Source organism: Panthera uncia, assembly GCF_023721935.1.
Source record: "Panthera uncia isolate 11264 chromosome A3 unlocalized genomic scaffold, Puncia_PCG_1.0 HiC_scaffold_11, whole genome shotgun sequence".
Taxonomy (NCBI): domain Eukaryota; kingdom Metazoa; phylum Chordata; class Mammalia; order Carnivora; family Felidae; genus Panthera; species Panthera uncia.
In genome coordinates, this window is record NW_026057578.1 from 42389068 (window position 1) to 42460971 (window position 71904).

General features: G+C 47.4%; 1 protein-coding gene across 1 annotated transcript; it reads right to left on the reverse strand.

Annotated features, from left to right (window-relative positions):
* Nucleotides 1-16773: 16773 nt before the first annotated feature.
* Nucleotides 16774-47877, reverse strand: OVOL2 (ovo like zinc finger 2). Its single transcript, XM_049651181.1, has 4 exons — nucleotides 46167-47877; nucleotides 45276-45502; nucleotides 32221-32410; nucleotides 16774-17995 (listed from the first exon to the last, which is right to left on the reverse strand). The coding sequence occupies exons 1-4, from the start codon at nucleotides 46264-46266 to the stop codon at nucleotides 17682-17684; spliced, it is 831 nt and encodes a 276-aa protein (XP_049507138.1). The 5' UTR covers nucleotides 46267-47877; the 3' UTR covers nucleotides 16774-17681.
* Between the last annotated feature and the right edge of the window lie 24027 nt (nucleotides 47878-71904).

Consider the following 71904-nt stretch of genomic DNA (forward strand, 5'->3'; position numbering starts at 1 on the left):
ATCTTTCTAAAATTATGCCTTCTGCCCTCCCCGTCCCCACCCCCAGACCTGGCCTCTTGCTCGGAGCCATTATCCCTGTTTAATCTGAGAGCATTAACCTCTATAAACCTATTATAGTTCTAGGAAAACTTGTCAACATATGACCTGTGGTTTCATATGTGTTGACTCTGGTAAATACAGGAAGAGGGTTAGTTGTAAGTCATTGTGTTTCTAGGTAACCAGTTTGCCTACTGGCTTTAAATGGAGTTGGAGGGAGATAATTTGTTGGAATCACTGTGTCTTTCCACCTGAGCAATTAAACATTTGATTATAACCTGCCCTCCGCCCCCCTCCCCCCACCCCCCACAAGAAACAGTGAAGCAAGGGAATAGTTTGAACTTTAAAAGAAACACTTCAGGGGCACCTGGGTGGCTCAGTTGGTGGAGCGCCCGACTTTTGGTTTCGGCTCAGGTGGTGATCTCATGGTTCGGGAGATGGAACCCATGAGGGGCTTTGCGCTGACAGCAAGGAGCTTGCTTGGGATTCATTCTCTCTCTCTCTCTCTTCTCTCTCTCTCTCGCTGCCCCTCCCCCGCTTGCATGCACACACACTCTCAAAATAAACTTAAAGAAAAAAAAATGTTTTAAATAAAAGAAGTTGTTTGGAGCTGGCGCCCTAAAGAGAACCGCTGTCTTAAATCAATCGCTAAGTACAAGTTAGAACTGACTCTCCCTGTCTCCCTCTTCCCTCCCCTCTTTCCAGCCTCAGAGTCCTGCACCTTAAGCAAAAACCATATGCTGCTGCCGCTGGAAGTCTCACCTTCGGACCTCTTAGGTGATTTCTACTCTAGAAGGGAGCTTGAGAAAAGCTCTCTGGGGAGATGTCCCTGATGGAGGAAAAGGTTTGTGTGGTGGCCTGACAACAGCAGTTATCAGGCTTGAGGATTGCATTTGTAAAGATCCAATCATAAAAAATGATATTCTGGATCAGGCTAGGCTTTGAGCTTTTGCCTCTTTGCTCGAGACAGGTAGGTTAGAGAGAAAGAAAATAACAGAGCATTACAGATGAATTTAAAAGCCCTTGTCTTTTTGTTCCCCAAATCCCATTTAACCTTGCCCCTGAGACACCTTCGTAAATTTGGTATATACCTTTCCGGTGTGTCCTTTTATAGTTTTACTCCCCTTGTTGGTCTCAATGAATAATATACAGTTTTGCTTCCTCGTTTTGATTTTTGCTTACTTTATCTCAGCATTTGATTTTGAGATGCATACTGGTTGACCGCTTCTAGGTCTAGTGCATGGCTTTAACGGCTCTGCAGCATTCCCTCGTGCTTTATTGTCTCTTAACGCACTGTTTAGGCTAACAAACACTGCTGCAGTGGATTCCCTCCTATATGTGTGTGGTGTGTGTTTCCGGGTGCACACGAGGCACGTGCAGTGTAGTGGAAGCAGGGCAAAGGTTTGGGCTCTCCCACTTAATAGCTCTGTAACCTCGATCAAGGTGCTTGACCTTTGTGTGCCTGGATTCCTCCTTGGTAAGTTGTGGAGGGTGCGCGGGGACGGGAGAGTTGTAAGGAGCAAATGAGGTAAGCACTTAGGGCAGGGCCTGGCACATAGTGGGGACAAAGTAAACGTTAGCCGTCATCGTCATAATCAGATGATCAAATCTCCGTGTGTCGTGGCTGGGTCACATAATGTGCACAGCATGAACATTACCGCCAAATTCCTCCAAAATAGTGCTATCAACTCACTCTTCCGGTGCTTTCTGAAATTCCCTGCTGTCCCACACATTCACTAACCCAAGAGTTTTAGGACTTTTTTGTGCCAACATGATGGGGTGAGAATAGTTACTTTTTATTTTGAACAGCGTTATTGTTTGAATAAAATTTGCTTTAAAGCGGGGTTGCCATCTAGTGGTGGGAAAAGCAGACTGCAGTTATGTGGCACAAGCCAAATACCGGTGAACCTACCTGTATCTTGGGGTTAATTTAGGCATTTGCATCACTACCACAGGTTTAGTTGGAATTGAGGCAACTGTGTGAGGGTTCTTCTTTTATCTTTCCCCGCTTTTAAGCAGCTCGTGATTTTTCTCCTCATCTTCTCCGGCACAGCAACATGGAGACCTGTCTGTGCAACCCCGTGCGCGCGGCCTCACAGCCCAATGAATCTGGGTCACTGGCTCAGAAAAGAGGAGTGAGATAAATTAGGAACGAGGCTATTTACAAACTGGCCGGAGACTGTGGCTCCCAGCAGGGCGGGCTTTCCTTGAGCGATCCTAACCTCCCCCCTGGGCAAGTGGTCAAGTAAGCGCCTGCATCAGACTCCTTCCCTCAAACCACCACAGAGGGCTGACCAGGGTCCCAATTATCGCCCTTCCAAATCAGGCACTTGGACCATCTGCTGTGAAGACTTTTAAAATCATAGCCTACAAAGATTTAAGAGCGTGTGACAATGTTAGTGGCTAATCATCAAAGGCATAGGTACATTTTTAAAGATCTGTACAAAAATGTTCCATGAAAGATAAAGGTATAAATAAAGCAATGTTACTGAAAGGTTATATAACCTTAGGCATTTAATCAAGTACTGTTACTAAATTAATGGGATATTAAAAGAAAAAGTCTCAACAAGCAGCATAGGTCAGCTGTGATTAGAAACAGCCACTCGGGCTGATCTAGACTGTCCCTTAGCAGCAGGCTCGTGCCCATTTCCTTAAAAAAAAAATTTTTTTTTTTTTAATGTTTGTTCATTTTTGAGAGACAGAGAGAAAGAGAGTGCAAGCAGAGGCGGGGCAGAGAGAGAATCCGAAGCAGGCTCCAGGCTCTGAGCTGTCAGCAGAGTCCAACGCGGGGCTCAAACTCACAAACGGCGAGATCATGACCTGAGCCGAAGTCGGACGCTTAACCAACTGAGCCACCCAGGTTCTCCTGGCTCATGCCCATTTCTAAGCTGTTATTTTGCGAATGCCTTTGCCTCAAATAACTTCCCTTCCTCCCTTTGTTCAGCCAGATCTTAATTTTCTAAGTGTTCGGGTCTAAACCCAATCCTCCCTCAAGTCTTCCCAACTCTGCAAGAAAGAAGATGCTGTGGTGTCGAAAGCAGGGGCCTCAGCATCAGGCAGACACCGAATCCAGCCTGCTGCCTGTTTCTGTACAGTCTGTGAGCTGAGGACTGTTTTCACATTTGAAATGTTTGACGGGTGTCTGGGTGGCTCAGTCAGTTAAGTGTCTGACTTCGGCTTGGGTCATGATCTCACGGGTTTTGAGTTCGATCCCCATTGGGCTCTGTCCTGACAGCTCAGAGCCTGGAGCCTGCTTCGAATTCTGTGTCTCCCTCTCCCTCTGCCTCTCCTCCACTTGTGGTCGGTCTCTCTCAAAAACAAATAAAATGTAAAAAAAAAAAAAAAAATTGTTGAAATGTTTGAAAAAAGTCACAAGCAGACTAGTGACACAAGAAAATTATAAAAATTCTAAATTCATTGTCTAAAAATAAAGTGTTATTGGAACACGGCGACACCCACTTGTTTTTATATTGTTTGTGGCTGCAGAGTTAAGTATTTGCAACAAAGGCTGTAAGACCTGCAAAGTGTGAGGTATTTGTTATCTGGGCTTTTACAGAAAATGTTAGCCATCCCCTGGTCTGGATGAGAGAGAGCTGATGGTGGCTTGGGCAAGAGAGGTGGCAGGAAATGCCGGGCAAGAGCCAGATCCGAGATATACTTTGGGACCCTTGCCTGGCCATTTGGATGAGCAGGGTGAGGACAAAGTATAAATGAAGGGTAGCTCCTGGGTTCGGGGCTTGAGCAGGTGGGTGTCATTTGCTAGAATGGGAAAGACGAGAGAGAGAACAAACCAGGTGAAATCCTAGCTCTTCCCCTTGCCGACAGCATCATTAGCTCACTTTGCTGTTACAAATCACCCCAGAATTAGTGGCTTCAAACTTATTTCTCCTGAGTCCGAGGACAAGCTTGGCACTTCTGGTCTGGGGACCGAGCTGAGGTCGATCTAGGGTAGCTCAACATCAGCCGGGCCACGGAGATGCCTGGCCCTGCACCTCCCATCCTCCAGTGGGCTAGCCTGGGCTCGCTCAGAAGGCAGTGCTGGAAGGGGTTCCTAGGAGCTGCAAAAGAACAAGCCCCAGTGCACTGTGCTTTTCAAGCCTGTCTGGGTCACATTCACTGAAGCCCCAGTTCTCAGGAGGCAGGGGGCCGTTAATTCCACTCATCACTTCTTGACGAGAAAAGCCAAAAAGTCACACTGCAAAGGGGTGTGGATCCAGGGAAGGGAAGAACTGGGGGCATGTTTACAATCTACCGTGCTGATGGTATGACTCAGGCAAGTTACCCAAAGTCTTTGGGCCTTGGTTTTCTCATCTGTAAATAGGCAAGGCAACGACTTCATAAAGTTTTTATAAGGATTAGAAATAACAAATGTAGGGGTGCCTGGGTGGCTCGGTGGGCTAAGTGTCTGACTTGATTTCAGCTCAGGTCATGATCTCATGGTCGTGAGATCCAGCCCTGCCTCTGGCTCTGCTGCGGAGCCTGCTTGGGATTCTCTGTCTCTGCCCCTGCCCCACTTACCCACACGGGCACACACACTGCTCTCTCTCCCGCTGTCTCAAAAATAATTTTTAAAAATAACAAATGTAAAGTTTGTGGCATATAACAGATATTCAATAGTAACTGTTTTATTATGATAACGATAATGATCAAGTTTAATAATCTCTACTAGGGACTAGTATTTCCTAAACTTCACTCTTGTGCCAGGATTTTGGCCATGTTTGAGGATCACTGAGGTTCTTATTTAGGCCAGATCTGAGGCCTCTTTGTTAGAAGAGGGTCTTCAAGAAAAAGTTGCCAAAGAAAACCTGACGCTTTCTTCTCCATATAACCAGCAGGATAGAAGACTTTGACCGCGTGCTAACACTTTCACCAGTGTTCTCTCCACAGCAGCACATAAAATGTGCAGTACAGAAACGGTCTGAAGTCATTTAGGAAACACGAGGCCAGACCAGAGACAGGAGGAGAGAATCGCTTCCCACCCTCATGAAGGCCCAGGAGACCTCTGAAGGGTAGGAAGAGGAGGGAGAGAAAAGGGACGTTTGGGGGACCCTGGGTTCCTCAACTGAAGAACGTAGTTAGGATCATCATACCTGCCTCACTGAGTTGCTGTAAGAACTAATCAAGGGCCTGTAAATCACAGTGCTTCTCAGTCTATAAAGTAGTATATAAATGGGGCAGATTATGAGAATATTCCCTGAGGCTAGGCATAAAGAAGTGCACAAAGAGGCGGGCCATAGAGGAAGGGAGAGGTCGCTCACTAGCCGCTGGGACAGCTTACAAGATGTTGGCACACTCCCCTCCCACGAGGTCTTCAAATCCCAGCCAGTTGTAGGACATGAGTTGGGGAGACAGGGCCAGTGGCCTCTCCAACCACCTTCCAGCTCCAGGACCCTCTGATTTGTCACCAGGGCCATCAGCCAGCTCTCCCTCCTAGCCTAGCACCTCAGGTGTTACTGAACATGTGGGACTGAGAGGTCTCCGCCTGCTTCTGCGCCGTGTAGCTTTCCGTGCTGAACGCCCGGGAAGAGTTTGCTAGTGAGGAATCCCACGTGTCCAGCCTCACAGAAGGCAGCCGCCATGTGAGCGCAGTTCTACACGTATGTAACCCTGCATTCATATCTGCTCTCAAGCCCCCACTCATCTTCCCTGCTCTGCAAAGGTTCCCGGTACCCTCAGCGGTGATCTGCGTCTCGCGGCATTTGACACAGGCCTCTGCACCCCTGTTCACCTCATCTACTGTCTAACCATCTCCCCTACTAGGCTACGAGCAAGGATCTGGTTTAATATGCCCTCTGCTCCACGCCTGGGTGGCTCAGTTGACTAAGCATCCAACTCTTGACTACAGGGCTCAGGTCATGATGACACGGTTTGTGAGTTTCAGCCTCGCATCGGGCTCCGCGCAGACAGTGCAGAGCCTGCTTGGGATTCTCTCTCTCTCTCTCTCTCTCTCTCTCAAAATCAATAAATAAAAACTTAAAAAAGTCCTCTGCCCCAGTGCTAGCACAGCACCCGACTGGGGCAGACGACAGACAGGGCTGGTTGGTGGAGCGAACCCTCTCTCGCCCCACCCATACACCCTCAGCACTTAACTGTTCCACATGACGGTGCAGTGGACTGAATGTTTGTGTCACTCCGAATTCACACGTGGAAGCCTTAATCCCAATGTGATGGTATTTGGAGGCCGGGTCTCCGGGAGGTGATTAGGTCACGAGGGTGGAGACCTATGAGTGGAATTATTAGTGCCCTTCTAGGAAGAAGCCAGAGAGCCAGCTTGCCGTCTTCCCACCATGTGAGAATATGAGATCGACGGCAGTCCGCAACCAGGACTCGGGCGTTCACTAGAACCTGGCCATGCCGGCACACTGATCTTGGACTTCCAGCCCCCAGAACTGTGAGGAATGAATTTCCATAGTTTATAAGCCACCCAGTCTACGGTGCGTTGTTAGAGCAGCCTGAACTAAGCCAGATGTCTCCTAGGAAGCTGAGAGCTGCCTGAAGGTTCTGTCCAGCGGCAGGGCAGGCTGAAGTTCCATGGAGGAAGTCCCCTGCAGCCACTCTCAGCCAACAGGAGAAACACAGGAGTTGGTGGATGAACAGTGCCGCCTCCTCACACCACAGGTGGGACAGCCCTGTCGAGGTCACTTGCTCACTGACACACCCCGTTGTTGCCTTTCTTCTCTCCCCTATCTCACCTCCTCACCACCCTGTCACATTCCCTGGGGCCAAATAACTACTGTCTCAGGGTCTGCTTCTGGGACAGTTGGTGAGTTGGTTGATTGGATGTAGCTAAGGATGCTTAGCAGCAAAGAAAGAAATGGAAGCCAGCTTGCCCGCTGTCCCTTAGCACATGCTGCCGCTTCCGCAGTGTCTAGACTACGTTGGAGCACGTGCACAGCCAACAGCTCTGGCACAGGAAAAAGCACTTCTCAGCTGTCCCCACCATCCTGCTATTTGTCATCCCATCCATCTGCTGTCCCCACGAAACGCTCACCCACGTCAGCTAAAATGGTGCACTGGGCTTGGAATCAGTTGGGAAAATGTCAGGCCGGTGGAAGAGGGGGGGAACCGAAATAGCAACTGTGCGGACCATGGGGACCACACAAATCTGCCCCTTCACCTGGAAGGCACTCCTGGGGAGTTGTCATGGAGAAGGGGGTGCAGGTGGGCCCTGGGAATCAGGAGGAGCGGGGGCAGGGCCCTACGTTCTTCCTCCTGGCACCCGGGTGCTCTTTGCCCCTTCCTAAGCCTGGCTTAGTGTCAGCTACTGCTTCCTGCCCCCTCTTCGGGGACACAGGGCGCTCCCCAAACACAGAACTGGATCTGCTTAAAGTTGCTGTTTATGTGTAAACGTTCGGCTTACTTTTCCAATCAGCATTCCATGTAGAAGACGTGTAGGTCTCAGGCCCAAGGTCAGTGGCAGGAGGTACCGCATGGAACAGTGTGTGCCTTTATGAGCTGGGGATTGGCTGTTTTCTTCTCAGAAGAAAAGGGTCCTTCTGAAACCAAGGCTATTTTGATCGTAGAAGAGTGGCTATTTATTATATCCATTCAACACGTTCATTCATTGTTATTCATTCATTCAAGAGTTACTCATACACTTGAGTGCCTGTTACGAGCTGGGCACTGTCCTGAGCTCCGGGAAGGAAGCAGTGAGCAGAACAAAGACTATTCCCCCACCTTATGGAGATTACAGTCTGGTGGGAGAGATGGTGATAAACAAACTCATGTATGTATCAGTGTCCAGAAACTTGAAATGCAGTGAAGCAAAAGCAGAAGAGAGGAAACAGAAGGGTGCTACAGCTTGAGTGGTCAGGGAGTGTCCCAGGATCTACAGCTGCGTGACAAAGCACCTCAAGATGACTGTTGTTTTAACAACCATCATTTTATGATCTCCTGAGATTCTGTGGACTGACTGGGCCCGGCTGGGGGGGTTCTGCTGTTCCCCACAGGTTTTCGCTGGGGCTGCAGTCGGCTGAGGCCTCACTGAGCAGAAATATCCAAGACGCCTCACTCATGTGTCTGGCGTCTTGGCCGGGACAGCAAGGAGGCTGGGCTCTGCTGGAATGTCAGGACAGGTGGTCCCTTTCCCTGTCCAGGTGGCCTGTCCAGATGGCCCTTGCACATGGCCTCTCCAGCAGAGTGGCCAGACTTCTTCCATGGCAGCCCAGGGCTCCCCAAATTCAAAACGAGAAGCTGCCAGGCCATCTTATGGCTCAGGCCCAGAGTTGGCACAGCCTCACTCCTGGCATTCTGTTGGTTCAAGTGGGTCACAGGACCAGCATATACTCAGTGTGTGCATGCAAGGGACTGCACAGGGCAGTGGGCCCTGGGAGGCAGGGCTCACTGGGGGCCAGCCACCCAGAAGGCCTCACTGATTGTGTGACATCTGAGCAGAGACCGGCATCAAGTGGAGGAGTGATATGGCGTGATCTGAGGGCATGCAAAGGCCCTGAGACAGGAGTGTGCTTGGGGTGTGTGAGGAGAGCACATTCTACTGCGGCAGGAGCTGAGCTGTGAGCCATGAGGTCAAGGGGCAGCTGGGCATCAGACCGCCTCAGCGACGCAGGCCATAGAAAAGGATTTGGGAGTTATCTCTAGTGTGACGGGAGGCCCGGGATGTGCTGAGGTACACGGTGCTCACCTGGTAACGCTGCCGGGTCCCAACTGACAAGACTCCCTCTTCTCACTCCGACCCCCCAGGGTCACCCTATTTAAACTGCACCCTCCACCCCTCGCTCTCTCCCTGCGCCTCCTCTGATGATTTCTCCACGCACTCAGCACCGACTCCATACGTGCTATTTACTAATTTATCTTTTGTGGGGTCTACCTTTTCCCTCTAGACTGTAAACTCGAAACAGGCTGGGATTTGGGGCTGTTCTGTCTGCAGGCCCCCCTAATGTTTGTTGTAGGAATGATAAATCAGGCGTGTCTAGCTCACAGGTCCGGTGGGGAGGGTGTGCCCAGTAAATACTAAACTATTGAATTAATTTGGCAACAAAACAACTTTTATAATCCCACTATGCTTATCTAGAAGTTACCTTCCAGTAAGCAATTAGCCGGGGAAAACGAAGAAGAAAGGAAGAAATCCTTCATAGCAGCCTCAATAGTGACTAAAGTTCACAGGACAGCCCCTCATTTTATGATTCTAGTGTGCTCGATAAGCCGGTTATCGAGCAATTGTGGCCTGGAAAGATTGGATTAAGGGGGGGGGTGCTATGATAGGACAAGAAGGAAAGCGATACCTGCCAGCAAGGGGAAGCAGAAAACTCCAAGTGAACACGGAAGGTACAGAGCAGAGCAGTCCCCAACGTAGACCTATGGGCCATGGATGCCATGCCTACAAATGGTATGACGGCAGGCCACATGTATGAGGATGACTAAGTCACTTTGAAAAGATCAGATTGTGCTGTCTCCTGAGACGAAGAGGCACACCTACCTGAGAAAGACGTTCATTCACAGCACCCCCACCGCCTCTCACCACGGCCCCTCTTCTCCCAGGCAGCTCCTTATTCTCCACGGGGCTCCCGCACACCTCACCTTCTGCCCTGGCGTGCCCAGGGCTCTCGTCATCACTGGAGTGTGACCGCAGCCAGCCTCCTGGACTCCTCTTTATTCCTCTTTCTCTAGTCCAGCAACACTCACGTTCCGCCTCCACCCCAGACCCGCCCACGACACCCCTCCACCTGCTCAACTTGTCCTTGTGCTCCCAAGGCACTTGGACGTCTCTGATTCCTCCTGACTCCGCTCCTCCCTGACCAGCAACTCTCAGTCACTCCATCTCGATGAATGGCACCACGATGCTCCCCGTGGCCCAGGCCAGAAACTTTAAAGCCGGTCCTGCCTGCTCTCTTGCTTCTCATAACTAGGGTGTCGTGTCATTCATTGTATAGGCTAGAACTGTCCCAGACAAACCTGGATGTGTGGTCTGTCCATCAACCCACATGCAATTCATCAGCAAACCCAGTTAGCTCTATTTTTAAGTACCCATCCGGCATCTGGCCAGCCTCCCCCGACCCTGCACTATCACCCTGACCCAGCATTCATCCTGCCCTGCCTTGATTTTTGCAGTGGCCTCCTGACTGGTCTCCCCACTTCACCCGTGCCTCCCACCTCCAAATCTGTTCTCACAGCGGCCACAGCAAGCCCATTAAAACGTAAGTGAGATCGTGTTACTCCTCTGCTGAAAATTCTCACCGGTCTCCCAATTCATTGAGAGGAAAAGCCTAAGCCTTTACAATACGCTTGCAACTGGGGCTGCTCCCCCAGCTTCTGACCTGGTTTATCTCCCCATCTCTTCTCACTCCCGCTTAAGCTACACTCATCCTCGCTCTTCAAACTAGTCAGGTTGGCTCCTGCTTCCTGGCTGTGCCCTTGCCGGTCCCTCTGCCTGGAAGGCTTCCGCCAGGTAACCACGAGGCGTGCTCACTCCTGCCAGCCGTGTGCCACGCCCCTGCCCCCTATTTAAAACGCCAAAAATCTCCACCAACGTCACCTATGCATCCTCATCCCAGCCCTCCTTGCCACGTGTGACAGTCCACACTTTAAAAAAATGGCCATAGCAATGAGTATGCTCCCACAGACTCTCCTAGAAGCACTCCTCCCCTCCAAAGGGAGTCTTACTCCCCTCCTGTTCGTTCAATACGGACCAACCTTAGGAACTCACTTCTACCAGATAAAATGTGGCAAAAGGGACACTGCAGGACTCCAGGGTGGGCTCTTCATAGGCAATACAGCCTTCTCTCTCTCTCTTTCTATCTCTCTTAGGGCATTCTCCCTGGTAGCCCATCACGTCAAAGGAAGCCCAAACTAGCCCACATGGAGAGACCGTAAGGGGAGGCCCATGTGAGGAGGAATCAAGGCCCCAGCCACCATTCACCACCAGCTGCATGAGTGAACAAGCCTTCAGGTGGTTCATAGGCCCCAGGCTTCGAGTTTTCCAGCTCTGGCCCTGGCCATCACAGAGCAGAGAAAAGCCACCCCCTTGCCCTGCTCTGTGCTCTGCCCAAATCCCTGGCCTAAGAACCCCTAAGGTTTGGCACAGTCTGTTACATGGTCAGAGCAGCTAAAACATCAAACTTGATTTTTCTGTATATTAGCTAAGACTGTGTATTTGTACTTGCTTACTTCTTGTGTCTCCCCGTAAGAAAACAGGAGCTCCTAGAGGGCAGGGATTTGTGTCCGTTCTTCCCCAGCCTCAGTATCTAGAAAAGTACCTGGCACACAGCGGGCACTCGGTAAATACTTGTTGAACAAACGAATCTTTGCTAATTAAAGAAAACTGCTCCGTACTATAATTGCAACACCTTCTGCTGAGGCACACGACCTTTTCCTGAAGAAAGCGTCTCTGGTGTGTTTTGGATCAGCTCCCTGTTAAAAAATATCTCTTGTCAGCCATCTGGAAAATGATAAAGTTGGATCTATACCTCCCACTATGCGCCAGGAAACAGTCCAAACGGATCAAAGATTTATACGTGATAAAATGAAACCATTAAAGTCCTAGAAAAAGGCACGACAGAATTCCGATAGAACCTCGGAGAGGGAAGGCCTTTCTAACGACGACTCAATCTCTAGCAGCCATAAAAGAAAAAGATGGAACGATGCAAACTGCATAAAAATCACAAAACTTTTGTTTGGCCAAGAAAAAGCAGCATGAGCAAAATCAAAAGATAAATGACAACCTGGGAGGAAAGCCAGCAACTTCCATCACAAAGAGCTAAACCTCCTGATATAAACAAACAAGCAAATGCCTAGAAATTAGACAGAAAAGGGGGCCAACAGCTCAGTAGAAACATGGCCATTCAAGGCAGTTCACAGAAAAAGGAACCACAAACGGCCCTTAACCATGTGCAAAAACGTTCAACCTCTTTCTCTCATGCATCACTTTACTCATGTAAAGTAAGACCCATCACATTGGCCCAAATCCTGAACCATGGTGACCTAGGACTGGCAGGCCGATGAGGAGGGCTGCTGTCACATGTCACCAGTGGGACTGCAGATTTTTTCGTGTCAATCAGTGTTACAGTGGATATGACTTAGCCCCGACAAGTACCTTTGTGGGAATTTATCCCATGGATAGGTTGGCACACATGTGAAATAACATACATATGAAATCACTCTCTGTAGCACCCTTCAAAGTAGCAAACCACTGGAAACAACAAAAATGCCCATCAGTAGGAGACAGGATGACCTACATTATGATATGTGCATACAACACAAGACTGGATGGCCGTAACAGAGAATGAGAACTTTGTTATAGGAGGAGCTACCAGATGCATTATTAAAAGGAAAATGCAAGGTTCTGAACAGGATGCATGATGCTATCTACTAATTCTAAAACATCTAGAGAATAATACTTGTATTCTTGTTTGCTTATATGTGAGTGAAGAAACTCAAGACATTTACAGAAGGGGAGCCTGGCTGGTTTAGTCAGAAGAGTGTGCAATTCTTGATCTTAGGGCTGTGAGTTTGGGCCCCATGTTGGGTGTAGGGAGTATTTAAATCAATAAAAACATTTTTAAAAAGTTACACAAGAAGCTAACAGTGGTTGATGATGACAGTAGAGAGGTGGGGTGCCTGGGTGGCTCAGCTGGTTAAGCATCTGACTTCGGCTCAGGTCACGATCTTACAGTTTGTGAGTTCGAGCCCCGTGTTGAGCTCTGTGCTGACAGCTCAGAGCCTGGAGCCTGCTTCAGATTCTGTGTCTCCCTCTCCCTCTGCCCCTCCTCTGCTGCTCTCTCTCTCAAAAATAAATAAACATTACAAAAACGTGTTTTAAAAAATGATGGTAGAGAGCCTTGGCAGATGAAGCAGAGGTCTGAAGGGAAGACTGTATGCATTTTTTTCAAGTTTATTTATTTTTGAGAGAGACAGATACAGCATGAGCAGGGAAGGGGCAGAAGAGAGAGAGAGAGAAAATCCCAAGCAGGCTCTGCACTGCCTGATGCCCACAGAGCCCAATGTGGGGCTCGAGCTTACAAAACCATGAGATCATGACCTGAGCCGAAACCAAAGCTGGACACTTAACCGACTGAGCCACTAAGTGCCCCTCTGTGTGCGTTTTTTTTTTTTTTTTTTTTTTTTTTTAATTTTTGGGACAGAGAGAGACAGAGCATGAACGGGGGAGGGGCAGAGAGAGAGAGGGAGACACAGAATCGGAAACAGGCTCCAGGCTCCGAGCCATCAGCCCAGAGCCTGACGCGGGGCTCGAACTCACGGACCGCGAGATCGTGACCTGGCTGAAGTCGGACGCTTAACCGACTGCGCCACCCAGGCGCCCCCTGTGTGCGTTTTAATATGTTTTTTATTTCTCCCCAAAACATGACATAATTTGCAATGAGTGATTCGCTCCTTCAGCTCCAGAAGAGTTCCCTTATCAAAAAGTAAATAGGGATGCCTAGGTGACTCAGTTAAGCATCCAACTTCGGCTTGGGTCATGATCTCACGGTTCATGATTTTGGGCCCTGCATCAGACTCTGTGCTGACAGCTCAGAGCCTGAAGCCTGCTTCGGATCCTGTGTCTCCTCTCTAACCTTCCCCCACTTGCACTCTCTCTCTCTCTCTCAAAACTAGATAATAAACATCAAAAAAACAATTTTTGCAGGGGGCACCTGGGTGGCTCAGTTGGTTGGGTGACCGACTTCAGCTCAGGTCATGATCTCACAGTTCATGAGTTCGAGCCCCAAGTCGGGCTCTGTGCTGACAGCTCAGAGCCTGGAGCCTGCTTCAGGTTCTGTGTCTCCCTCTCTCTCTGCCCCTCCCCTGCTCATGCTCTGTCTCAAAAATAAATAAAAACATTTAAAAAAATTTTTAAAAACCAATTTTTTTAAAAGTAATCCATGGAGAAATAGCCAGAACCTACGGACCGCAAAGTTTTTCACCCCTAATAATCCATTCCTGTGATTAAGCCCCCAGCTGCTGAGAGCATTGGCAGCTACATAGCCCAGTGGTCATGTCCCTTTCCCCCTCCCCACCAGAGATAACCCAAAACCAATGATTGGCGCCCCGCCTCAAGGTGGGATGGTGTCTATGGTGGCATTTGCCCTCCAGAGTTCCCCTGGGATCAGGTTGAGGCTAGACTCCAGCCAAGCCCACATCTTCACCTGGTTTCTTCTGTTGTAACTTGCTTCCATCTCCTCCTTACTGGTTTCTCCTGAGAGCCTCCTCCAGGGAAATCATTTAGCCCAGAATCCCTGTCTCAGGCTCTACTTCTAGAAACTTATCCAAACCACCCCCATTAATTGATAACAGATGCCTTTCTCCAAAAGGAACCACCAATAGGCACTTCTGACCAGCAGATGCATGAGTTTCCACACTGTACTGACCTAGTACCAACCCAAAGCAAGGACTGTTGGGGAGACTTTGTACAAGTGCATATGAGGTTTCCAGTGAGGGATATAAAATATGGACCATAACGCATGTAACTGCTATCCCACTATCCATGGGCCTAAGGTCCCGAGGCCCCCAGCCTGAGAACTAGTGCCCCCTAAATCGTGATCCCGGACACATTAGCTGGATTCCCCGACAACTGGCTGAGAGCAGGACACGCAGACAGGACTGGGAGGGGGAGGGGGCCAAAGGCCAAGGTGGATGTCAGCTGGCTTTGCCTGCCATAGCAGAGACTGTGAGACGTCCACCTCGTTCCATTCCCCGGTCCCAGCATATGAGGGCATATGGCCAAGAAGGTAATATGGCAAAATCCTCACCCCGGAACAGGAGTGGAAGGGCTCTGTGCCATGTCCGGGTCAGCAGCTTCACATAGTAGGTGTGACCCTTCCACGCCTGTTCCAGACCCGGCACCACCCACCTCAGGTCTCCTCAGCATTCAGCTCTACGTGCTGGAGACTGCTTACGGCCAACCCCTGTAACCTGAGTGCTCTTCCTGACATGGGAAACATGCTTGGCCAGTGCACAGGGCAAATTGGAAGGGCCCAGAAATGAATGCCCCCGATGCCAGCACCCTCAACTAAATCCAGAGGGATGGGGAGTTCGTGGACAAACGGTTTCCTATGTTCTCGAGGGAGGCAGCACGGAGACGCATCTGTCCTGTTCGTTTCCTAGAGATCCCCACTAGGATTAAGCTCCAGGCGCCACCGCAGTAACTCCCTTTATTGGCTGTCTGCTCTTTCCTGTCACACTTCCCCACTCCCACTACAGATGCTTCCTGGGATCGCCTCCTAACCCATTGACTTGAATCTGAACCCTTGCCTAAGAATCTGCAGAGAAAGCAAACCAAGACAACCCTCCTAACAGCCCAAACCCACAGAGACCCAGTTTCACCCAGGCATTATGTTAAAAACGTCCTAGGGCACAGCAGAGCAACAAAGGAAAGAAGTCGGGTCTCTGAGTGACGGCAAGAGGAAAACCATCTGCCAATCCAGGGCTGCTAAGTGAGAAATGATCTGCCTTCTTCCCTAAGCCCCAGAATTTGTAGGGAATCTTTGTTACAGCAGCTGTGCCTGTCTTAGCTAGGACAACAACCTGCCCAACATCCATTTCCTCTCTGGTCATGGCACCCGCTCTGCTGCTGGGGAACCACTTTCCTATTCCCAGACCAGAGATATAGCTGACCCACTCAGGGTGGACCCGAAAGCCAAATCGGACCAATCACAGACAAGAAGCACCAGCCCAAGATCTTTGGCTGAAAGACAAACCCTTCTTCTGGGCTGCTGCACTATGGGACAGAAATCCAGAGCACAGGGTGGCCATGGGGCCCCCACTTGAAGCTGCCTGAGAAAAAAGTCACCTGTGGGAAAACCAAATAAAAGAGAAAAAGATGAGTGAAGATAACATGATTTATGCACCTCGATCCAGCCACCCCTGAAGCTGGACAACCCTAGACTTATCAGCCAATACACTCTCTTTTCTGTTCAAGTCATTAAGAAAAATTCTTTTATATTTTATTTATTTTTGACAGAGAGAGACGGAGCACAAGTGGGGGAGGGGCAGAGAGAGGAGACACAGAATCTGAAGCAGGCTGCAGGCCCCCAGCTGTCAGCACAGAGCCCGACACGGGGCTCTCACTCACAAACTGAGAGATCTTGACCTGAGCCGAAGTCGGACGCTTAACCGACTGAGCCACCCAGGAGCCCCTGTTCAAGTCATTTTAAACTGAGTTTCTGTCACTTGCAACCCAGAGAATTCTGTTTAATAAAAATCTGCCCCAGGCGCCTGGCTGACTCAATCAGTAGAGCCTGCAGATCTTGATCTCGGGGTCATGAGTTTAAGCCCCATGTTGGCTTATTTGAAAATTTTAAAATTTTTTTTAAAAGTTTAAAAATAAATAAAAATCTATCCCTAAAAGAGAATGTCATGTCAGCTAGTTCACAATTCTCCGTGCCACAGGCCAGCTGCCCCTAAATAACTAGTCATTTAGAGATTCCCTTATAGGAATACTCATTTTTGTTGTCAAAATTACCCAGATAAAAGCAAATCAAAAGCTTTCTAGACTCTCTCCTCTGTGTCAAGCATTAGGAAACACAACGTGATGTCAGCAATTGGTCCTGGAGCTCCCAGTGCTGGCAGCTCCAGGACTGGGGAGAATCTCTCTCTTGGCCGCCATGGTGCCCTGAGGGTTCGGGCCCTTCCTGCTAGCCCTCCAGTCACAGAAGGACCCTGGAAACCACCTTGCCAACCCCCTCACCCCCATGGGCTGTTGCCTCTCTTCTGCCCTACCTAGGTCTCAGGTCGGCTTTATTGTTAACCTCCTGGGCCTCTGGGGCCAGGCCTCCCAGGTGAGGAGGTGCAGGTAGCCAAAGGTCACAGCACTCAGCAGTCACATGCCTCGAAAGAGACTGCTATGCCTCCCAAATGAGCAGGACGTGGGCCAGGCCAGCGAGCATTCCTCACGGTCCAGCGTTTTCCACTTCTCCCCCAGTGCCAGACTCAAGGGAGGGACAAGTGCCTACAGCCAGCAAGTCCCAGCCCCAGAAAGCCAGAGGCATCTCCACAGTAACACCACGGCCACAAAGAGTGACCAAAGCATCCGTTAAGTGCCCTGCCCCGTCCATCCCAGGAGTCTCTGCCCATCAGCCCTGAGGCCCCCGTTCATCTGCTCTCCTACCCAGCACTCAAGATATGCTTCTTCAACCCCACCCACCAATACAAAATCACCCACCCAAAGTAACCTGAAGTCAAATGTCCCACAATAAGCCCTAAACAGGGAGCTAGAACTCCATGCTCTCCTGCCTTGTTTTTATAAGGGAAGTGTCACAAGAACGTTTCATTCATTAAAATAATTCCTGTAAACTCTTTCAGAATAATAAAATTCCTTTTCCTTGCTTGAGTAGCATTTCAGGTGGAAGGACTTTTATTTCAAGGCACCATAAAATGATAGTCTAAGAACACCTCTGCCTCCACATGTGAAAATCGTTTAAAAAAAAAAAAAAAACAGGAAAAAAGAAAAATACCGCACGGCGATCGTGGCCATCCACGAACTTTTGTTAATGTGACTGTTCAACAGGACGTGGGTTACAGGGGGCTGGACACCACTATCATCATTGACAACCTTGGAACAGATCCCCTGCCGTGGCCCCGGGAGGGCAGAGGGATGAACTGAGCCCTGTGGGGCGGGGGACCCCCTCCAAAACCAAAAATCCCCTAAGCGTGGCAGCTCGAGCGTCTCTCCCCGCTCCTCCTCCTGCACCTCCTCACTTCTCCTCTTCTTCGCTCAGGGTGACATTCCCCTGGAGTGTGGACGTCAGCTTGGCTTGCAAAAGAGCCGCTAATTTTTTGGATGTCTTTTTGAGAAAGGCGCTGCCCGGGTGGGCACTGTTCACGTGCAGGTACAGGTCCTCCTGGGTGGGGCCCGTGTAGCCACAATCCTCACAGACGTAGAGCTTGTCCCGGCGTTGCTTGTAGGCGTACTGTTGCTGCACCCCGTGGATTTTCTTCAGGTGGGACTCCAAGGAGCAGCGCTGGGTGAAGGCTTTGTTGCAGATGTCACATTTGTAGGGGCGAATGCCTGCAAGGTCGATGGGCAGACACATCACCAGTTGGTCACGGCCAAGCCACAGCCTCCCAACCGCGAAGCCATTTAAAATCGTGATACACAACCCGATAGCAGAAAACCAAACCACCTGATTCAAAAACGGGCAGAGAAATTGAATAGACCTTTGCTAAAGAAGGCGTGCAAAGTACCAACAGGGACATGACAAGGTGCTCGATGCCATTGATTGGCGGGAAAATGTGAATCACGACTGCACTGAAATGATCACCTCACGCCTGTTAGAATGATTATCATCAAAGACAAGAGATAACAAGTGTCCTTGAGGATGTGGAGAAAAGGGAACATTCGTGCACTTTTGATGGAAATGTAAACGGGTACAGCCACTATGGAAACCAGTATGGAGGTTTCTCAAAAATTAAAAATCGCACTACCCTATGACCCAACAATCCCACTTCTAGGATATATATCCAAAGGAAATGAAAACAGGATCTCAAAGAGACACCTACACACCTGTGGTCACTGCAGCATTATTCACAATGGCCAAGATATGCAAACAACCTAGGTGTCCATTAACGAATGAACGAATAAAAAAAGATGTGGTATATTTATACAATGGAATATTACACAGCCACGAGAAAGGAGATAGATGTTTGCAACATCGTGGATGAACCATGAGGGCATTATGTGAAATAAACCACATAGAGAAAGACAAATACTGCATGGTATCACTTTTATATGGAAAAGTCAAACACATAGGAACAGAGTCGAAAAATGGTTGCCAGGAGCTGAAGGGTAGGAGAAGTAGGAGAAAAAGGAAATCAGCATAGGGAGGAATTCAACATGAGGAAAACGATTCAGGCAAGACACAAAGTGTGTCCACAAAGGTTCACAACATCCACATGAGCAAACATAAAAAGGGATGCAAACTTGGCAAAGAAACACCACGTGGCTTTGGGAGGAAGAGCTTTAGTCTTCCCACTTGCATGCTTCAATGTTTTGATTTTATAGTGGGCAAAGTAAACCTTGTTTTTATTCTAGTTGCAGTTTTCCTGGAAACAGACCCTGTGACAAAGATTCCAGTAGCACCTGTAGGTGAGTGAAGAAGCGAGGGACAGGAAGGAGCCCTACAAGGTGGGGATAGCAAGGCAGTCACTGCTGTAGGCAGCCGGAGTCCAAGTGCACCAGGCAAGCTCAGGGAACAATGCAGAACCCTCACCTCTGAGTCACCCCCCCACCCCCCGCCCTCCTCCAGCAGCACTGTCTAGGGCCGCCTCTGGGTGGCACTGATTGTCCCTCCCTGTCCTGTGCCAGCAGGAACACCCTCAGGCAGAGTTGCAGGTGTGGGCAGTTGCTACGTGGATAGGTGTGCCCAGAAAAGGCAGGAGCCAGGGGCGTGGGCTGGACATGGGTGGCATCTGCTATAGGTATGAAAGCATTTCCAAATTGGATCTCACGCTGGCCTTAGAATCGGGCTAATCTTAGCGGGGCTCGCCTTCTAGATGGAGAGCTAACAGGTGCCATATACACCAGGGAGCTCAGCCTCATCAAAGCACAGGCCTTCCTATTTCCACCAAGAGCACTCATCCTGAATGTGAGGTTGGAATGTCACACAAGCAGCGGTAAGGGCGGGCCCCACTTAGGCTCTAAAGGAGGAGATCCTGGTTGTAAAGGAAGCACAGTGTAACATAACCTGGAAGCCCGGGAGAGGGCGCGCATCATGCTAGGGGTACGTGGAACAAAGAGGGCGGCCACTACAGTCAGACAATCTAAGAGCCCAGAGGTTAGCAGAGCTATCTCCTACAGGAACCCCCAAAGCCTCAGATGCCAAATTTAAGGGTATGCCAAAAACTCATCAGTCAAGATAAAATAATATTTCGGGGCACCTGGGTGGCTCAGTCCATTAAGCGTCTGACTCTTGATTTCAGCTCAGGTCACGATCTCTCATTTGTGAGACTGAGCCTTGTGTGGGGCTCACGCTGAGCAAGAGCCTGCTTGGGATCCTCTCCCCCCCCCGCTGCCCCCCCAGCCCCTCCGCCCTTCTCCTGCTCACACAGGTGCTTGCATGCGCTCTCTCTCTCAAAACAAATAAACATTTAAAAAAGGTAATATTTCAAAAACCAAAACACATTAAAAAAAATCCATATGAACAAGTTATCAAAATCCTAAACAGGGACAAGACCCAACAATGCTGTACAGGACCCGGAGGCAAAAGGAAGATGTGAGCCCTATGTAGGTGTTTTTGTGTATTTTTTAACTGGTTATTCTTTTCCCCATAATGTTCTAATTGTTGAAGAAAAATACTAAAAAATTGAAAAGTAGCTGTAATTAAAACTCACGTTTTAAAATGTTTAACTATTTTTTTTAGACAAAAATGAAATTTATGATGATTTTACTATCCTGGCTTCAATGGAAGCAAACTTACCCAGAGATATTTTCAAAATCCACTTTTTTAGCTTCCCAATCATCGTGAGGATTTTCCCATGCTGGTGCTTACTGTTCAGCTTCACTCCTTTTCAACAGCACCATGGTGTGCTGTTGGACAGCTATACCCAAATGCTAGCTTTCCCAAGCCAGAGACAGACTGCCTTGTACAACAGGGTTCCAACGTGCGCTTCCCGGACCGACAGTCAAATCACATTACCTGAGAGCTTGCTGGAAATGCAGAGTCCCAGGACCTACCCCAGACTGAACTGAATGTGGAGCAGTGGTCCTCAAACCTAGGGGGCTTGTCACAACACAGATTCCTGGCCCCACCGCTGGTGTTTCTGGTTCTGGGGTAGGAACGCACTTCTAACGAGTTCCCAAGTGATGGTGAAGCTGCCTGTACTGGGATCTCTCAGGGAGTCACAGCTCCCAAGCCATGCCAAATTAGGCATGACCAAAACAGAAGCAGGAAGAAACAGAAAATTGCAAGCAGACTGAACACATAATCCAAAAACCCCCAACAAACCGAAGTCCAAGACCAGACAGCTTCCTAGGCAAATTCTACCAAATTAGGCGTCAGGACTGCACTTTGGGTGTCTGAAAGCTGCCCTCCCCCCAGTATTTTCTCTTCAAGGCTAAATGTCCCCACTTCTTTAATGGTGGCTTGTGGAGGGGGCTGAGAGAGCCCCTTCCTATTCATGAAGTGCACAGATGATAAAGGAAGTTGAAATGGAAGTTGAAGGAAATTAAAGTAAGTTGAAATGGAAAAAAAGTCTCCCCCACCCCCATCCAAGCACTTGAATGAACCAAATCCCTTTCATGAAGCATATCCTAGAACACTCCTGTGAAAAAACTGTGGGGTCAATGCAATGGTGAGCTGTTACTCCAGTCTCCTCAAGCAGAGTGCAGGCCTATGTTATATTCCACACATTCTAGAAAAACTGCCAGAAGTTAAGAAATTCCTTCATAATCCTTGGCATTTGGAACATAATAGGTGCTCAGTAAATAATTTTTCAACAAATGAAAGAACGAACCCCTACCATCATGGTGAAGGAGGAGTCACAGAGGTTACTTCCTCGGAGCTAGTCTTCTACAAATTTAAGGAATAGGGCTGTTTGGGGTTTCATGCTTGCGCCATAGAGGGCTTTGTGTTTCATCAGGCCTTCTGGGCCGGGACAGCAGCTGGCAGATCAAGCAGCCAACCTGATTTTAAACCTACAGCTCATCACAACAGAAATTCACCCAGAGACCAGTTACTCAACCCACTACTGTGTTAAAACATCCAAACTAAATATGTGGAAAGGGGAGCACACTTACCCCAGGCAAGCTCCTGGACCCCGGGGAAAGGACAGATTCTTCCAGTCCTGCTCTAGGAGGCCTGGCCCCAGCGGTGACCCAAAAAGGTGATCTGAAGCGGCTGCCGACCAGGGTTTCACCTGATCCCTGCCCCCTGGCAGAGGTGAGAGTGCCAGGAACCGGTCTCCTTGCCCTGCATCCAACAGGTCACCGAGCACCTTCCACGGGCAGAACACCCAGCAAGGTCTACACAGCAAAGGCTACAGACTGCAGAGTCCTACATCACCCAGATGACAGAGAAAATGGGGATGGCCGCTGTGGTGGAATTTTCCCAGGGAGGGTGGGACGTGAGCCTAGATCGGAGGACCGGTGACTCACAGACACAGAGATGGATGGAAGACAGCAGGTGCCGAAAGCTCTAGTTAGGGCAATTCTGACTTTTGCACACCTGCTCCTCCTCCCCTCTCTGCAAACACCACACTCATCCCTCACTCACTGACATTGTCATGCAGCAGCCCCTGGGTGACCCTTTTAAGGCTTGGGAACAAACCCCTTCCTCCTGGAGCCCCTGCCTCCCGTGAACTTGGTGCGGTGGGGGTGGCTGAGACAGGAAGGTGGCCAGAGAGGACCCCTGGGCAAGGGGGACCGATGCTAAGTCCCCCCTGACTTTGGGGCCTCACCCACCTTAGTGCTCTGGAGCAAAGGCCAACCTTGTTCATGTCTGGAGTGAGATATCAGAACTAGAAAACACCATGCCTGCTCCAGACATCAGTAACTCACTAACACCCACACAGCAAGAGTCCAAGGCCACACATCTCCTACTCATTATGTGAGCCCATGAGAGATGGCCGAATCCACCGAGCCTCAGTTTCTCCACCTATAAAATGGGGATAACATTCATACCCCCTTGTTAGGCTGCTCTGAGGATTAATCAAGACATCACATGCAAAGGGCCTGGTGCGTATTAACATATTAACATTAAGTACTCGGTAGGATACAGCTTCAAGAGTTTACAATACAGCTCAAGAGAACACAAATATGCTCTACTCATTAACTGGCTGGTGGGCACATATGTAGTATTTGTCTATACGCTGTACATATACACACACACACACGCTGTCCATATATATATATATGGACATATATATATATATATATATATATACACATACAGGTATATACACTTTTTCTATTTGCAAGCACTTGGGAATGTATTGTTATCTTACAGTCGTTTGAAAAAAAGGGGATGGGGTGGGGGGAGAGGGGAAAGTGGGTGATGGGCATTGAGGAGGGCACTTGTTGGGATGAGCACTGGGTGTTGCATGGAAACCAATTTGTCAATAAATTATACTTAAAAATAAAAAGAAAAGAAAAGAAAGAAAAATTTTTAAAAAGGGACAATTTTTTTTAAATGTGGGCATTAGGTGTCTGGTGCAGAAGAAGCGTGCAGAGAGACCTCCTTCACTGTCACTTTTTGAAGGTTGTGCTGTAAGGCTTCTACTACCTCATCCAAAAACTACTTCATTGGGTTATCCAAAATGGTTTCCTGTCTTCAAATTTCCTATTTATTTATTTATTTGTTTGTTTTTGAGAGAGAAAGCAAGAGTAAGGGGCAGAGAAAGAGGAAGAGAAAGAGAAGGTCAAGCAGGTGCCATACTGTCAGCGCAGAGCTCGACACAGGGCTCGAACCCGCAAATCATAAGATCATGACCTGAGCTGAAATCAAGAGTCAGATGCTTAACCAACTAAGCCATCCAGGTGCCCCAAATTTTCTATTCCTATTACTAAAATAAAGGTTCGCATCACACATCTCCAAAGAAAATTCTTTGCTACTGGTGCTTTCTGCTTGCTCTCCTTGCTGTAGCTAAGTGCTCCGTTATTGAACTTTATATAAACATGAACTTGTGGGAGTGGATATCTAGGGCAACCTCCTCTGGAGGCAGTGTGGTAATGACCACAAAATATTGTAACGTCGTCTACCCTTTGGCCCACATTAGGGAAACTATCTACAGAAAGACTCACACAGGTAGACAAAGGATGTACAAGAATATCGATGGCAGTCTGACATTTAAAAAAGAAAGGAAGAGAAAGAAAGAAAGAAAGAAAAGAAATGAAGGAAGAGAGAAAAGAAACAAAGGAAGAAAAGGAAGGCAGGGAGGGAGGAAAGAAAAGAAAAGAAAAAAGAAGAAAGGAAAGGAAAGGAAAGGAAAGGGAGAAAGAGAAAAAGGGAAGGGAGAAAGAGAAAAAGGGAAGGAAGAAAGGAAAGGAAAGAAACTTTGAGATGGTGTTTGTTGATGGTGCCTCCGTTTTTGAAATTATGTCAAAATCTCATATTTATTTTTTAACTTTATTTATTTATTTATTTTGAAAGAGACAGAGACAGCACGAGTGGGGGAGGGGGAGGGACAGAGAATCCCAAGCAGGCTCTGCACTGTCAGTGCAGGGCCCGACATGGGGCTCAAACACACAAACTATGAGCTCATGACCTGAGCTGAAATGAAGAATCAGACGCTTAACTGACTGAGCCACTTGGGCGCCCCTTCATCTTGTATTTAAAAATGCTCTGATAACTATTAAAGACAGTTAAGGTATGTCTACCTGTGCAGATATATGAAACAGTGTCCAAGATATATAGGGCATGAAAAAAGTTATGTGTGTTAAAAACTTGGAAGTGAAATGGTGGTTTGCTTTCAGGTGTGGAACTGGGGCTTGGAAGGGGGAGGAAGGCTGACTTTTTTCCTTTCATTTTTTGTTCCCTTTCGTATTACTTTTTTTTAGCTAAAATGTAAGTCAAAATAAAATAAAGCAGACAGTCTGATGAACGAAAGAGGTGATCCCACAGGACAGCATTCAACTCCCTAGGGGTGGAGTTGACTTTATTCTTTGGCAGCCATCGGCCCCACTCCAAACTTCTCCCAATCTGCATTTTTCCCAACTAGTCAATCCTTCCCTGTAGGCTCCAAACAAAGACACCATTGTTTCCTCTTCTTCAATCAAGATGGGATTTGTTTGCCTTCCAGTCCCTCTCAATGTGGTCTGATTGGAAGATAAGGCCAGAGGGCGTCCCAAGGGGTGGGGCAGATACTGCAGCTTTGGCCAGTGCCCCCCTCCCCACTTCCCTGACCTCGAGAATCTAAATTCCTTTGCTCCTCTCCCTGGAACTCAGAAGCTTCCACAGGAACGACAGGTGCCTTGAACGGACTCCTTCATTTGAGTCATAAAGTTATAATCAACATGGGTTATATGCCATGGCACCCCCCCCCCCCCACAAAGGCTGCGCTGGAGACCCCACGGATGCCTGTGTCCTTTTCAAGCTGCTTATAGTGGCTCATACTTTCTGGTCTACATTGGCTGGAGACTTTTACAGAATGAGTAGCCATTTTCCAAACAAGAAAAATAGAATACTTTCAATAAAGGCTGTACTTGTCGGAAGAGCCTGGTGCACCTGTTGGGAGCAGTAAACAATGCCCAGACCGCACCTGACACGCCGTAGCCCTCAGTGTGGTTCTGCGTTCCCAGCAGGCTCCCAGGTGGTGCTGGTGCTGCTGGTTCAGGAGTAGTGAGGGTGGGCACTTGGTGCGGAGTCTGGCACATGCAAATACCGGCTATTATGTTTTATTCTAGAATACAGATCTCCCCCACCAAAAGCAAACCATTTCCTTCCATGGATGGCCATTCTTAGGAGGCATCCCAGCTGGCTCAACCTAAACACTTAAACAAATCCAAAAGAATCTTCTCTAAAAACAGGCCCATGATGTTTTTCACAGGCTGTGAACTAGATGTGCGTTCGTTTCTTTAAAGCTCATGGCTCCCTCTCTCCATTCTGACCATAATCTCCCATGCTGGCCTCAGTGGTCCTGTCAACCCCACTTAAATACCATGGTTTCCTCCACTATGTGCGTAGCGGATGCTGCTGGTCCCCTACGCTGACCCCCTTTTCTGAGCTAGTGCTTCATTCTCTATCTATCATGTGTGTGGATAGCTAACAGCTCCCGGCTGTCCCCTTCTCCAAGGAATGGGCACTGGGCAATTGACATCTGAGCCAAGGGGAAAGGCAGCCCTCAGCCAATGTCTGACATAAAAGTGCCCGCCACTGGTCTATAGTGCCATTCACACCCAGAACCCCCGTGGGACCGGGCTGAGGCCAGACTCCCCGTGAGACCACCTCTCTGCTTCCCCCTCCCTTCCAGGTTTCGTCTGACAGCCCTCCCTCAATAAATCATTTCATAAGAATCACCATCTCAGAATCTGCTTCTAGGGAACCCGACCCAGGACAATTTGGATTGAAAAATAGCCCCTTGTTTGCTGATCTACTTCCATGAAATGTTACACAGGTTTTTTGCACCAGTTTCTGTCTCCCAACCTTGAATCAGATGTCATTTGACTAACATCCCCCCTCCCCATCACACACACACACACACACACACACACACACACACACACCCTCTGAGTTACTTTTTTCTTGGTGAAGTCATCCAAAAAAGACATCTTAATCTTTTCTTTCATCCACTTGGATATTAAGTAAGACATTTACAGGCTCCGGTTTCCCTGGGTCTCTTCCGAAATGTCTCCTGTTCTGAGTCTTTCCTTGGATGCCCTGTCCCTCTCAGCATGTGACAGGAGATGTGGGGGAGGATGGATTAATCCTGGTTCTCTATGCCACTCTCTTTGCCCGCCTCATCGATACTGTAGCTACAATTCTCAAAAGAAGGGTCCTGAGATCCCAGATACATCTTTAGTCATGACTGGGGGTGCAGGGGTGGCTCAGCCGGTTGAGTTGTCTGACTTTGGCTCAGATTATGATCTCGAGGTGAGTTCAAGCCCCACATCGGGCTGCTGTCAGCGGGGAGCCCACTTTGGATCCTATGTCCACCCCCACCCCCCCATCCCCGCCCCTCTCTGGCCTTGTGCTCTCTCAAAAATAAACGTTAAAAAAAAAGTTTAAAAAAATTAGTCATGACTGGTCTAATCAGCCTGTAAGCAAACATACCCTTCACTCAACTGCTGTCTGCTATACCTGTGTTAACACTGTCCACATCTTTGCTTCTGGTCTAAATACATTTACTTGTAACAGTCAATAGGAAAAATCCAACCTTCATCTCTCAAACAAGACCCGAATCTGCAGACTTCTGTTAAGATCTTTTGGAACCAGAGAGGTTGTTCACATGAACCTTAAAAATGTTTGAGGGGTGCCCGGGTGGCCCAGTCAGTCAAGTGCCAGACTTTGGCTCAGGGCATGATCTTGTGGTTCATGGGTTCAAGCCCCAAGTCATTTAAAAAAAAAAAATTTTTTTAATGTTTGAGAATCCCAAATTTTTGCTCTTTTTACTGATTCATGGATTAACCCTTTTGTAAAGAGCTCAAGAGATGGCAGGGTGGCCCCTCACACCAGGACCTTGGTCTGCTCCTCCAGGTCCTGGCATGGGGATGTCCCCACAGCCAAGACTCCTTTTTCAGTTTGCTACCACCTAATTTGTCAGTAAGCCCTTGCCTCCCTCCTCATTCTGGTCCATTATTACCTGGAGGCACATCTCCAGCAGCAAATAAACCAGGGCAGGAAAAACAGGTTCAAGACATTTCCATAATTCTATCTGTTGATCACTTTAAGACTCAAAATTAGGGGCGCCAGGGTGGCTCAGTCAGTTTGGTGTTTGCCTTCAGCTCAGGTCATGATCTCGGTTCACGAGTGCGAGCCCCGCGTTGGGCTGTGCTGATAGCTCAGAGCCTGAAGTCTGCTTCCGATTCTGTGTCTCCCTCTCTCTCTGCCCCTCCCCCATTCACACTCTGTCTCTCTCCCTCTCAAAAATAAATAAACATTAAAATTTTAAAAAAGGAAAAAAAAGAGTCAAAATTAGGATTTAAAAATTTTTAAGTCATTACCTGTAGATTCGACCTTATAGTCAGGGCTGTCCAACAGAAATTAAAATGCAAGCCACTTTGTAGCCTTAAAATGTCCAGTAGCCTCATTAAAAGCGGTAAAAAGAGAACAGGTGAAATTAATTCCAACGATATATTTCGCTTAACCCAACGTATTCAAGATATTCCCATTCCAACAGGGAATCAACATTAAAAACCGAGATGTTTTGCATTCTTATTTTGCATCAAGTCTTCAAAATCTGGTATCGGTTTTCCACTTATCGACACGTCTCAATCAGACCAGCCACATGTGGGGGGGGGTCTCACGCATTACATGTGGCCTGGGGCTGCTGTGCTTTTTACCTTCTAGATGCCCCCTTCCCAGAGGAGAAACCGTGAAGCTCTTTGGGAAGGCCCTGGATGGAAGGCATTATTATTTACCAATGTCAGCAATTTTCAGCCCCTCCCGGGGTCACTAGAAATTTCACGTTTGAGGATCAAGAGACAGAGGAGCTCAAGAGTCGGAGACACAGGCCATCTTCTTTCTTGCTCACCGTGGGCATCTTGGCACCATTGAACACACACACACAGACTCCTCTGCGACCTGCTAAACCCCAGGCTGCAGTGTGCAGTTTCTGCCAGGCCCAGGTGTCCCTTTATCTCACCTTCCTGCAGAGCAAGCAGGCTTCCAGAAACTGAAACGGGGCAAGGCCGGTGAGGCCCCGGTCTTGGGGAGAAAATTGGGGACGGCAGCGGGAGGCAAAGGGGACAGACAAGGGGACTTACGGGAAATAGAGGACCATGAACTTCGGCACCAGCCGGTCTGGTTCCCAATTCCACCATCCATGGTTATCTGACCTCCCTGAACCTGGTCTCCTCATCTATTAAGTGGGCCTAATTGACTCCTTGGGGTTGTATGAAGTAATAGATAAATGCTGAGGGCCCAGCATGAAGGAAAGTGGCTACTTGTAGCTCGCTGCCATCTGAGGAAGCTGAGTCACCCTCTGTGGGGACTCCCAGTCTCTGCCGAGTCACCCTCCTTACTTGCGAGCCCTTTTTCTCCCTTAGAGGACATCGTCAACACCCCACCCCAAGCCCCCAGCCTACCACCAGGTCATCTCAGTTCCAGTAACGTCAGTGGCTTCCAGCATCTCTCTGTTGGAGGAGATTCCCCAGGAGACACCGGAGACCTTCAAGGGGCTGGGGGGGAGGAGCTGCCTAGGACCTGAGGGTCCCAGGATGGACCCCCATCAAGGAGGGATGGGAGTGACAGGATAAATCCCCCAGCTTTCTTGCCCCTGGAACAATTCTGTGGTACATTCTACGTGGTTCTTCAGAGGACCCCCAGTGGGGTTGAGCCCCAGGTGCGCACGGTGACACCCTGCTCAATAGCTTGCTCTTATTGGCTGTCTTCCCCTCCCCACCTCCCCTCCGTAACCTCTCACTATGCCCCCTGAGATCACCCCCAAAATAAACCGCTTACACCCAAATCCTTAGGTCAGGGTCTGCAACCCAAATTAAGACACTCGGCACCTGCAAGGCCCTTTCCTCCCCGTCCAGCTGTGGAAATCTGGCTCATCCTTCAAGGTCAGCCAAAAGACACCTCTGAGAAGCCTCCCTGATGCCCTGTCAATGCATGTGCCAGGCCTCCCCACTGGCATACCTATGCTACTTTTTCTTTTGTTTGACACCTCTTGTTTTTCTCATGTGACAGTCAGATGTCTGATTTCTCCCCAGGTTGGCTGAGCTCTCCATGAGCACAGAGGGGAGTCTAGGGCCTGTCCCACAGCAAGGTCTCAGGAAACCTCTGCCAATTATTTGAACTTTTGCTACTAATAATATTTAATATTTACTATGTGCTTACGATTATTGCCCTGAGACCTCACAATTATTATTTTAGGTTACAGGTCCCAAAATTATGCCCATTTTAGAGATGGACAAACTAAGGCCAAAAAAAAAAAAAAAGATAAGTAATTTAGATACAGTTGCATAGTCAGCTAACTCAGATCTGTAGCTTTTAATCAGTACGTGACTGGGTGAATTTGCAAACTCTTCTCGGAGAAGCAGTCCCTGATATTTCCATTAATGGAGAGTCAACTCGGTCACAGATGAGGCAACCCCACTGGCTCACTGCTTACTCCAGCTGAAGGTACTCACAGCCAGCAACGCTCCCTGAGACTCTTCACTCTGTCTTAAAGGCCAGGGTCAGGGAGTGACCACAGCGCCCACCAGGCAAGTTTCAGAAGAACAAGACCGTGTCCTCAAGGACAGCCTCAGACAGAGATGGAAAGCCGAGAAACAGTCCAGAGCAACCAGGGACAGAGGACTGAGTGAGTGGCCCCCAATCTCCTCCAGCCCCTCGGGTCAGCTGTCTATTGGTAGCTACCCGATGAGTCCACCTACAGCCTTGGGTCCTCCACCCCCTGCAGGACTCCCCACATCCTACAGAATGCTCTGCCACCCCAGAGAACCCTCCGCCCACCCCAACCTAAGGTGCCAACCTGACCACACAGAGATCAAACTTGAACTGATTCACTGGTGCTAGGGACTAAAAAAAGAAGCCTTGTATCCAGCCCGGAAGAGTACACACCATAGGATTCCATTTCTATCATGCCCAAAACCAGGCCCGGTAATCAATGCTGCTACAAGTCACACTAGTAGTGCCTCGTGGAGGGAAGGCGATAGTGACAGAGGGAGGAGCAGGAATTCTGGGCACAGGGCGTATGGTAGCCCTCCTTATCCGGGGGTTCACTTTCAGTGATTTCAGCTACCCGTGGTCCACTGTGGTCCGGAAGTAGACGGTCCTCCTTCTGACATAACATCAGAAGGTCAGTAGTATCCTAACGCTACATCACAATGCCTAGGTCATTCACCTCACTTCATCTCATCACGTAGGCATCTTATCATCTCACACATCACAAGAAGGGGGAGTACAGCACAATAAGAAACTTTGAGAAAGAGAGACGACATTCACTGAACTTTTATTACAGTATATGGCTATAACTGTTCTATTTTATTACCAGTTATTGTTGTTAATCTCTTATTGTGCCTACTATATAAATTAAATATTATCGTAGGTATGTATATATAGGAAAAAGCATAGAATATGTAGGGTTTGGTACCACGTGTGGTTTCAGGCATCCACTGAGGTCTTGGAACGTGTCCCCACGGATAAGGGGGTACTGCTGTATTCTGTTTCTTGGTCTGGGTGCTAGTTATATGGGTGTGTGTTCACTCTGTAAAAATTCCTGAACTCGTCAAACTATATGCTTCTGATTTGTGTGCTTTCCTGGATGCAAAAATCCACTTCACTAAAGGTTTTTTAAAAGGAAAAGAGAAACTTTTGAGTATTCCAGCCCACTCTCTAAGGTGGGGGACACTCTTCCCAGGCCGGGCAAACAGCTCACAGCCAGCAATCTAAGAACAAAACAGTGTGATAGGAGCTATAAAAGAAATCTGAATACACAGGATTGGAGAAGGGTCCTGTGTGAGGACTGAGGAGGGAGGAGTAGACATTTTCCCATCCCACCAAGATGCCAGAGGAAACCCCAAACTCTGAAAGGGCTTGAGGATCAGGAGACTATATATAGTAAATTCTATGAGGCTATAGGGAGAATGGGTCATGACCAGGTTGGGGTTGAATGGTTAGGATGGGATGGGTTGAAATGAGATGAAATTAAAGAGGATGGAGATGGGATGGGGAGGGGTTGGGGGGTAAGGGGTGGGGCAGGGAGGGGGTGGGATGGGATGGGGATGGAATGGGGATGGAGACAGGACAGGTTGGGATGGGGAGGGGTGGGGTGGGCTGGGGTGGGCTGGGGTGGGCCAGGATAGGATGAGACCAGACCGGAATTTGAAAATGGAACCCGGATTGTAAAGAGCTTTATATGAAGCCCATCATGATGAGGAGTTGGGATTTCATCTTGCCCAGAGTTGGAGAATTTTTAGCAGGGCAGGGGCACCCTTAGTATTGTCCTCAAGGGATCCTTCTGGCCGGTGTGGAACTATGGGCCTCAAGGAGAAGCCTAGAGGCCAGATGTTTCTAAATTAAACTAACAAGATTTTACCCAGTCAGATGGGCACTCCCAGGATTCTCTGTGAATTGAGCTGGTGAGGACCTAGATCTATGCTCAAGTCGGGGAACTCCAGAAGGTCCAAGGGAAGGAAAACACTTGCCCGCTTCACAGAGGAGCTGAGCGTTTCCTCCTCTTTCTGAGCTCTCAGGACCTGATTCTGAGACAGCTCATACCCCAACAAAGGAGGAAAAGACACCACCAGTGGGACCACAAGAACCCATTCTAGCAGGCAGCCGGACGAGGGCTGAATGAACTATGCCCCCCGCGTTGCACCAGACGTCACAGCCCAGAACGCTCCCAGCCAGGGATCTGTCTTAAATGGCCCCAGAACTTGGACCATCATCACATCTCTTACAGAGGCAAACAGCCTCAGAAAAGGGGCTTGCCTGGCCCACCGCAACTCAGCCGGCTGGTGGCACAACCAGGAGCTGGACCGAGATGCACTGGCCCCAGATGCCCCATCCTGCAGTCTTTCCAGAAATATGACACTGCTCCAAGCTCCCGATTTAGTTCTTTGGTGGAGAGGGAGCAGGAGCTCTGTCGGCCAGAACAGCGAAAGCAACCGCGAAGCACACGCCCCTTCCTCACCTGTATGTGTGCGGACGTGCCTCTTCAGGTCAAAGGTGTCGTTGAAGCCCTTGCCACAGAAGGTGCACAGGTGTCTCTTCACCTGGTTGTGGCACTTGAGGTGGCGGTTGAGCATGCGCTGCAGGCGGAAGCCCTTGCCACACAGCTCACAGCTGTGAACCGCCGGGTCGCTGCATGTGCCTGTGGTGAACTGGGACAGAGAGAGGGGGGGTGAGGGCCCCGGCGCAGGCAGGCACCCCCAGTGGGCTCAGCCCGGAGCCCACCTCCCCGTGTGGCCAGGCTGCGGCTCCTGACCCCTAAGAACTTCCAAGCAGGTTTTGGGGAAGGTGAAAGAGATCACTGGCTGCTCCTCCCAGCATTCATTCTCCCCTTCTTCCTGAGAACAGACTTCTTCTTTTTTTAAAAATTTTATTTTGAGAGACAAAGCACGAGCAGGGGAGGGGGTAGAGAAAGAGGGAGAGAGAGAACCCCAAGCAGGCTCCCCACTGTCAGCACAGAGCCCGATGTAGGGCTCGACCTCACAAAAGAGAGATCATGACCTGAGCCAAAATCAAGAGCCAGACACTTCACTGACTGAGCCACCCAGGTGCCCCCCCCACACACACACTTCCCTTCACCTTAGAACAGACTTGTGTTCCCTGCCCCCAGCTAAGTGTCTATACTTGCCAGCCTGATAGCAAGTCATGGCCGCAGGATGAGCAGGCCAATGAAAAATACACTCCTCTCTGGGGGAAGATGGGGCCCTCTTCCTCCTTTTCTCCTTCCTGCTGGCTACACCTCCAACTGCCCCTTTGGACCATGACAGGGAAGCCAGTGCTGAGGATGGAAGAGCAGAAAGAAGGGAGTCCAGGTCCTGATGATGTCATGGAGCCCGCCGTAGAGTCCCCAAAGACAGCCACAATCCACTCCTTCCTCCCCGCGCCTGCATGCTGCTCTATTCATCAAGAGACGGAAACCATTTCCTCTCCCCTGGGATGGAGGCAAGTTCTAGGTCTTAAGAGACTTTGCAGCTTCTATATGTTCCCTCATGGAAGCCAGCTGCCATGTAAGATGTCCAAAGCCACCATGCTGTGAGGAAGCCCAAGCAACCAGTGGCCAGTGGCCAGTGGTCCAGTGGCGTTGGACAGCAAGGCCACTTGGAGAGGCACTGATGTGCCAGATATGAATAAAGCCTCCCTGGACCTCCTGGCCCAGCCCATGGCAGCCACCGGCTAAGTGACTCTGGCCAGTGCTACCCACAGTAGAACTGCCTGGCCATGCCCCAGCTCCTGATCCACCAAAGTATCAACAACTAAAATGATCATTTGGGGAAGGGACTTGGTCAGGATCCCACAGCTGCATTATCAGCAAAACAATAACCAAACCCCAGGCCCTGGGCTCCCAGTCTTGTGGTCCCTCAACCATGCTGGCCGCCTCTAAGGAAGAAAATTGAATCTATAATTAAGTGGTGAAAAACACCAGATCTAATATATTCATCAAAGGTTTCTTAGTTACCAAACCAGATCATTTAGAAGCTTGATCCAATTGCTCTACTACTTATAAAAGGGCCTAATAACCTTATTTTCATACAAACATCATTAGCAGGAAGACTTGGTCCTTGCCTGGCTCCACACACCTCCCTAGCCTCCAACACCAACCACCCCTCCACCCAGGGTATTGCCCTCCACTAAGACCCAGCTCAACTGTTGCCTCGCTGATGTAGCTAGCTTCTCTGCAGCTTCTGCCCAAAACTGGTTTCCTGTACCCCTAAGACCAAGGCCCTTAAACCCCAGCGTGCACACGGATCCCCTGGGGGGCTTGTTAAAACACAGGTTCTGATTCAGGAGGTGTGGTGGAGTCTAGACGCGGCATTTCTAACCAGCTCCCAGGAGATGCCACTGTGGCACAGACCATCCTTGAGACATGAGGCAGTTCAGTACTTGATTCCACTACTTCCAGAAGGTTCCATCATGCACAGATGTTTCATCATAGTTCATCTGGTTTCCTCGACTAAATGCCTTTGCAGAAGCCAGGAAGTGTTTGTGCACATTCCTGCCCCCCACACCCCAAGCTCAGACTCAGGCCAGTGCACAGCGTGTTGATGGGCAATGGCTCACAGGTGGCAAAATACAAAGAGACTTGTAGAAGGCACAAGACTCCAGAACAGGGTTTTTCGGTCAGCCTCCTTGTCTGCTTGGAGCTTAATTTGTCTCAGCTGACACTGGAGTGCCCTCTCTGCAACAGGCCCTGTGCTCAGAGCTGGAAACAATACAGTCACCAGGATGACATCCCAAGAAGCTGCCAGTCTAGTAGGGAAGGAGATCAGTCAAAAGGCCCCTGATATCTGGGAAGCCCAAGGGCACAATGGACACCTCAGAGAGGCACCTACCCCAGACATAAACTGTGAGGGAAGGCACTTCCAGAGGAAATGAGCTCCTCAGCCAAAGATGAGGAGGAAGAGGAGGGCAATGGCAAAGAATATTCCAGAAGAGGGCAGTGGGAAAGAGAGAGACTGTGTGTGGTTCCACATGGCTAGCCTGAGCCATAGAGCTGTGGTAGCAGAGCAGGGCAGTGTCCTCCTTGGGGCTCTACCTCAAAAGGCAGAGGGGCCCCTGGAAGCTACAGTGGAGGACAGCCTCGGGGGTTGGGTTGTTGACCCAGTGGGTAACCATCCTGGGCCTCCAACTCCCACGTCCCACCTCTGCCCTGCATCCCCCAAAGAGGGTTGGGCCTGGCATTTGTCCTGAGGGAGACCCAGCTGAGCCCAAGACTTTCCTATTTCTGTCGCCAGGACAGGTCAGGTCTTCTCCTTGCCCAGAAGTCCCCATTTTGGTAATTTCAACCCTTGCAGGGATGTGAAAAGACTAAATATGGCCCAAGTCTTCGCAAACTGAATACCTGGAGCTCCTTGAGGCCATGTCTACACAGGAAAAAGGCCATTGAGAGCTAGCAAGTGCCTAATTAAGCAGAACATAGACAACTGACCCAGGTAATTTGATTAAGAATGTGCAGAAAGCTAGAACTGTCTTCCTGCAGAATGTTCTTAAGGACTTGCCAACTTATAGTCCAAACCCAAACTCCTGTTTACTTTCTATTACAGTCCCAGATGAAAACTTCAAATCACTGGCATTATTTTGCTTGAAAAGAATAAAATCTTGAAAGATAGAAAGGAGATTAGTGACATTTTGAGGGAGTGCAGGGCCAATGGATCATCTGAGCAAGCTACAGAATGCCTTTTAACACAGGAGAAAACATGATAACGGGGGAGGAGACTGAGGACTAACCGCCCTCCCCCAGTCCAAGGGGGAGTCTCCTTCTGGTTTTCTTGGAACAAAATAGAAATTCTCCAAATGTGCCTCAACAAAGGCAATTTTTTCACTTCTCCACCATCATATACATCCCCATTCCACATGATGGAAAACTGAGCCAGCACCCAGGGGTTCATTTGAGGGAATTTCCCTAAGGTGCACCCTCCAATCCCTGAAGCACTGTCTGCCACCTCTCTATACCTATGACCAATCCAGCACCCAGACATTAACGAATTCTATTTGAAGCCTTAAGAGAGCCTTGTTGAAAGATCTAAGATGAACTAATGGCAAAAGATCATGGCTGAAGAAGCCAGCTTCTGCCAGACTGTTTCACTTCTCAGAAAGGAAGGAATATTTGTAGGATAAATTCCTAAATGTGAAATTTATCCCACAGAGTGTATTTCACACATCAGGTACCCTGAAATTCCATCTGTAACGGCAAAAGGCCAGGAAATACCTATATGTCCGTCAAGAGGGACTTTTAAAAGATGCTAGAACCATATAGTCAAAACAGCTAGAAAAAGGAAAGAGTATCAGCTGCCAGACACATGAGTGAGCCCTCTGATGTCCAGCCCAGTCAAGCCCCCAGAAGACTCCAGGCGGCTGCCATCTGACCGCAACCGCAAGAGAAACCCCAGGCAAGAGTGGCCCAGCTAAGCCCAGTCAATCCTCAGAACTCGAATTCAGAATAAATTAAACTACTAAATTTGGGGTAATTTGTGAAAGAGCAATGCGTAACTGGAACAGTAAGAGATGTAGCACATTCTCTCCAGAACATCAGATCTGCCACATTTCCTAATGTTCTCTCCCAGGATGGGCTGCAGGGTACAGACAACACATCTGATTCCTGGAATGACATCTCATGGGTTAGAGGGCCAGCAATCCCTCCCCAGGTCACACGTCAGCTCACTGGGCCATCTTTACAATGTTTACGCACGTTTTTTGTTTTTGTTTTTTTTAATGTTTATTCATTTTTGAAAGAGAGAGACAGAGAGAGACAGAGAGAGCAGGGAGGGGCAGAGAGGTATACACAGAATCCAAAGCAGGCTCCAGGTTCTGAGATGTCAGCACAGAGCCCGACGCAGGTCTTGAGCTCATGAACCTCGAGATCATGACCCGAGCTGAAGTCGGACGCTTAACCCAATGAGCCACCCAGGTGCCCCGTACACAGGTTTATACCTAACACTGAACCTCCTAAAAGTTCAAAATAAGGTTAACCAGTCTTACCTTGTTACTCTGCAAGTAGACCCAAACTAGTTACATCTTGGCTATCTTAGTTACAAAATGAGAGTGCAGTGAACAGACAAGAAATGCTGAGTATCAAATAAAAACCTAGACCGGCTGTCATCTATTTGCGAGATGTCATTTAATACCCCTGAGCCACAATTTCCCACGTGTAAAAATGATAAAATGGCAAGGCACCTGGCTGGCTCAGGTGGTAGAGTGTGCAAGTCTTGATCTCGGGGCTGTGAGTTTAAGCCCCGCATTCGTGTAGAGATTTTTAAAAATGATAAAATGGTATTAGATGAGCTATCTTCAGAAGTATGAGGATCTGAGAGCACAGTTCTTTTCCTTTTTCTTAGGTTCAAGCCCTGATCCACCACTTACAGTCTGTGGGACGTAGGCAGGTAACTCCCCCTCTCTAAGCCTTAATTTCATAACCCGTAAAATGTGGACAATAACTATATTTGCCTCTCAGGATTATTAAGGAATCAAATAAGAAAAGCTACTTAAAAAGGACCTGATGGTCAATAACTTGTCACTCTTATAGACCAGTTCCAAAGTTCTGGGATCCTAAGTAAAAGGTAATTGGTCAAAATCCCTTGACTCTCCATTGGCCTTGTGAATTTTCTCTCTGATTGGGAAAAAGAAGAGAAGTGACCTTCAATGTGAGCTGCCAACTCCCAGTCCTTCCTCCACGACTCTGAAATCCAAAAATGCTCTGAAAACCAACATTCTCACATATCTTGTGTTAGCAGTAAAACTGGACCTGAGCAGACATGAAGCTGTGCAGACTTGATCCCATTGGGGGTCAATATTCATGTGTTTTGATATGGAAATTACTAACATGTTTAATTATAGGCTACTGCTCCAGACCTGCCAGGGTGGCATATGCACCATGCCACCTTCTGGAAAAGCTTGACAGTCTCACCCTTAATCCAAAAGCAACACTTTGCAAAAGGCTTACTAATGAAATGGGGAAGCTACCGTGGACAGTGGGAGAGGACATCAATCTAGACATTAATTCAGGGCAAGAAAGAGGAAGAGAGACTGAGTGGTTCTCCAACCCCATGGCTGGGCGCTTTCTTGCTTGCTGTCCTGTTTTCTGCAGGACCTTGGCTTTCATTTTAAAAAACACACAAGGTTCCCCTCTAGTTCTTCTTTAAAAAAAAAAGTCTTTGCGGTAAAAACAAACTGATCATTGTATCAGGGCTGTGGAAAACTTCAGGAGTGTCGGGGGAGGTAAGGACTTAGGCTGGCCCCCAACCAACTTGAAAGCTGGCTAAGGTCACTTACCTGTCAAACTTCTAAACCAAAAAAAAAAAAAAAAAAAAAAAAAAAAAAAAAAATCAAAATCCTTTATTGTCTGTTGATGCTTCCACCAGACAAGTCTATTAAAGTATTAATGGTCCTATTTCCTGTGGGAGAGTACTGCGTCCAGGCCACCTTGTGGGGGCCGTTTGGACAAGATTTCCAACTGACACATTTGCTATGCTTCAGCATTAACACATGCTAAGCACAGAGCGCCTGGCTGCCTCAGTTGGTAGAGCACGGGACTCCTCATTTTGGGGTGGTGAGTTCAAGCCCCATGTTGGGCATACAGATTACTCAAGAAACAAAACAAAACATGCTAAGCATATTGCCCAATTCCTTTGGGACAAAAAACTCCCTCCTGGTCCCTGTACCATTTCTTTAGACTTCACCGCTCTGCTATATGGTAGAATGGAGAACCTTCTCGAATGCGGAGATAATGAAGAGTATCCTTAGAATCCAGAAAAAACTGAGGTTCCAAGAGATCTAACCTGCTCTTGGTCACCTGACTTATCGGTGCGCACACTGAGATTCTGGATGTGGCCTGCTGTCTGCAAAACTTGTGCCTACACTTCCCCTGGACAGGCCCACGGGTCTGGGCATGATGTGGGGGAAAGGGAGGGGATGAATCCTATTGTTTGTCTCCTATCACAGCTTCCTGTCAGACCATCAATGCTAATGGCTGTGGTGTCAAGGATACCTCCTACAATGCAATACAGCAACCCTAAAAAAATAAGGATCCTTGGGTTGAGCTTTGCTACTAAAAACTGTGATAAATTCAATGAACACACCTCCCGCCCCCCTCCCCCCAGGGCTTTACCTTTCTTTCCTTGCAAATGAGGGGACTGGACCACACAAGCTTTAAAGTTCCCTGTAGTGGATCCTTTGGATGGACACTCTTCTCAGCAACTATTTCTACTTTTTCTGGTGCGCCTTCCGGTACTGCAGAGGCTAAAAAGCTACAAACTGCATTTCCCAGACCCCTTTACAGCTACAGGTTCTAGATGTCACTGGGGTTCCACCAATGACCCACACTATCAAGAGGTTTGAATTTGGGCCTGAGTTAACTGGACAGAGGCAGGCACATGGCAATCACTCTATACTCTGCATCAGTCGGTAGCCATAGAGGCAGAAGGTGGACCTCCCTTGGTGGCCCAGTTCTGCAGTGTGGCTCTGGGAGTTCAATCCTGGTTCTTTGTCCATTTACTACCCTATCATTAACCATTCTCAGCTGAAGCTAACTACAGTGGTTTCTGTTGTCTGCAGCTAAACCCACTTCACCTATGTTCAAATTAAAAGCTGGTGCAATTAACACTTACATGGTTCCCCCATTCCTTTTCCCCCTTTTAATTAATCTGGCCTTTTTTGAGCATCTAGTCCAGATATTTCCCCAGATTTACATTTTCTTCTCACCTATTTTCCTCCAAATGCTGTCATTTACATCTAGGGACTGTTGATTCCTTCTTCCCCGCCTGTACTTCTGTCCTATGTTGACCTATGTCCTGCTATGAGTCAGGCATTACTGTACCAGGTGCTGGGTATACAAAAAGCCCAGGAGGAATGTTCCTTGCCTTTGGTGGGTCTAGAGTCAAGAAGAGGAGCCTGGTCAGCCAAATGTAAGGGACATGGTTAGTGAGTTACAATGGGGGTGGGGTGAGGGGCATCCAATTCTGTCTTATGAGATAACAGACAATAGGTAAGGAGTTAGGGACAGAGCTATGTTCTCTTCCAAAAGCAAATGGATGGGTTTTTTAAAACTACTGAAATCCGTGATTCACAACATATTTAAAAATAAACAAGTTGGCCATAGCTATAGAATTCTGGTGACCCAACCGGTTATCTTGAAAACTGGTAAATAAAGGGAATCTTATCTGGCCTTTCCTGAATGAACTGTCTCACTGGGAACCAAACAGCAGATGAGGCAAAGTGAATCTCTGTACAAGAATATCAACTAATAAACAAAGGACAGAATATCACAACCCCTAATAACCTACAATATTTAGACCCTGAATATCAACAACTGCTGACATCACAGAGAGACAACCAAATATTATGTGCTCTCCGGATGTTAATAGGTGCCCCCCACTGTGACAGACTATTTAGCTAAAACAAATACACCTGATCAGACACCTAAAGCAGTGTTGATAGAACTTTCTGCAATGAAAGAAATGTTCTAATTTGTACTGTCCGATACAGTAGCCACTGCTCACACATGGTTACTAAGCACCTGAAATGTGGCTTGTGCAACTGAGGAACTTAATATTTAATTTTACTTAGTTTAAATTTAAATTGTCACACGTGACTTTCGCTACTACACTGGACAGTGCAGCTGCAGAACCAACTACCCACATTTAAAAAAAAAAAATTGGGGGTGCCTGAGTGGCTTAGTCGGTTAAGCGGTCGACTTTCGGCTCAGGTCATGATCTCACAGTCCGTGAGTTCGAGCTCCGCGTCGGGCTCTGTGCTGACAGCTCAGAGCCTGGAGCCTGCTTCAGATTCTGTGTTTCCCTCTCTGCCCTTCCCCTGCTCTCTCTCTCTCAAAAATAAAGAAACATTAAAAATAATTTTTTTAATTAAAAAAATAAAATAATTTTTTTAACGTTTATTCATTTCGGAGAGACAGAACACGAGTGGGAGAGTGGGAGAGTGGCAGAGTGAGGAAGACACAGAATCTGAAGCAGCTCCAGGCTCTGAACTGTCAGCACAGAGCCCGACGTGGGGCTCAAACCCACTAACAGTGGGATCATGACCTGAGCTGAAGTTGGATGCTTAACCAACTGAGCCACCCAGGCACTCCACCCAATTACCTATTTAGAGAAAATCTAGGAGACCGAGGAGCATTAGCCTCTGTGGTGATGCATTCCTCAAAATCCAGATTGTTAGAAACTCTCCAAGCAAATTACTCATCTCTTCAATAATTAACTTGTAAGGAAATGGACAAGAGATGGGGGGTGGGGGGGAATGTGTAAATTAAAAGAGACCTGAAAGACATGTCAGTCAATTACAATGTATAGACATTGTGTGGACGGGACTCAGCAAACTGGGGAAAAAAAAAAAAAAAAAAAAGTATGAATTTATGAGACAATCAGCAATGTGAACACCATTGTTAACATGGGTGTGATCGTGTACCTTGATCTTTATCTATCACAGGCACATTCTGAGTTATTTATGGTTGAAATAATAGGATAACTGAGATTTGCTTCAAAATCACGTGTCGGGCGTTAGATGTGGGCTGGATGGGCAGGACCAGCCATAGAAGAACGGTTGTTGGGGTGGGGTAACGGGCCCTATGCCTCTGAAAGTCTCCACAAATGAAAAATGATGAGAAAAAAAAAAGGAAAAAGACTACTGCACCTTCACATATCTGGCACTACTTGAAGACTCAGACTACAGAGCCAGGTAAAAGACCAAAAATACTTTAGAAGGAATTCTACACTCAGTTCCTTTTGAAGTATCCTTGGAAGAGGCCAAAGGAAGGGAACAGAAGGGGAAAAGGAGGAGATTCATTTGCTATTCTATACTTGCACCTGGGTCCCACCACCCACTGAGACAGGAAGGAAAAACATCAGTCAATTGACTGATTTCACTTCAGAGTTACTTAGTTTCTGATAAACCTTCAAAGGAAGGGCAATGGTGATCAGGGTGTCTGGGGGTCTCTGCTCCACAGCTAGATTCCTGCAAATGGGCCCAGGACAAAAGAGACTTAAAGCCACCTAGACCTGTCACGACCGCCTTCTCAGATGCACATGATCTACCCCCCCCCCCCACCCCCGAATCTGTTTGGAAAATTACTGAATCCTCAGCAGTAAAGAGACGATTTTGCAAACCGCACTGAGGCACACAGTCAGAAGGCAGACAGGCTGGGAAGAGCCATTTTCCTAACCAGCACCTAGGACTCCTTTCCAGATCCACTCACAAGCACAACCAGATTGGCAAATCCCTAGTACCCACTGGAGGCAACAAAATACTGGAAGTTAACGAAATCTGCCATCCATCACTATTAAACTAACTTCCTACTGGCAATTTATACATGCACAGAAGTGCTAGACATTCTGCAGCCCTTATTTCATCTAACCGTCACTTCTGAGAGGCTGATTCCATTGCTTTTCCATTTTACAGATGAGGGAAGTAAGACTCAGGACAGAGGGGCCCCTGAGTGGTTCAGTCAGTTGAGCATCTGACTTCAGCTCAGGTCATGATCTCATGGCTCATGAGTTAGAGCCTTGCTTCGGGGAGCCCTCCTTCTTTCTCTCTCCCTCTCTCCCTTGCTCACTTGCACCCTCTCTCTCTAATACAAAAGAAAAAAAAAAAAAAAGACTCGGGACAGATAATATATCTCTAAGACAGTTGGTAAGATGGACCCAACTGAGGTCTTCCTTCTCAAAACCCTTCCAGAGCCCTCCTCTGCCTGCCCAAGCGCACCCCCACCTCTTGGCTTGGCCCCTTCACCACCTCATCCTGTCCCAGTTTCTCACCTCCCACTTGATCTCTGACCCAGCAGGTCCATTCTCTATCTTCGGGCACCATAGCTTTGAGTCCTTTACTGACTCAAGTTTTGGGCTCAGCCATACGCCCCTAAAGCCTGACTCTCCCCCCCTTCCCCACCCTCAAATCCACACCAAGAAACCTTCCCTGCTCAGAATTACATCTTTGCACATGCTTTAGCATTCCCTTTGCTGTAACAGAGTTAATAATTAGTATTTGTGTCTCCCCACCAACCCAGACAATCCCAGCTAGAGTTAAAGGGCACCTACCACATTCCCCTCTTTACTCATTTATTTTCACCACTCTATGAGGTAGGTTTCATTATTATTCCCATTTCACAGACAAGGAAACAGAGGCCCAGAAAGATTAGCAACTTGCCTAAAGTCACACAGCTAAGAAGTGACAAAACCAGAGGCTGGGGGCTTAACTGTTTCGGTCAAATGATTCTAGAACACCAGGCTGGGAACATTTTTATCTCCTGGCTGCCTAGCACACAGAAGGCACTCCAAAAAATTAGATGGGATGTTGCCTCTCTCTGCAGGGCACTGGCTCAAACCTGCCCCTCCTCTACTCCTCTGAGCCAGCTGCTTAGTGAGTGTCTTGAAGTTACTCAAACTCAATCATTATGCTTCATGCATGGGCCTCATTCTTGAGTGGTATTTCTTTTCTTCTAGTTAAGAAACTAATTTTTTTTTTAATTTATTTTAGAGAGAGAGAGAGCCCACCAGCAGGGGAGAGGGGCAGAGAGAGAGAGAGAGAGAGAGAGTCTTAAGCAGGTTCCATGCTCAGCGTGGAGCCCGAGGAGGGGCTTAATCCCATGACCCTGGGATCATGACCTGAGCCAAAATCAAGAGGATGCTCAACCAACTGAGCCACCAGGCGCTTGGAGAACCTAATTCTTAAGAGTCCAGCATATTTTTCACAGAACAAGAGAATTACCCAATATGCTAAGTCACGGGCAATTTGGACAGTCATTTGAAAACGGCCAATACCACAGATGATAATTCTGGAGGCTTGGAGCATCTTAACACCAAGATATCTATTTTCCGACGGAAGCTGAAAGGGAAAAGGAATCTAAGCATCCTCAGTAAACAAATAAAACTTCTCCGGAAGCTATGCTAAGGTGGAGGAGCAAACTCACCACCCCGCAGCCCTTGGGGCGGTTTGTAGGCAAGATCACAGAAATAAGATTGTGGTTTATTTATTCCTTTAATCCAGGGCTACGATGGCGCTGTTTACCTGAGACAAGAGAGAGCTCCTAAAATGCTGGTTAAGGGACTAGACCTTTCTCCCCTGCCACTTTCTTCCCAGGGTAATCTGGGAAATTGGGGGACAGAGGGGCAAACGGACCACAGTCAATCCCAAAACAACGTTGCAATTGTCCTTCCAGCCCGGTGATAAATATGCAAGTGGGACACTTAGAATTTCCTGGAGGGCAGAGCTACCAGCCTCAGGCAAACTGTCCCCTCCCACTTAACCCCATCTGGCCCAGAAAAGCCTCAGGCCAGCTGACTTTGAACCTCAGCAGCACCGCTTACCACCGAGCAGCACGCGGCACCGCAGTAACCTTTAAAGAGGTCTTTTCCCGAGGATTCCAGCTCCAGCCTCTAGCCTCAATTCATAACCAAATGCACCCTAGCCCGCCCCCAAGCTAAACCCCAGGAACCAGGAATATGCATAGGGAGGGATGGCCTCGCCCAGGAAAAGTAACCTAGTGTCACCCAATCCACAGCGAACACTGGAGTTCCTCTTCCCCATCCCCCCATCCCCCCCGCCCTGGGCAGCTGGGCTGCAGGACCGCCTTGGAGCACTCCAGAATTCTCGCCCACTAAGAGGGCCTGGAGCCCGCAGAGTCCCACCAAGCTCGGAAATGGGGTCATGTGATTCCTAAAACACCACTCCCTGGCTCCAGCTGACTGAGTCAGTGGAATGGGATTCCTTAATCTTGGGGGTAGCGGATACATTTGAGCAGGCGATCATGGAAGTTCTACCCAGAAAAGCCAGATGGGTGTCCTGATAAGATGTCGCCTACAATTCTAGAAGACTAGGGGGAGGGGGTTGCTGAAGGATGGTAAGGGAGGGTAACAAACACTCCAACCCACTGGGGGCGGGGCACTCAGGCAATTTTCAGGTGAACCCTTTTATCCATCAGTTTAATTAAAGAAGATTGGAGAGGTATGACAAATTTAAAGTGCCCAGCACAGGCCTCGAGTCTAACGGGCACTCCATAATTGTCACTGGGAATAGCTGTTATTGCGAGAGGGCCACTGTGTGCCAAACTGCCGCCTCGGTCTCCAGAACGCAAGCAAGTGTGTGGAACTCAGAATTCACATAGCGCTAGGAAATGCGCCCCAGAGAACGGAATTGCTGAGAGCCTGGGTCCCTCCTTTCTGAACCCAGGAACCCCGACGGCCTGGTGATTCTTCAGGCCCTGCACACACACTGGGCTGCTGGAGGCAGGAAGCTGGGCCTGGGTCTTTTAAGCAGTTCCAGAGGCCACCCCGGCAGACTGTGCCGGCTCCAAGGCTCAGCGGCGCGGGCCGCTGGCTACCCAGCAGGCGGGAGGACGCGCTGAGCCGCCCTGGCCGAGACCCAGAGGCAGGTGCAGGAACGGCGCGGCGGGCGCGCTCGGTGCCGGGGTGCACCGGTGCCCGGGTGCGCGGGCGGGAGCTGCAGGGAGGGGCGCGGGTTCCCGGAGCCCGACGCCAGGGCGTGGTGCAGGTGGCGGCGGGGGCAGAGTCGACACCATACCTTGATTTTCGACCTAGCGACTGGGCGCTGCATCGCCGCCAGGTGTCCACCCGGGCCCTCTGCGTCGCCAGGCTCGGGGATTTCGCGCTCGGGGGCGCGCGGGGACGAGCTGCTCTCGGCGCCTCCAGGCTCCCCCGCGCTGCTGCTGCTGCCGCCGCTGCTGCTGCTACTGCCGCCGTCGCTGCGGCAGTCCTCGGGGGGGTCGTGGAGCAGACGGCCCAGGCCCACTGCGGAGGGAGGGGCGGCGCCCCGACACAGACACGCGGCGTCAGGCCCGGGAGTCCGCGGCAGTTTGACCTGCGGGCGGTGCCGCCGCCCCGCCCTGGACCTGGGCACCAGGCCAAGTGGGCAACACGCGGGGGTGGACGAGAGAGTCCCCGGCTCGGCCTCCCGAGCGAGCACGGGGTTGAGGGGGGGGGGGCGGCTCCTCGGTCCCATTCCCGCGCCCACAAGGAACCGAGGGCCTTGGGCGGCTGGGGACACTACGCGCCAAGTTGCCTCTCCCTGGGATGAGGGGATAGGGGTCTGACTTCAACCTACCTAGCCCGAGGGGCTGACGGATCCTGGGGCGACTCTATGAAGGCATGGGACCGAGAGGAGCCCCTACTGGCCTTCAGTCTCCCCTCCTGGGCCACCTCGTCCCGCGCTGCAGCCAACGGTCCCGCCGCCGGGCAATTACAGGCGCCCATTAGGAGGAAGGGGGCGCAGGGCGTCGCGGGTTCCCCAGCCTCTCCCTCTCCGTCTTCACGCGCCTCAAGGACCTCCCCCCGCCCCGAAAGAGGGGGCATGGGGTTGGCAGTCCGGCCCCCGCCGTGAGCTGAGGGGACCCGGACACCCCTGCCCCCACCCCGGGAGTCCCGCGCCCAGGCCCGGCCCCCGCGCGGCGCTCACCTGGGATGTAGGTGTCTGCCCTTTCCTCATCCGGGAGCTCATCCCAGCTGCGGACAGAGACCCCCGGGCTCCTCCTCTTCACCAGGAAGACTTTGGGCATGGTGTGGCCCCCTCCCCGGCCGGCGGCCCCCTTCCTGCCGGCTGCTCCCCGATAGGGGCTGCGGCAGTGACTCGGTCCCCGGCTCCCGGCGGCCAGAGCCCACCTTCCCGCCTAGCCTGCCCTCTCCCTCCGCCCCCCGCCGCGCCGCGGCCCAGGCCTCTCCCCCGCACGCCCGGCGACTCCCAGCCTCCGGGCTCGGCGACACCTATGCCTTAAATCGCGGGTGAGACCACGCCGGGGAAAAAGTTTCATAAGGTGGAATAGAAGAGACACCAGGAAACTTGGGAGTGAGCATGCGCCCTGCAACATAACGGTGTCAACAAGCTCGCTACCTGTCCGACCGGTTCCGGCGGCCGGGGCTGCCTGTTCCAGCCCTTCCTTAGGCATGAATGTTTGCAAAAGAATTTAACGTCTGATTCTTTCCCCCCCTCCCCTTTTTAAAAAGGGAAGAACGTTTTTTGATCAGCCTCTCGCCCCATTCCCCATCACGAGCACCTCAGGGCAAACTCTTAGAGGTTAGCCCCCAGGTCCGCTTCCCGGGGCGTCCATCCTAAGAGCTGGAGCTTCCTGCGAGTTGCACACACCACCACCATCCCCCGCCCCCGGGTGGATTTGTCTCCGACAAGCAAGCAAGAAAATGGCTCAGTTCCTCCGGACTTTGTGGATGGTTTCCGCGGCTAGTTGAAATCCCGGCGGGCGGAAGGGGGAGGCGGCAGGGAGATTATCCAGGGCTCTGTTCTGGTAAAGAGGGCGACTTGGGGACTCAAGATCCCCATCATTTACAACAGTCCCCCCAAATAAGCACAGTAATAATATGACTTAAAGCTCGGCAGCTTTAGAACACGTCGTTATTACTGATCTGTGCCACACAATCTGGGGAAAACAAGTCAGCTTGCTCTGCTAAAGCAGCTTCCATCCCAAGACCTACCACCCCAAGAGCCTCATCAACCCAAATAAACACACAATGGAAACAAAAGCCGAGCGCCTGTTATGCAAACGCAGCTCCGAAACAAATCTCTTATCCTTGCCCACTCCCATTACAGTCTTCGCCTAACTGCCCGCTCCCCGAAATCACAGGCTGGGAAATACCTTTCCCAGTAAATGAAGACGGGCTGCTACTGGGGAGGTGGCTGGAGAGCTTTGTATTTATTTTTGGTTTTGGTTTTTCCTCTAGAGCTTTATTCGCGGAGGGGGAGTTGGGAGAGAAGGAAGAGGAGTTGGTAAGAGAAAGATGCCAAGTTTCTAAGACCAGCAGTGCCGGCGTTTGGGGCGCGCGCTGTCCCTCTCACGGCCCCTGCTCGGGTGCGCCCGGGGACGCGCAGCAATGCCTCCACCGCTGCGGTGGGCGCACCCCTCCTGTGGGTGAGCAGACTCGTGCGGGCTCGGGGGCTGCCGGGGCGCGTCTCGCCAGGAGCTCCCAGGCGCCCGCAGCTCGCCCATCCGCCAGACTCACCTGTCTGTAACCCGACACGCTGCGCGCCCGGCCCACAGGGCCGAGGAATCGACACAGCGGTTTTCCCCGTCCTCTTCCGCCCTGGAATGGCCCTTGGGGACACAGCAGCCTGGTAACGGATTTCTCGGCTCGGCTGGAGTACTCTTTCCGCGCACGGAGAGGGGGCGCAGCTCTCCTGGGTCTGCGAAGGGAAGAGAAGCGCCATGCCTCAGGGTCTGCCCTCAAGAGGTCACCCTGTCTTGGCTCAAGCCTGTCTGGACTCCAGATTTTCTGAGAACAATCAACGAAGAATGAAAAAGACTTTGATCCGGTTAAGCCGGGTGTGGAGAAGGAAGACATTTCTATAGCGGCACAAGGAAACGAGGCTTCTTTTTAGTCTTTAAGGCTGATGGCGCAGCTTCTGGGAGACTCTGAGGATGTATTTTACCTACCAACAAACTGAAGATTTTTCGGAAAGAAGGAGCTTGGTGGAATGAAAGTAAAATAAAGTAAAACTGTGAAATCACAGAATCACCTCCCATATCAATAAAAATCTTTGGAACTTACCTTCGTTCAAAATTCCTGATTTCATGAAAAAGTCAGCCCCATTAACATTTTTTTTTCTCTTATTGGATTTCAAATCAATGAGTGCCTGAACCACTTTGTCCTTTATCTGAAAAGGCTGTAGAATGACAGACTAATAAGGCTAGGAACCTGGAGAAGCAGTGCAAGGTTTGGGGGATTCGGAATAAAAAATAAGAATAAGTACACTTGCGTTCGAAGATTGTTGGAGGCGCACTTGCTGGCTGGTTTGGGGGGGATTCTAATGTGTTACCTTTCTCTTTTTCTTGATCGGACTTAGGGGTTTATCAATATTACTAACATTTTCGAGCAGTCCGTTTTGCTTTTGTTGACTCTTCTTTATTTTAAGGTTAGTTTTCTAAGTAGCTTTCTACGGAGCTGATAAAGCAAGCATCCCCCCAACATAGGATAAGAAATAAACTCAATTCTTTAAAAATCTCAAAGCTAGGCGTTGAAAGAGACAGAAGCAGTGATCCGGCCCACTCCCCGCCCCCACCGCTCCACTGGCTGGGGGAGGGGGGTGGCTGTGCGTAGTGTCCTTAGTGGGTTTGTATCCAGCCCTGCTTGAATACTTAGCAGTGCTGGGAGCTCACTTTTTCAAAAAGCAGGCTATTCTCTGGTTAGACGACGATGCTGTTGGAAAGCTTTCCTTCTGCTTTATGGAAAGTCTGTTTCCTTGTACTTTCACCTCCCCTCTGCACTCTGCACTCTGCCCTCTAAAGCTGCTGAGACTAGTTCTGTGCCCCCTCCCCCTGGTAGTTCTTCAAATGCAAGAAAACAAGCATGAGTGTACTTAAGACTTCCTTTCTACAGTAATATGTAGTCAGGTTGAAAATAGACAGGTACAGACCTGTTCAGTGGCATCCTGAGAGCATGAGGAGACGTTAGGATGTTGGGGAAATATTCCTAAAAAAAAAAAAAAAAAAAATTTTTTTTAAACTTTTTGTTGAGGAATAACATAGTGTTAGAAAAAAATGCACAAATCATAAGTACACAGCTTGATACATTTTTACAAACTGAATTCACCTGTGGAGCCAGCACCCCAGGACAAGACCAAGCTGCCTGCTCTGATCACTCCATTTCACGCTAGACCAGCTTTTTTGTGGGCACAAGACAGAAAAAAAGAAATATAAGATAGGAAATCTATAATTCCTTTATAGAATTATAAAGGAAAAAGCAAAACAATCACCATTTATAGTCAGTATGATTATCTATGTGGAGAACGGAAGAAACTACAGATAAATGATTGGAATTAATAAAAGTTTAGGAAGGTTGTTTTATAGGAAATCTTTGTGTGTCAATTGCATTTCTAAATGTCAATAGCATTTAGAAAAATTAAAAATCTAATGAAAAAAATGACCTACAACCAAAACACAAAGTGCCTTGAAATAAAATTTTTTTAATATTGTGGAAGATCTTTGTGGGTAATATTAGAAAAATTTTGATTGGAAGACATTAATCAATGGAAAGATTTTTCATAGTAATAGACTAGGAGACTCCGAATGAAAAAGAGGTTAAAAATCCCTAAATTCATCTGTAGACTGAATACAGTTCTTATGTACCTGAAAAAAAATATCCTTTTGTGAGATCTGACAAATTTATTCTAAAGTTTATATGAAAGAATAACTAAAACATTATTGTGAAGGCAAGGTGTGTAGATTCACTCTATCAGATATCATTAGTAATCGTGTGGCGCTGGTACACGGAGACCACTAGTACAGAGGGGAGAGCCCTGAAACAGACCCACACGCATGTGGACTTTGATTTATGACAGAAGGCATCACAGCTCAGCGGGGAAAGATGTGCTATTCAAATATGGAATGGGAATGACTGGTAATCCATTTGGGGAAAAATAAGGAAAACTGAGTAATACACACACATATCATCAATTTCCAGTGGGTTAAACCTTTAAAAGTGTATGTGTATGTATATGCATAGATAGATAATGGAGAATATCTTTATGACCATAAGATAGGGCAGAATTTTATTTATTTATTTATGTTTATTTGTGTGTTTGCTATTTATTTATCTTATTGAAGTATAGTTGACACACAATGGAGCAGAATTCCTTAAGGGACAAAAAATAAACCATACAAGAACATATTTGATAAACCCGACTGCAGAAAAATTAAGAATGACTTTATCAAAAGACCTGGTAAGGGGAATGATAAACTAAATCACACATTGTGAGAACTTTTGGAACATATTTATCTTATAAATGATTAGAATCTAGGCTATGTAAAGAACTCAAATGTCAGAAGTAACATAAGTTTTAAAAAACGACAAAAGACATGAACAGGCATTTCCCAGAAGAGAAAACGTGAATGGCCCATCAACATATAAAAAGATGCTCAGTCTCATTAGTAAACAGGAAAATGCAAATTAAAATGACAATGAAATACTACTTCATGTTTACCAGACTGGCAAAATTAAAAGGTTTGACAATACTACTAAGTGTTGCTTTAGATATAGAACAATAAGACTGTTTATGCATTGCTAATAGGTATATAGATTCATTCAAACATTTTGGAAAAGAGTTTGACTTTATCTGGTAAAATTAAACATACACATATTCAATGAACCAGAAATCCCATTCCATTTTTTATTTTTTCATTTTAAATTTATTTTTAATTGTTAAAAAAAAATTTTAAGTAATCTCTACACTCATCGTGGGCCTCAAAATTCCCAACCCCAAGATCAAGAGACACATGTTCTATGCACTGAGCCAGCCAGGTGCCCCTCACCCTCTGCCCCCCCCCCCCCACCAAGGTTTTAAATGTAGAAAAAGTCTTGCACTTTTGCACCAAGAATCACAGACAAGAATATTCATAGTAACGTCATTAATCATATTCAAAAATATAAAAACCTGAACACAACTAGAATGTACATCAATAACTGATGTTTTGTGATAAAATGCATCTAGTGGAAATGAATGGCCCACAGCCACACATATTAACAATGGTAAATCTCAAAAACATATTGTTGAATGAAAAAAAGCAAGTTACAGAAGAATTGTAATATGATTCAAATGATTATTAAAAATTAATCAAAGTAAACAATATCTTGCTTAGGAATACAAACCCACATGTTAAAACCATTAAGCACCAACCAACCATCTGGAAGAATCTCTAGAGAGCTATGCTAAATTAAAAAAAGCAATCCCAAGGTAATGTATTATCTGATTCCATTCATATAACATTCTTGAAATGAGAAAATCATGAAAATGGGGATAAGATTAGTGGTCGTCAGGAGTTGATTTCTAAAAGGGCAACACGAAGGACGCTTGTAGTGATGGAAGTGTTCAGGATCTGTGGTAGATGATACCCAAGCTTACACATGTGATAAAGTTGTATAGAACTAAACACACACACGCGCGCTCACACACACACACACACACGAGTACAAGTAAAACTGGATCTGAGAAAGACCTGTGGATTGTCTCAATTTCAATATCCTGCTAGTGATACTGTGCCCTAGTTCTATAAAATTTATGCCTGGGGGAAACTGAATGAAAGGTACACAATTGCATGTAAATCTACATGATCTCAATGTAAAAAGTTCAATTTCAAAACAATCAAAAGTTGTGAAGAGAGGGGCACCTGGGTGACTCAGTTGGTTAAGTGGTGGACTTTGGCTCAGGTCATGATCTCATGGTTTGTGAGTTCGAGCCCATCGGGCTCTGTGCTGACAGCTCAGAATCTGGAGCCTGCTTCCGATTCTGTGTCTCCCTCTCTCTCTGCCCCTCCCCTGCTCACGCTCTGTCTCTCTCTGTCTCAAAAATAAACTTTTTTTTAAATTTTTTTTAGTGTTTATTTATTTTTGAGAGAGAGAGCACGCGCGAGCGAGTGAGCATGGGTGGGGAGGGGCAGAGAGAGAGAGGGATACACAGAATCCAAAGCAGGATCCAGGTTCTGAGCTGTCAGCACAGAGCCGGATGTGGGGGTCGAACCCACAAACCGTGATATCATGACCTGACCTGAAGTCAGATGCTTATCCAATTGAGCCATCCAGGCACCCCAAAAATAAATAAACTTTTTTAAAAATTTGCGAAGAGAGTAGATCTTAAAAATTCTCATCATAAGGGAAAAAATTATAATTATGTGTGGGGATGAATGTTAACTGAACTTATTGTGGTGGTCATTTTGCAATATGTACACGTATCAAGTCATTACATTATATACCTGAAACTAATAACTGTCACATGTCAATTATATCTCAACTTAAACACTAGGCAAAGCAAGAAAATGATACAAAAGTCAGAATAGTTGTAATCACCTGGAATGGGTAGGGAGGGACAAATGGGGGCAGGGATTCCAAAGTACTAATAATGCTGTATTTCTTAACCTGGAGGATAAGAATAATTGTTATTATTTAACCATGTACCCGTATTATAATCACTCTTGTCTGTGTGATATATTTCACAATAATTTTTAAAAGAGAAAACCAGGGGCGCCTGTCTGGCTCAGTCAGTAGAGCATGCAACTCTCAATCTCAGGGTCGTGAGTTCAAGCCTCAAGTTGGGTGTGGAGCCTACTTTAAAAATAAATAAATAAAAATAAAAGAAAAAAACAATTAACTTGTGGAGTGGACATGCACCACGCATGAGGAAACCCGTTGTCCACCTTAATTTTGGGGTAGTTTTATGTTATGAGTCTCTCTTCCTCACAAGGGAGCCAGAAAATAGTTTTCCCAGACTCCCTTGCTATATACGGTGCAAGAAGGTGACCCAGGTTCTACAACTAGGATACACGCACAGACTCCATTTAGGAAGGAGGCCCTGGTCAGGTCCTGGTAGCCGTGTCCTGTGCTCAGGGAGGGTGGTAGGCCGAGGTGCCCTGGGCCAGAGATGGCAGCGACAGAGCCACTGGAGAAGCCAGGAACTACAGTTTGAGCACCATTTCCGGCTTCTTCCTTATGAGACTGACTCTATGGTTCCCCCGGAGGTTCCACGAACCGCCTAACATCCTTTAATGAATTGCTTTTCTGATTCAACTAGCTACAGTGGGTTCTGTTGCCACATCTTGGCTCATCTATTCTGCAATTGGCGTTGTCCTGCAGACAGCATTAAGATCTTCAGTTGTTGTCTTTATCAAGGACAAGATTATGGTGCCTCATCATCCCCACTTTACTGTAATTCAGAATGAAAACAACACTAACCCACAAAATACGTGTGCTTATTTTATTTTATTTTATTATTATTATTTTTTTACCTGTGCTTATATTAAATGTCTTCCTTCTAGAATAATTTGCAAGGTTTTGGGTAAACTCACTGAAGAAAAATCCTTATCTCTCTTTCCTTAGTCCCCTGTCTTTCATACCCCCTGCTTTTCTGGAGCCCTAAATATGTGCCTCATCTACCTCTAGTCCCGCCCTGTCCAAAGCAAGAACCACTGCTTGGTCACATGCGGCCACTGAGCACTTGAAAAGGTAGCTGATGTGAACTGAGATGTGCTATACGTGTAAAACACACACCAGGTTTTGCAAACTTACTACAAAAAGACTAATATATTTCATTAATAGTTTTGTATACTGATTTACATGTTGAAACGATAATATTTTGGATGTATTGGCTTAAATAAAATATAGTAATAATATCAGCTTCTGTGTGTTTTCTTGTTCATTTGGGTTTTTTTGTTTTGTTTTTACTTTTTTATGTGGCTACTAGAAAATTTAACATACCGTCTGTGGTTCACATTTTATTTCTGTTGGACAGGGCTGGTCTACATTGTAATGACTGGCATAAGCAGTCTGTGTTGTTCTGAAAGGTGGTCCTTAGTCATCCCCACGTTTTCTTGGTCAGCATTGTGATTTGGAGGATGACAAGAAGTCAACAACAACTTGGCTTCGAAACCTGGCTCTGCCACTGACAAGCTCTAAGGTTATGGCAAAATCATTTAAATTCTTTGAGTCTCAGTGTCTTCATCCCTAAAATGGGATAATAATGTGTCTCTTACCTAACCTCACAAGGTTATTATGAGAATCAAATGGGATCATATTTGTGAATGTGCTTGTAGGAAGTATTTTTCTATTGTTCAAATAACAATGGCCAATGTTAGTCAAATGCGTTCTCTGATCTGGACACTGGGTAATGTGCCCCAGACATACTGTTTCACTAAGCAATCCTTTGTGAGAGAGAAAGACTCGTTTTATACCCATCTCTCACAAGAGAGAAAGCAAAGGTTTAGAAAAGTCAGGAACCCCTGTTCTTAAGCCTGTTATTAGGGATGCACCCGGGTGCCAAGAATGTGCATCCTGAGCTAAACAGAAAACAGCAGTGAGTCCAAGAGGGCATTCAGTCAGCACCGTGTGCCATGTGGGAGACCCCCTCACCTGCGGGTTACTCAGTTTGTAAACACACCGAGAACTTTCCACAAAAAAAAAAAAAAAAAAAAAAAAGACCTCAGTGTGTCTTCCACACTAACGAGCTCTCTCTGCTCCTGGGCATATCTAGGGTCTACCTGCGGAGGACACCTGGCGTTTTCACCTGCCCCCCCCCCACCCCCCACCCCCACCCCCCGGCATCTATGCTGCCTTCCTCCAGTAACTGAACTGTGTAGTTTTGAGCAGGCTGACTCCACCCCCTCTGGGGGAGGCCGGCATCTAACCTGGCTAATTAGAGCCTTTGCCTTGGCCACAGTGATTGCCTCAAGGGCAGGCATATGAGATCCAAACTGAGATTCCGTTCCCCTGAGGTTGAGAGAGAATAGGAGCGAGCCTGGGACAGCCGGCCACTTTTCGCCACCAGCAGCAGCCTGAAGTTGAAGCCAACAGAGAAAGCAAAGCAAGGAGAATGGGAGAGCAGTACTGAGTGCTCATGACAGTCCTGGATCTATCCCTGGCTGGATGCCCCCCCCCCGTCCCGGCTCTCTTTTTAAAGTTTCTTTATTTATTTTTGAGAGAGAGAGAGAGAGAGAGAGCACAAGCAGGGGAGGGGCAGAGAGAGAGAGAGAGAGAGAAAGGCAGACACAGAATCCCAGCCCCACACAGGGCTCGATTTCACAAACTGTACGATCCTGACCTGAGCTGAAGTCAGTCACTTAACCAACTGAGCCACCCAGGCGTCCCTCCCTCTCTCTCTTGTGCTTAAGCCCATTGGAATTGTGCTTTCTTACTTACTGCCAAGAGTGTCAACTAAACACCTATTAAAATGACACTGGCTCACTTCGCTGCTGTCCCGTGACTCATGGAAAAGGCAACGTGTCCTTTCCTGATGAACTGCAAGCCGGTTGTCCAAAAGCCACCAGACCACAGTTACTTTTCAGCTTACTCCTGTGAGACAGAGGGCATGGTTATGCGAATTAAGGGCATACTTGTGAAACAACAAATCTCTATCATTTGGGGTACCACAAAAATATAAAGGTAAATAGATAGATGGCTTGGGAGTGAGTTGGCTATCTTTATAAAAGTTACCGATCTAATGTTCTTAAGATGCGTACAGGAATACCTGAATCCATACCCACAAACCAGGGTGGGAGACAATGTCCCATGATTGTATTGCCTTTATTTTGACTCAAGGGCCCATCCCAATGTAGTGGATTTGCCACAAATGCTCTATAAAACCGTGCTCTAACCTCAGAGCTATGGAGTCACCCCACCCCTCTAGATGCCGTCCCTACGGGAAGGATCTTTTCAGCTCTCTGGATCCTGGGCCTCTATCCACCTCTCTGGCCTAAGACACCCCTTTTCTCCCTCCATGCTCCACACTTCTCTGTTCCTCCCTCATGACTTTAGGCTTTCTTTAAAGACTCCAAGAGAGGTGCCTTCAAAAGACTTCACTTTTGCAACACAGACCTCCCTAAAGACAAGAAAGCATGCAGGAACATTTACCTGACTGGCATGAATGGAGAAAACGTTACTGCTAGAAGAAAACACAAATTAATATCTTAGGAATTTTCCCGTTACCAATAATGAATTCATCATTGTTGCCTATCAACCATGTGCAAGACTCTGGGACCATTTGAGGTGGCTCCCTGGTCTATGGTAAGCATTAACTTGGAAGTCCCAAGTGAGAAAGTTATTCTCACTTTTGATCTCTCTGACAAGGTCCAGGAGAAGGTCTTAGCTTGGTGCTAATAGGTTTTTCACACATCTGTAACACTGGCCAGATTCCTTTTAATGCAAGCCGACTCCAGACTTGGATATAATAAGGAGTATTATAATAAGGATATAATAAGGAGTATTAATCTAGATTGTCCAAGAATCAGATATCAAGCAGAGATTAAAAGCACAAGACTCTTATTAAGGGGTACGCCTATGAGAGAAGATGGAGAGGGGCCTGCGAGGAGTTTGGCTGGGGAGGGGGAAGGGTCAGACTGGGTGGACGTCTGGCCTCAGCGAAGGAGAGACAGAAGGGGGGGGTGGAGATTGGGTGGAAGTGTTGTACAGAGACTGCCAGGCAGATCTAAGGAAGGTTCAGCAAGGCCTTCGGGGACTCCTCAGTCAAAGTCATCTGTCAGAGGAGTTCCATGTCTTCAGGGAGCAGGCCTGCCTCTGTATCCCTGCTGTGAGCAAGCCACGGGAAGAGTGGCCTTGCCCCTGGGGAGGTGATGGATTTCAGAGCACAGCACTCAGACCCAGGGCTGACCACTTCCCAGCAGTTGGAGATGTGAGTGGCACATTCTTGTGGCCACCATACAATGTCACGAGTGTGGCATCCATAGAGCTAAATTCCTATGGCTTGGGGGCAATGCTGGTCTGAAGGAAGGTGGCCTTTCAAGTGGGGGAGGCTGCCACAGTGATGTTCCCTCCTCTTCCTCCTCTCTCTCTCCCACTGTACCAGGCTGGAAAATGCCCTTTAAACCTAAAGAAATTGATGCCCTAGTCCCTGGAAGCCAGAATGTGATGTTATTGGGAAAAAGAGACTTTGCAGATATAATTAAGTTAAGGACATTGAGATAAGATTATTATCCTGGGTTTTATCTGGGGTGGGGACCTAAATGCCATCACAAGCGTCCCTATAAGAGAGAGACAAGGATGTCACACAGAGGCAGAGGTCATGGGACCAAAGAGGCAGGGATGGGAGTTATGCAGCCACAGTTGAGGGATACCAGTGGCCACCAGACCCTGCAAGAGGGCTAAAGTCTCTTGGGTGGGGGATGGGGGCTTGGCCCTGCCAACAGTTTGATTTCAGCCCAAGGAGACTGATTTCAGACTTCTGGCCTCTAGAACAGTGAAAGAATAAATTTCTGTTGTTTAAAGCCACCAAATGTGTGGTAACTTGCTACAGCAGCCCGAGGAAACGGATATATCCACCTTCCCCTCCCTCCTTCTTTTCTCTCTTCCTTCTGTGCTTCCTCTTCATTTTGATTCTCTTTAACCACTTTCTGTGTTTCTTTTTTTCCTACTCTTTTTACTGAATCAGCAAAAGTACTTTCACTTGCTAAGTAATGTCCCTTACATTCCTGTTTTTCAGAAAACTCTGGTCCTGAATGTTTCTTCCGCTTTGTTTTCTCTTCTGATTTCCCTCACTTGTCCCAAGTAGGCCTTCTGCCATTAAAACTTTCCCCAAACCTGTAACTCAAGATCACATTTGTTTCCCCAACCTGTGTTAGGTGATGAGGGCCCAAATTGTGGTTCCTAACCTCAGAGGGTCACAATCTAGAAAAAGAAGACAAAAATATAAATTTTAAAAAATTTTATTTATTTATTTATTTATTTATTTATTTATTTATTTTGAGAGAGAGAGAAGGCGTGTGAGCAGGGGAGGGACAGAGGGAGGAAGAGAGAGAGAATCCCAAGCAGGCTCCATACTATCAACACAGAGCCAGACAGGGGACTTGAACTCACAAACTGTGAGATCATAACCTGAGCCACAGTCAAGACTGGGAAGCTTAACTGACTGAGCTACCCAGGAGCCCCCAGAAATGTCAATTTAAGAGTCCTAACATCTTTTAAGTGCTTTGATAAAAGTCTGTACTTTTACAGTATTGTTGGGCAGAGGATGTGGTTATTAATTCTGTCGCGGGGCAAGGAGTAAGGGTCCTCCCGTAGAGGAGGTGACCTGGAGTCCTGACTTCCCAATCCATGAAGGCCACCATCCATCAAACATCGTTTCATATCTACTACCCACCACATACTGAACAATGACCCACACACATAAATGTGAGTGACATAATATGTCACAGTTGTTGTCTACTAAATATCCATTCCGCACTTTTTCCTTGATAACGGACCTCTAACATTATGCAGCACAGTAATGTACTGAGCTCCATTCTCTCTCCTAGCCCCCCATTCAGCTAGTTATGGGCACGTGACATACTTTCATCCAAAGAGTCCTAAACAGAGCTCTGCTTCAATTTGCTGTCTGGAGGTGTGGCAGCCATCTTGTGACCATGAGGATACCAGCACGATGATGAAAGCCCAGATGCTGATGTTGGCAGAGCAGGAAGAAAGGGCATGGCCTTTGAAGGCAACCTTGAACAGCTGAAGCAATATCTACAACTGTTCCTTTTAATATCTTTTATAACAAGAGAAAAATATCTATTGTTTAAGCCACTATCGTTTCTTGCAGCCAAAGGAATACCTAGCACATTAATATTTTGAGAAATTCTGATTTAGAAAATGTTAGAGGGAGTCACCTGGGTGGCTCAGTTGGTTGAGCATCTGACCGTTGGTTTCGGCTCAGATCATGATCTCATGGTTTGTGAGATTGGGCCCCGTGTCTGGCTCTGTGCTGACAGCACAGAGCCTGCTTGGGATTCTCTCTCATTCTCTCTCTCTCTCTCTCTCTCTCTCTATCTCTGCCCCTCCCCGCTCGCTCTCTCTCTGTCTCTCAAAAATAGGGAAATAGACTTGAAAAAAAAAAAAAAGAAAATGATAGGGGGTAGGAAGAAAGAGTGGGGAAGACAGAGAGAGTGCTTTTACAACAGAGAATAGGGTTTATTTCACATCTGAATGACTTTGAGATTTTTCTCCCTGGCACTTCACTAAGGCCTTCCTTTGGAATCCTGGCAGGCTCTGTGAGAGCTTTGACCAATAGAATATGGTAGAAGTGATAGGCCAGTTTCAAGGCTATAAGGGAGCAGAAGTTTCTGCTTCCTGTCTTGTTGAATGCTCACTCTGGGGCAAGCTGGCTGCCATGTAAAAAGTTCAAGTTTCCTGAGAAAAAACCCAAGCTAGCACATGGAGAGAGGGATAAATACCTGACCAGCCCCAGCTGCTCCAGCACCCCCAGTTTAGGGCCAGGTATGTAAAGGAAGGCAACCCAAGCCTTGGGCACCATCTAACTGCGACCACTTGAGGGACCCCAAGAAACAGCCACCCAGCTGAGACCACCAATCCTCAGAACTATAGGAGATAATAAACAGTGTTTCAAATTCCTCTGTTTTGGGGTGGATTGTTACACAGCATTTAGAACCTAGGAAACGTATAATTATTATTATCATGATTTTGGAGGTGGGGAGGTGGACAATAAAAGGGGCTCTCCAGAAGAAATCAAGCCAAGATGTGGCCAGCCTGGATGTGAGCCCTTGTTTTCTGACTCCATTCATCCTGGTTTAGAGAGAGTTGGAAAAGGAGGATGTGGCCCAGTGTCAAGGGAGTGCAGGTCCTGCGGACCTTGGCCTGAGCGGGTCTGGGGAAGGAACACAGACAGATGGAGGAATGCATGCCTAGAGGCATGAGCAGGAAGTAAGGATGTGAAAAAACAGCAGAGATGATTCCTTCAAGATACTTGGCTATGAAAGGAAGGAGAGATGCAGGTGTATATCTAGAAAGACTATAGGAAGGGTTATTATTCTTATTAATTTTGGAGGTAATCTCTACACCCAATGTGGGGCTCGAACTCATGACCCTGAGATCAAGAGTCCCATGCTCTATGAATTGAGCCAGCCAGGCAAACTTAGGGAGGATTGTTTTTATTTAAACTTTTAATTATGGAAAATTTTAAATATACATAAAGCAGAAAGAATAGTATAATGAAGCCCCAAGTACCCATCACCAGCGACACTACAAATGGTAGTGAGATTATTTTAAATACATCCCAAATATATAATTGCACCGGTTAATATTTCAGTATGTACTCCTAAAATATAAACACCTAACACAGAAAACCAAAGTATCATTATTGATGTGTTTTTTACATCCCTTCTATATTTCCTTCCCATCTCTTTTTTCCTAATTTGTTCAAGAAAGCAAGTTGTTTACTTGGTAGAATTTTCTGCAGTCTAGATTTTACTGATTCTATCTTCTTGGTGCTGACATGTCCTGTAGATTGGTTGTTGGATCTAGAAGCCTGATCAGACTCAGTGTTCATTTTTTGGCAAGGATATATCAGGTGTGACTGAGTTCTTCCAGCAAGAGACACAAAATATCTTGTCCTTTTTTTGTGTGGTTTTAGCAGCCATTAACGAGCATTGCTTATATGAGCGTTATTTCATTGGTGACGTTGGGATTGTTGATGCTCTAACTGTATCATTCTTTTCTTTACAAGCTGGCATGTTCTATAAAGAGAAACTTGACCTTGTCAACAATTTATCTCTGAGATGGAATTTGTAGAAAACTAAGATAAATGTTTTACTCTGTGAGGGTCATTTTTACATTTAAGGACACATGTGAGAGTCCTTTAAGCTTCACGGCTGTTCTTGTCCATGGTCCTGCACGAGACGTTCCACAGTCCTGCACTATAATCACTCCAGCCTCAATCCCCTTGATGTTTTGGGCCTCTCCCCTTTGGTCCTACCTATCTGGAAAAAGCCCACCCTGAAAGACCTGTATCACCCACCCTCTCTGAGCCTGTTGCCGAACTGTTGAGTGTTGCTGACAAAAAAAAAAAAAAAAAAAAATCACAAACTAAGGGCCGCTGGTTTCACAAACCTCGAGCACCCTCCACACCCCCCTACAACCCAACCATGTCTCTCTGAGAACACATCATTGACCCTTAAGATGTGACTAGTGAGTCTGAGGAACTACATTTCTATTTTTATTTAATTTCACCTAACTTAAATATAAATTGTCTCATGTGACCAGCAGCTACTATATTGTGCAGTGTAGATTATAGGACATTCCCTGATTACAGAAACTTCTATTAGGCCAGTCTAGGAAAGTTGACTTCCCATCCCCCAAGGTGTCTGGTTCATACCTTCTCCCTTTGTCTCAAATCTCCTCTAACATTGACTTGTACTGTCCCTTCATTCTTCCCTGAGAATACAGAATATTAGAAGTTTCCAGATAAAGTCTTCATCCTTCTTGACGATAAACAAGCTTTCTCAATCTCCCACTACTAATCTTCAAAATCTATGCACACTTGCTTCCTTGGGGTAAATGTTCAGTCTCCTAACAGAGGCCAAAGCCCCCATGATGCTCCAAATCCAGCCCCGTTTTGAGTTGCCAAGGACTCTGTCTTCATTTGTCCCTTCCCGTTCCACACCATCTGTCTTCCCAACTCTATTGGGTCACTCCCACTAGCAAGCAAATATGCTGTTATCTTTAATCTTTAGAAGTCCCCCTTTATCCCCACTCCCTGCCAGTTCTCTCGTGCCCATTTATAGCCAAGAACAGTTCATTCTGACAGTGGTCCTCAGGCTAGTGGCATCCGCATCACCCGGAAATTTGTTAGAATGCAGATTCTCAGGTACCATCCTAGACCTACTGAGTTGGAAACTCTGGGCCCAGAAATGTTGGTCTTATAAGCCTTACAATGTTTGCCTGATTTCAAGAACCCAACATGTGTTCAACAATGAGTAACTACACTTTTTCACTTGGTGTTCACTCTTCCTCCCATGGAACCCACTCCAGCCTGGCTTCTGTTCTCAACTCTTCCTCAGAGGTTGGTCCTGGCCTCTTTCACCTTTTCTTTCCCAAGGAAATCTCACTCATTTCTTAATGTTATGAGTGCAACCTAGAGCTCCACATTTCCCGGGATTCAATTATTTGGTAACTCCATGTGAATGTCTCCAAAATATCCCAGTAAGTCTTAAAAACATCTTGATGTTCCCCCTCAATCTCTCCTTCCCCATGTCCCCACCCCAGTCTTCCCCATCTCAATAAATGGCATTCCTTTAGCATCCCCAGCCAGAAATCTCCAAGTTGTCCTTGATTCTTCCTTTCTTTCACTGCCCCTCCACATCCTTAATCAACTGAGCCACCCAGGTGCCCACCCTCCACATCCTTATGTGCTCTGTGTTGTGTAACACACTGATAAGTTCTGGGGAGGAGGACGTGGGCCTCTTTGGGGAGAGGATTATTCTGACTCCTACACCATTTTCTAGGAGGTGAGGCATCACTCTTCACTCCTCAAGTGGGACTTCCTTCCAAAGGGGACAGGATAGAGAAGAGGAAGTTTATAGTGGAGAAACCTGACAAACACTGTCTCAACCAGGTGGTCAAGATCAACGTCAACAGTGATAAGTCATGTGGGTAATGTGCACTGTTGATGAGATGTGGTGAGAATGGCACTTTACTTCTGTTATCTTTCTCCCCAAACCCTGTAACTCCTGTCTACTCAAGAGAAAAGTCTCAGGTAAATTCCAATGAGGAACATTCTACAAAATACCTGTTTATACCCCTCAAAACTGACAATGTCATCAAAAACAAAGAAAGTCATGGGGCACCTGGATGTCTCTGTCAGTCAAGTGTCTGACTTGTGATCTCAGCTCAGGTGTTGATCTCAGGGTTGTGAGTTCAAGTGTGAGTTGGGCTCCACACTGGGCATGGAGGCTACGTAAACACACACACACACACACACACACACACACCAAAGAAAGTCTGAGAAACTGTCATTCTCAAGAGAAGTTTAAGGAGACAGGAAGACAAAATGTAATGTGGTGTCCTGGATAGATCCTGGAACAGAAAAAAAGAGCATTAGGTAAAAACCAAGGAGATCCAAATAAATCAGGTACTATAGTTAATAATAATGTGTCAGGGGCACCTGGGTGGCTCAGTCAGTTAAGCGTCCGACTTTGGCTCAGGTCATGATCTCACAGTTCATGAGTTTGAGCCCCGCGTCAGGTTCTGTGCTTCTGTTCAGAGCCTTGATCCTGCTTCAGATTCTGTGTCTCCTTCTGTCTCTGCTCCTCCCCTGCTCGCACTCTGTCTCTCTCTCTCTCAAAAATAAATAAATATTTTTTTAAATAATTAAAATTTAAGCCCCCACTTTATTTTTATTTTTTTAATTATTATTTTTTTTTTTTGAGACAGAGAGAGCACCTGTGGGCATGAGCCAGGGAGGGGCAGAGAAAGACGGGGACAGAAGATCCAAAGCTGAAAGCAGAGAGCCCGATGCAGGGCTCAATTTCGTGAACTGTGAGATCATGACCTGAGTCAAAGTCAGAAGCTTAACCAACAGAATCACCCAGGCATCCCTAAGCCCCCATTTTAAAGATACATACTGTTTCCTTCCAAATCAATTATAAACTCCTTATAAAAGAACACACCTAAAATAAATTTTTTCAAAGTTTAAAATACCTCTTAGAAATGACTTAGAGCCGGGGCGCATGGGTGGCTCAGTCAGTTAAGTGTTCGACTTCGGCTCAGGTCATGATCTGACAGTTTGTAGGTTCGAGCCCCGCTCAAGCTCTGTGCTGACAGCTCAGAGCCTGGAGCCTTCTTCGGATTCTGTGTCTCCCTCCCGCTCTGCCCCTCCCCTGCTCGCACTCTGTCTCTCTGTCTCTCTCTCTCTCTCTCTCTCTCTCAAAAATAAATAAAACATTAAAAAGAAAAAAGAAATGACTTAGAGCCAAACAATTTACCAGTGATATCCTCCAAGTGTCCAAGTTATGAGAATCAACTAATTCCCATGAAAAACAAATTACTGTATAAAAAGAAGAAAAGCAAAGAAAGAAAAAGGGAAGAAAAGACATTTTTCTAATGCCCCCCACTCCCCAAAAGATCAGAAGGGCCAGACACCATGGACAAAGTAAGCAGATCATAGTAAAGTATTTTTTGAAAAATAAGAAAAAAACCCACCATAGTTAAGAAATCTAGATAAAGAAGTATAAGTCCTTTTTACAGTTACAAAAGTAACTATTGGAAGAACTTAAGATCATGAAAGAAGGGGGGGGCAAGCAGGTACTGTAAAGATGCTGAATTGTCTTATTTGTGTTGGGGAACTGGTAGCTGTTGCCTATTTTGAAACATCAACCAACTGAAGGGTGAGAATTGTGGCCGGCATCTGTGGGGGATTTCTGAGGGTCCGGCATTCATCCACTCCAGTTCCAGGAGCAGTTCTGAGTTCTGTTTGGATGTCCACACTTCTCAATCCTGGTCCATGTGCTTTAGGTGGAGATGTCTCAAACTTGGCTCATCTGCTCCTGTCAACTGAGTCAGCCATGCCATTTTGGGAGCTTTAGCTTGTGGCCCAGAATGCAGTGCCTGCCTTCAAACCTTTTCTTTCTTTCACAGGGCAGTTCCTGTGACATAGGGTCTGTTTAATGTACTCCCTTATTTCTACGGTATGGGCTTGATGTTCTCTTTCATTCATCAGAAGGAAGAATGTGTGTTGCCCCGGGGGTCCAGAGACGGACCCAACACCTGCTGTGGGAAAGGATCCCTGGCATGGGGCGAGGGAAGGTTGGAGGACATTCGTTATCCTGGCATCCTGAGGCAGACGCTGCTGGCAGGTCACAGACATCCCCTTGGCATTCACCTCTACACTTTGTGGCTGCTTGCTGCAAATGCCTCCAAATTCTCTGCCTGAGGGCTTTTGTGGAGGGAGGAGGAGTGTGTAAGAGCAAGCTTGGCTGGTGTGCAGGGCAAGCTGAAAGTTCTGGAGAATTAATGTCCTAGCAGCAGCTTAATAAACATGCTAGAGGAGGAGTTGGTGGGTAACTATTCAGTCTCCTTGCCCCTCTGTTGGGATAACTTTGAGGCAGGCTCTATACTGTATTCGAGTCCCCCAGTGGGACTGGGCTTCAGCTGCCCGCAGAAGAAACTTGCTTGATAGCATGTCCCTTGCTTATTGGCTCTCTTCTCGTTCTTCTCATGCTTCCCTACTCCTCTGGGATCATCTCCCAAATAAACTACTTGCCTTTGAATACTCAGCTCAGAGTCAGATTACGGGGGAACACCAACTAAGATACATCCAATCTCACTGCCTCGGGGACACCACCTGGGGTTTGATTTCCTTGAAACACTCCCCCGCCCCACTCGCTCTCTCTGTCTTTGTCTCTGTCTCTGTCTCTCTGTCTCTCTGTCTCTCTCTCTCTCTCTCTCTGTCTCTCTCCGTTTCCCTAGTGGCCCCACTCCAGCTCCAGCAAGGAACAGATGGGTCAGATCTAGCCAATCAGCTTTGATCTTTCACTAGCCACAGAGGGCAGCATGTGACCCATTCCAATCCAATGAGATGCAACGAGACTTTCTTTTCACTGACTTTGAGCCTGGGAGGATTGTGAAGTTCAATGTAATGTGTTAATTTGACTGGGCCAGGGGTGCCCAAAGGGCTGGTAAAATATTATTTTTGGATGTGTCTGTGAGGGGGTTTCTGGACGAGATTAGCATTCGATTCAGCAGACTGAGAGATCTGCCCTCACCACTGAAGGCAGCATCATCCAACCCAGGGGGGAGGGGGAGCCCGAATAGAACAGAAAGACTATACTAGGGCATTAGTACCTGCATACACAGAGACATGGGTGGGGATTGTTCTCTGCTTACATAGGAGGAAAAACTCGAACAGGCTGCTCTGGTCCCTGAGTGGCCAGGCACCCCCAGCCCAGAGGGCAGCCTAGAGGAAGGAGGATGGCCAGTATGTTCAGCTAGAGCTCCTCTCTCCAGACTCCCCCAGCTCAGAAGAAAACAAGCTGCCAGCAGCTCCTGATGAATACTACATACAACCTAAACCCAGGTAGCATTAAAGGCAGCAGATTTCTACTTTCCTTCCAGGGATATCTGAGCCCAAACAGACAAATCAGGATTTACATGAAAGCGGTCTGTACCCTGAAGGGTGACTTCAGGGAAACTGGAAGCCTTTTCTTACTCCAAAAACATCCATCCACCGACTGGCCCATGTCAATATGGGGACACAGTATTTCCCCCCACCCCCTGACCTCCCAACCACCACCACCAAATATTGTGCCAAGTCAAAATCCAGATGCCTTTGGGACAGTCAGCTCTATTAGCTATTATCAGATTTTAATACTTAAGGGAGATTTATTATAGCATTTCACAGATTTTATAAGAGGGCAGGTAGGAGGTAAGATGAGGAACCTGGAGGGAAGGGCTCAGTCACAGAGGATAAAGGACTCAGAGGGTGCCTAGTGTAGACTTTAGACAGATCACAGGGAAGACAGAGACTCAGGGAACATTCTCTTCCTCCAAAGTAAAAAATAAAAAAATAAAAAAAAAAAAATAATAATAACTTTGCCCTGCATTCACCTAATACTCTAAGCATTTACCTGATACTCTAAGACCCACCTTGAGTCAAATCAAGCCACGCCCATTCATTTACAGGTGGCCTGTGACTGCTTGGGCTACAATGGCACAGCTGAATCACTGTCGTGGAGACTGGAGACTGTATGGCCTGCAGAACTTAAAATATTTACTATCTGGCCTTTTATAGATAAAGTTCGCTGACTCCTCTAAGCCAGAGGTTCTCAAACTTGAGTGTGTGTTAGAATCCCCCACAGGATTTGCTAGCAAACCCACAGCGAGGAGCCACAGGCCAGAGTCTCTGAGTCATTCCATCTGGGGGAGGGCCCAAGAATTTGCTTTTTTTAAAGTTTATTTCTTTTGAGAGAGAGAGAGAGAAGAGCACGAGCAGGGGAGGGGCAGAGAGAGGGAGAGAGTCCCAAGCAGGCTCTGAACTGCCAGCTCAGAGTCTGATGGGGGCCTGAACTCACTAACCATGAGATCATGACCTGAACTGAAACCAAGAGTCGAAGCTTAACTGAGTGAGCCACTCGGGCGCCCCAAGAATTTGCATTTCTAACAAGCTCCCAGTGCTGCTGCTGCTCTACGCCCCTCTTTGAGAACCACTGCTCTAACCTCCCTACCTTGACACTTAATATAATGCCATTTCTTTCACTGCCTCATTCTACAGTTATGCCCACAAAGGCCCAGGCTACACAGCCATTCTAATTGCAGCCCATTGGGTCCTTCCACCAACCCCAATTCCCTGCTGCTTGTGGGTGCATGATGACAGCTGCACTATGAAACATTCGGTAAGAGACAGAGGCTTCGCTGTGGTAAGAGACCCCCAAATATAGAAGCTTAAATAAGGAAGGTGTCTGCTTGTCTCATGTCAACATTCCCGCGGACCCAGGATGACGGGGTGATTCTGGGTCACGTGGTCATTCAGAGACCTGCTTTCTCTCCACTTTGTGGCTCTGCCATCCCCCAGGATGTTATCCTTCTCTGCTTAGTCAGAGACCAGAAGGTTGCTCATATCATTCACTTCTGCCTACCTGCCACTGGCCCAGTATGGGAGGCCAGACAATGCTCCCCTTGTCGGGCAGGGCTATCTGGGGAGATGGAGGGGATCCGAGATGAGGAGCTGCCCCAGGGCACTGCCCTATTGTCCAGTGACTTAAGAAAACAAAGGCATAGTACTCGCCTACATGTATGTTCTGGGCACAAGTATGCTACATGTATGTGCTGGGCACTAGAGGTGTGTCCAGGTTGGTGGTGTCCTTGCTTTAGGATCCAGGTTCAAGGAGAAGCATGACGTTTTGCAAATTTTGTTTTTTAAAAATAATTTTTTAAAGATTAAAAGAAATTTTAATGTTTATTCATTTTTGAGAGACAGAGCGTGGTTGGGGGCAGAGAGAGAGATACAGAATCTAAAGCAGGCTCCAAGCTCCAAGCTGTCATCACAGAGCCTGATGTGGGGCTTGAACCCACGGACTGCGACATCATGACCTGAGCTGAAGTCAGATGCTTAACCGACTGAGCCACCCAGGAGCCCCTAAGATTTTTATTTTTAAGCAATATCTCCAACCAACGTGGGGCTCAAACTCACAAGCCTGCGATCAAGAGCCACATGCTCCACTGACTGGGCCAGCCAAGCGACCCTCAAAATAATATTTTTGAAACACAGCATGCATAAAGAAGAGTGCGCAAGTCCAAAAAAGTGCACTGGAAGCCACCACCCCCCCCCCCCCATGCTCCATCAAGTTACCGCCTCCCTGTCAAGAGTAACTGCCATCATGTCTAAGCCTTAGATTACCTTTGCCTGTGTTTGAACTTTATATACCAAGTGTTGCTGGAGATGTGGAACAGCCAAGACTCTCATACACTGTATATCATATTGTACAGACCCTTCCATGTCCAATTCTGACAGCTAACATTTTGTTTGTGAGATTTATCCAGTGACTGCATACAGCAAACAAGCAATACAGGTTTATTGCATGGTTGTTGGTTTGTTTATTTATTTACTTGTTTACTTGCACTGCTGGGTAATATTCCATTGATGAATGCTTTATCCATTCTACCATTGACGGACACTATGTTCCAGTATTTGACTATTACTAATTGTGCTTCTCTGCACACTCTAATGCATGTCTCTTGATAAATATATATTGCCTTTCTCTTGAATATTTACATTGGCATTGCTCAGTCCTAGGGACAGAGTAGGTGCATGCTCAGCCTTGGTACTTATTGCCAGGGACTTCTTCATATAGTTGTGCCTGTTCCCACACCCATTGGCAGTGTGGGAATTCTGGTTGCTCTATATCCACACCAACACTTACAACTTCAAGCACTGAGTCTGATCCAGTTGGACTTTGCTGGAACGTACACAGACAGACCAACATTCACTTTCAAAGGCCACAGGATGCTAGGAGAGACACACATGCAGTAGATGACAAGTATGACACATCATCCAGCGTTCTCATTCCCGGGACTAGGACGCTCAAATTGGCAGCCCAACAAATGTTACAGCCTAGTAGGCAATCTGGAGATTTCATATAAAAATATGGCTTTTTTCCTTCTGGAAAAAAAATGGATGATCCAGCAATACAAGGTCCGTGCTCTCTCATGACTGTAATTGGCTGCAGTTGAATGCTGGTGGCTTCCAACGCAAAGTGCCCACCATTCCCTATGCCTGCCATGATGGACCCTTTTCATTCATTTACCTTAGCTTCCTGACCACAGTAATTAATTGAGTTTCTTTTTTGTTTTTTGGTTTTTTTTAATTAAAAAAAATTTTTTTTAACATTTATTTATTTTTGAGACAGAGACAGAGCATGAACAGGGGAGGGTCAGAGAAAGAGGGAGACACAGGATCTGAAATAGGCTCCAGGCTCTGAGCTGTCAACACAGAGCCCGACGGGGGGCTCAAACCCACGGACCGCGAGATCATGACCTGAGCCGAAGTTGGACGCTTAACCGACTGAGCCACCCAGGCACCCCTAATTGAGTTTCAACACATGTAGTGAACTCCCCAGCTTCCCTCCTAGCTCTGATCAAGGCATCCCACATGACCAACCAAAGCATGTTATACCCTTTGTAGGATATGAGGAATGTATCAGAAATATCTTCTCTGCACCCCAAATATCTCCGCTATTACAGCTTTTACCTTGTATTAAGAATGTTCTCTTCCCACAGGCATATCTTAAATAGAAGAAAAATTACCAGGAACAATGAAGCTGTAAATTGCCCTTTTGATGGTGAATACTTCCTGTTTCAGGTATTTTTTTTTGCTGTGTAACAAACCATCCCCAAAACTTAGTGGCTCAAAACAACATTTCACGTGAACGTGATTTCATGGGCCAGTACTTGATCAGAGCACGGTGGGAAGAGCCCATCTCTGTTCTGTGATATCTGGGGCTTCAGCTGGATTAGCTCATGGCTGAGGTCTTGTTGACACAATCCAGCTGGGGTTGTATGTCTAGGGGCTTCAGGTCTTGCTGTTGACTGGGTCCCTCCATCCTCTACTGTGTGTCCTCTCTGTGAAGTTATCTTGGCTTTTCTTACAGCATGGTAGTGTCAAGAGAGTTGGACTTCTTATCGCAGTCTGGCTTCCCTTAGGGAGCAAACATGGAAGTTGTTGGACCTTTTTCAAGCTTAGGCCTGGAATTACGTCATGTCTGCCATGTTCTGTTGGTCAAAGCAAGTTCCAAGATCAGTCCTGATTCAAGGGGAGCAGAAATAGACTCTGTCCCTCAGTTGGGAAAATCACAAAGAATCGGTGGCCACCTTTAACATACCCCACTTCCCTTACCTGCCTCTGCTTCTCCGTCCTCCCTCATCCCTCTCTGCCACTCTGCTTTCCACACACACACACACACACACACACACACACACAAATATGGGATCTTCCAGTCACAATGCCAGGTATAGGAGCACAGAGATAACACATAGTCCCTGACCTCAAGAAGCTTACTGTCTAATGAGCAAGATAAACCACAAACCAATAATGTTAACAGAGTGAAAAATACAATGATATGTGTATGTATATGGTCTTTAAAAGAAAGGCTAGGGGTGCCTGGGTAGCCCAGTTGGTTAAGTGTCCTACTCTTGATTTTGGCTCAGGTCACAATCTCACAGTGCATGAGTTCAAGTACTGCATTGGGCTCCACGCTGACAGTGTGGAGCCTGCTTGGGATTCTCTCTCTTTCCCCCCTCTCTCTGCCCCTCTCCAGCTTGTATTCACTTTCTCTCTCTCTCTCTCTCTCTCTCTCTCAAAAATAAATAAATAGGGGTGCCTGGGTGTCTCAGTCAGTTGAGCGTCCGACTTCTGTGCTGACAGCTCAGAGCCTAGAGCCTGCTTCAGATTCTGTGTCTCCCTCTCTCTCTGACCCTCCCCCGTTCATGCTCTGTCTCTCTCTCTGTCTCAAAAATAAATAAACGTTAAAAAATTTAACAAAAATTTTAAATAAATAAATAAATTTTTTAAAAAGGAGCAAAGATTTAAAAAATAAATAAAAGAGAAGCCAATATATTATTCATATTTGAAACACATCTAATTAAGGAGCCTGGATCAGAACCTCCCTCAACACTAATTGAACCAAAGAATTAATGAATGTTATTAACACCTGAGCAACAAATGAGTTTATCTGACCACTTCCTATGAAGAGAAATAACTAGAGGGATGTCTTGAAAAGTTTAATGAAATTAACTGTCCAATTATTAATTTGCCAAGTGATAAAAATCTCAGGATTTAAAATTTCCCATTGTTTCACATAAAATACTAATTTATGTTTGCAGAATTGTTGAAGCACCCCAGGAACCTGAAAATTCTCAGGAGGTACTGTTTGGAAATGACTGGAGTGAGCATTCCAAGATCACTGGGACACACTGTCGGGGAAGCAAGCAGAAGGAGGGAACTGCACAGGCAGAAGGGCAGGTGAGACAGTCAAGGGTAATTTCATTTAGCTCCTAGTTCTGCCTGCAGACCTGTAACTTAATTGGCACTTGTCACATCGAGGCTAACGTTGCTTGAGAAAACAAACAAACACTTGTTTGTTTAAGCTACCACTTATCGGGTGTTTTGTCCCTCTCGGTCAAATGTCAAGTGTTGAGTTTTTTTTTAAAACTCAACAGATACACAGAAAGTGGAGCCTTTGGGGGCAGAGGATAGAGAAATAGATGCTGCAAAGCTGTCTTGGGGCAGGTTCCCTAGAAGTAGAGCTGAAAAAGTAGAGCTGTGAAGGTGCTTTACGGGGGGGGGGGGGGGGAGAGGGGGTGCTCACAGGAAAACCTTGTAAGGAAGTAAGGAGTACAGGACCTGGCGGGAGGAAAAGCCAAACACGGAT

Coding starts and splice junctions, on each gene's coding strand:
- OVOL2 (XM_049651181.1), bottom strand. CDS start 46,266: ATGCCCAAAGTCTTCCTGGTGAAGAGGAGGAGCCCGGGGGTCTCTGTC. Junction 45,503..46,166: donor GGCAGACACCTACATCCCAG/GTGAGCGCCGCG, acceptor CTCCCTCCGCAG/TGGGCCTGGGCCGTCTGCTC. Junction 32,411..45,275: donor TCGCTAGGTCGAAAATCAAG/GTATGGTGTCGA, acceptor TCTCTGTCCCAG/TTCACCACAGGCACATGCAG.